Consider the following 72,089-nt stretch of genomic DNA (forward strand, 5'->3'; position numbering starts at 1 on the left):
TTGATATGTCGGGTAATCTCTCCAACTCCGATCAAATCTCAAATTGGGATGCAACTGTTCTTCATGAATCGTTGGGTGTTGTACTATCGGATGAATCGGAAAAATTACGTAGGCATTAATATATTCTTGCTGCGGATCATAATATGGTACGTGTTGATCAGGTTGTTGTTGTTGTTCCTGTTGTTGCTCCGGTTCAGGTTCATATTGTATTTCTGGTTCAAGTTCTGGAGCAGGTTGTCTAGATGATGATGATGATGCACCATCAGTATCAGTAAATCTCTGCAAAACACATTAAACACAAAATTTGTGCATCCAAATATGCATTAGTGTTAGCAAAATAACAACTTGAAACAATTACAATAACATGTTTAATCAAAATTAAACTTATACACATTTTCACAATTTTAACAATTCTACACTTTTTCAAATAAGCATATATGAAAATGTTTACAAAGTTCATAAGCATTCAACTCAAATAATATGTTAAAATAACCATTACTAGCAATTAAACAAGTTTCAAATGGCATTTACATCAATTTAATCAAGTTCGTGAATTTTAGACCTAAAAAGTCTACTTTAATTCTCAAAAATCATGTTTAGGATCAAAGTTTGGATCATTTAGCTACCTAAACATGTTACACTACTTAATTTAGCAATAATTCATGAAAAAAATCGGCCATAACCTGTTTATATCAAAAAGCCTCAAATTGCTCAAGAACACAAACCCTAGATTCCTAAAAATTTTGAAGTTTTTGGCTTCAAATCATGTTAAATAGCATCAATCTAGGTTATACATGCATAATATACTAACAATTTAACTCTAATTACACTAGAAATTAACAAAATCAAATTAGGACAATCATAGCTCAAGAACACTAAAAAATCAAATTTAAAGAGGTTTAGGGGTGAAAACTTTACCTTCTTTGAAAAGCTTCTGAACAATTTCATGATTAGAGCGGATTATAGCAAGAAATTTAGTTGATTTTGGTTAAAAATTGCGAATTTTTGAGTGTATTTGGGAGTATGTGCGTGTGTTGTGTGTGTGTTTGTGGAAGAGACAGAACTGCTCGCTGGTATTTGTTTCTGACCAGTTTTCCTCCTCCATGCGATCGCATGGAAATGAAGGCAAAACCCCATGCGATCGCATGGGGTCCCGTTTTTTTTTTTATATAAAAACCATTACTAATAAAACATATAATTAATTAAAAATTAAAATTTTGTTTCTTTTTAGGATGAGGGCGTTTCGGATCGTTGTCCTAGTCCGTCCCTCGACAAAATTTTAAAAATTTGTCACGTTTTAAGCGCAGTTTTAAAAGTAAAGATTTTTGGGTTTTTTTAAATGTTTTTGGCTTACTTTAATTCAATAAGATTAAAAATAATGATAATAAAAGTTCTCGTCCCTCCCTTGAGTAAAGCAATTTCGGTTCAACGACCTAGTTTTCAACTCACGGCGAATTTTTAAAAATCATATTTTTAACTTAATGAAATAAAGTAAATTTTTGTTTTTTAAAATTCACACCAAACTTAAATTTAAAATGCATAAAATTAAAAATTTACACCAAATTTATATTATATTTTTGTTTTTATACATACAAACTTATATTAAGAATATTAATTTTTCAAATATTTACAAACTTAAATATATTGATTTTAAAAAGTTTACAATATTAATTTAATATTTATATATTAATTTTAAAAACCTGGTAAAAATTAAAATTAAAAATCTTTTTGGTCTTTTATCCCACTTTAATCAATCAAATATTATCAAAAATATACGCCCCTCTTTTCGGTAAAGTAATTTCGACTATATTACCTAGTTTTACTCCTGACGAATTTTTGAAATATTTTGGGTTGATTGATTAAAGATATTTATACCTTAAGAATACACGGTAAATTTCGCAGTGATGTAATAAATTTTTGTATAATATCAATAATTTCGGTTACGCATACCTAATTTTATTGAATACCAATTTAATACTTTATAGCGAACGATTCAGCGTTTATTATTAAAATGTTAAAAGCAATAAAAATAAAAATAAAAACTGTACATACTTACCTGTGAGATAGAATTCTCAGATACCTGCTTTAGCCGACTCATAGGAGAGTCGTGTGATTTGGTTCTCCATAGCTACGTAAGCATAACCTCGATTCTTCAATATCTTTTCTTCTAAACATATGAACGATCCTTCTCTGCATAAAGTAACAAATTCGGTATTCGAATATGTTTGATTATTTGAACATTTACCTTCGTGTGACCATTTTCCGCATTTATAACATCTTTCAAGGTGTCGTGCTCTTCTTTTTGTTGCGGATTTCGATTTTTCTTTACCAAAATGTATCTTATGATGATCTTTTCTGAGTTCTTTTCTTACTCCGTCCATTTTTTCTCGTATGAATGATACCAGTTCACTCGGAAGTGTGTCATTATTACATTTAGTAATCATAGCGTGTAGCATTAGACCATGGTTCAGATCAAAGGAATTCTTCATCTCGTAAAACCTAAAAAAATAAAAATTCAGAATGGGGGGAGAAGACTACTTCTTTAGGGTCTGCTAGGAAAAGACCATTCGGATTCCATTCTCGGAAACTACACGAAAACAGAATATCTAACTCTAACAGAAATAACTATTACCCTAAAAATATTCGAACCTTCCCACACTTAGTTTGTTGTGGTGTCGAAATTGTGATTAACTTCATCTTCAACTTCCATTAGATTATCTATGTAATGTTTAACTCTGTGACCATTAACCTTAAATTCAACCCCATTTGAATTTATTAATTCTACTGTTCCGTATGGGAAAACTCTTTTGACTATGAATGGTCCAGACCATCTTGATTTCAATTATTCAGGAAATAGCTTGAATCGTGAATTGAAAAGAAGAACTATGTCTCCTTCTTTAAATTCTTTTGAACTTCTAATTCTTTTATCATGCCATTTCTTCGTTCTTTTTTTATAGATTAATGAATTTTCATATGCTTCATGTCTTAATTCTTCTAATTCGTTTAATTGACTTAACCGTAGACGTCCAGTTTCATGTAAATCAAGATTACATGTCTTCAAAGCCCAAAATGCTTTATGTTCAATTTCTACTGGAAGATGGCATGCTTTTCCGTAAACGAGTCTAAAAGGTGTGGTTCCAATTGGAGTTTTGTAGGCTGTTCTAAAATCCCAGAGTGCATCCTCCAATTTCATGGACCATTCCTTCGGATTTGATCCTACGATTTTCTCTAGAATACGTTTTAATGCTCGGTTGGTATTTTCAACTTGTCCACTTGTTTGTGGATGATAAGCAGTAGAGATTTTATGAGTTACTCCATATCTTTTGAGAACTTTCTCAAGATGATTGTTACAAAAATGAGTACCCCGATCACTTATTAAAGCTTTCGGTGTTCCAAACCTTGCAAAAAGACGTTTTAAGAAGTTGACTACAACTCGTGCATCGTTAGTTGGGAGAGCTTGTGCTTCCGCCCATTTAGATACATAATCAATGGCAACGAGAATGTAGAGATTATTATGAGATTTTGGAAATGGACCCATAAAGTCAATACCCCAAATGTCAAATACTTCACATACTTGAATGATATTTTGTGGCATTTCATCACGTTGACTTATTTTTCCGGCCCTTTGACAAGCATCACAGGATTTGCAAAGAAGGTGTGCATCTTTGAAAATTGTAGGCCAATAGAATCCAGCATCTTAAACTTTTCTTGCTGTGAGTTGAGGCCCATAATGCCCTCCTGTTGGTCCTATGTGACAATGGTTTAAGATTTGACTGGCTTCATCCCCGAATACGCATCGGCGTATTATTCTATCGGGACAACTTTTGAATAAATGTGGATCTTCCCAGAAATAGTGTTTTATATCACTAAAGAATTTCTTTCGTTTTTGGTATGATAACCCTTTTTCAAGGAATCCACATACTAAATAGTTTGCATAGTCTGCAAACCATGGAATTTCACTATAATCTATCTTCAATAGATATTCATCAGAAAAGTTATCTTGTATGGCCGATTCATTCAGAACTTCTAATTCAGGATTTTCAAGACGAGAAAGATGATCAGCGGCGAGATTTTCTGCTCCCTTTTTATCTCGGATTTCAATATCGAACTCTTGTAAGAGTAAGATCCAACGGATTAATCTTGATTTAGCATCTTGTTTTGAAAATAGGTATCTAAGAGCAGAATAATCGGTATATACCACCGTTTTAGCTAGAACGAGATATGAATGAAATTTGTCAAAAGCAAAGACAATGGTAAGGAGTTCTTTTTCAGTAGTTGTGTAGTTTGTTTGTGCTCCTTGTAACGTCTTACTAGCATAATAAATAGGTTGAAATCGTTTTTCAATCCTTTGTCCTAAAACGGCTCCCATTGCAAAATCACTTGCATCGCACATGAGTTCAAACGGTAGATTCCAATTTGGAGTTATCATGATCGGCGCATTAGTGAGTTTTTCTTTAAGAATATTAAAAGATTTGATGCATTCATCTGAAAAGATGAATGAAACATCCTTTTCTAGGAGTTTATTCATAGGAGTGGCAATTTTAAATAAATCTTTTATAAAACGTCGGTAAAAACCGGCATGCCCTAGAAAACTCCTAACTCCTCTAACATTGGTGGGATGTGGAAGTTTAGCAATTATATCTACTTTAGCTCTATCCACTTCAATTCCTTCCTTTGAAATTTTATGACCAAGAACGAAGCCTTCTTTAACCATGAAATGGCATTTCTCCCAATTAAGTACTAGATTTGATTGTTCGCATCTAATGAGCATTCGTTCAAGATTAACTAGACATGATTCAAATGTATCACCAAAGACTGAAAAGTCATCCATGAATACTTCCATGCATTCTTCTATCATGTCGTGAAAAATCGCCATCATGCACCTTTGAAAGGTTGCAGGGGCGTTGCAAAGTCCAAATGGCATGCGTTTATAAGCAAAAGTACCATAAGGGCACGTGAACGTGGTTTTCTCTTGGTCTTCGGGTGCTATTGGAATTTGAAAATATCCGGAAAAACCATCAAGAAAACAATAGTAACTATTTTCGGCTAATCTTTCCAACATTTGATCAATGAAAGGTAAGGGAAAGTGATCTTTTCTGGTGGCGTCATTTAATTTTCTATAATCAATACAAACACGCCATCCTATTACAGTCCTAGTAGGAATAAGCTCATTTTTCTCATTTGTGATGACAGTCATGCCACCCTTCTTAGGTACGCATTGAACTGGGCTTACCCATGGACTATCAGAGATTGAATAAATTAAACCTGCATCAAGCAGTTTAATAATTTCTTTCTTAAAAACATCTTGCATATTAGGATTTAGTCTTCGTTGGCGTTGCACATACGTTTATGACCTTCTTCCATAAGGATTTTATGTGCGCAATACGAAGGACTTATTCCTTTAATGTCATGAATCTTCCATGCAATAGCTGGTTTATGAGCTTTTAGCACAGAAATGAGTTGAGATTTTTCATTTTCCGTAAGAGAAGACGATATTATTACAGGTAATTCAGATTCACCATGTAAATAAGCATATTCCAAATGGTCCGGAAGTGGTTTTAACTCTAATGTCGGTGATTCTTCTATCGATGATTTGTATCGATATCTGTCTTCTTCTTTTAGCATTTGAATTTCTTCTGTTGTTGGTTCATATCCATTAGCCATAAGTGTAGCTAACATTTCAGTTTCATCAATTGGTTCAGTTCCTTCTCCTAAAGAACATTCTCCTGTTCCTTGTAATTCTGGAAATTCTTCTAACAATTCTGCATGTGAATCTATAGTTTGAATATAATAACATGTATCATCTGCAGATTGCGGTTGTTGCATGGCTCTATCAACAGAAAATGTAACACTCTCGTCCTCTATACTTAGGGTCAGTTTTTTACCGAACACGTCTATTATTGCTTTGGCCGTGTTTAAGAATGGTCTTCCTAATATGAGAGGAACTCGAGAATCTTCTTCCATGTCCAGAATAACAAAATCTACTGGAAATACTAAAGTACCAACTTTAACTAGCACGTTTTCCATTATCCCTCTAGGATATTTTACTGATCGATCGGCTAGTTGTATACTTATTCGTGTTGGTTTCAATTCTCCAAGGTCTAGTTCAGCGTATAGTGAATACGGCATTAAATTTATACTAGCACCTAAATCTGCCAATGCTTCTATTGAACTAAGACTACCCATAAAACATGGAATTGTGAAACTTCCTGGATCTGATAATTTTTCTGGTATCTTATTCAACAGTACTGCAGAACAATTAGCATTCATAGTAACAGCCGAGAGTTCTTCCATTTTCTTTCTATTTGTGATTAGATCTTTCAAGAATTTAGCATATCTAGGCATTCCTGAAATCACATCAATGAAAGGAAGATTTATATTTATCTATTTAAACATATCCAAGAATTTGGATTGCTCGGCTTCAAGTCTCTCTTTTCTCATTTTACTCGGGTAAGGAAGTGGCGGTTGGTATGGTTTAACATAAGGTTTAGCTTTAACTGTGTTATCTTTATTAACCTTTTCAACTACCGGTTCTTTTTCCTTATCTTGCTCAGGTTGTGGTTCTTGTGGAGTAGGAATAGAGTCATCAGAAATTACAGGTATTTCAGGTGGTTTAAGTGTAATACCACTTCTTGTGGTAATGGCTTTAGCTGTTTCATTCCGGGGGTTAGCATTTGTATCGCTAGGTAGACTTCCCGGTTTTCTTTCACCTATTAACCTTGTTAGGTTGCTCACTTCTTGTTCCAAATTTTTAATAGAAGCTTGTTGATTTCTAAATGCTTGAGCATTTTGTTCATTGGTTTGTTTCAGAGATGTGAAAAATTGCGTTTGAGATTCAACTAGCTTCGACATCATGTCTTCTAAATTTGGATTTTTATCATTGGTTTGTGGTGGTTTATTTTGAAAAATAGGTCTTTGCTGATTGTAAGTATTATTGCTAGATTGGTCTTGGCGGTTGATAATTATTCTGATAATTATTTCCAGGCCTTTGGTTCATGTATGAAACATTCTCTCTTTGTTCCATTGTTTGTTCAATACTGAGACAATCTTTTGTCAAATGTGGTCCTCCACACTGCTCACAACTAATTCTTATTGAGTGGATATCTTTAGTCATCTTTTCCATTCGTCTCTCGACAGCATCTATCTTTGCAGAAATGAAATCAAAGTCATGGCTAGAATCGGCTCTAGCTGCTTTAGATGATCTAACGATATCTTATTTTTGATGCCACTCATGTAAGTGGGACGCAGTGTTATCAATAATTTTGTAAGCTTCAGTTGCTGTTTTCTTCATAATGGAACCACCAGCTGCTATATCGATATCTTTTCGTGTAGTGATGTCGCATCCTTGGTAGAATATTTGTACTATTTGATAAGTGTCTAAACCATGTTGCAGACATCATCTTAACAACTTTCCAAATCTTGTCCACGCTTCATATAGAGTTTCGTTTGGCTTTTGTGTGAACGTAACAATTTCTCCTTGAAATCTTACGGCTTTAGTTGTTTAAGAAATTTTTCAACTAAGACATCCCATGTATCAATCGCCCCTTCAGGTAACGATTCTAACCAATCTTTGGCTTCTCCCTTTAAAGTCCAGGGAAATAACATGAGATATATTTGTTCATCCTCCACTTCTCGAATTTTAAATAGAGTACAAATCCTATTAAAGGTACGAAGATGTTCGTTTGGATCTTCCTTCGGCGCACCACTAAATTGGCATTGATTAGTTACCATGTGTAGGATTTGTCCTTTTATTTCATAATCTGGCTCATTAATGTCTGGTTGAGTAATTGCGTGACCTTGGCCAGTGCGTTTAGCTCTCATTCGGTCTTCCATACTTAGAGGTTCCAGATTTTCCAAGATTAAATTTGTTGAATCTGAATCACTAAAGGATTCTGATTTAATGGTTTGTTCCTCGACAATCTCCGTTTGAATTATTGGTGGTTCCGGAGGAAAGATTAGTGGTTCAGGATCTCTGAATTGTCCCTGAATATCCTCCGAATTCTCAATTGTGAGGTCTCGTTCAAAAAATGGATTATCGAAATTTGAATTGGAGTACTTGGTCTACTGGATGATGATTCTAAAGAAAAATCAACGGCGACAATATTGGCTAGATGTCTTGATCGAGTTACAGGTGGTGAACGTATAAAAGGTGGTGAACGTTTTGCTCGGTGCATTCACTGAATATCCTATTAGTTATAAAAGATAAAAATTATATAAGCTATTAGACTTTTATGCTTTTGCCCACGTTTCGAATAGCCAAAAGATGTAGCAGGGAGCCAGAACCCTTTAAATTGGAAGCTCACAACTCAGCCACTAACAAATCCAACTATTACTACGAAGCAGAAAATTTGGATGTCTATCAATTTAACCGCTTAAAATAATTTTTCGTTGAAATTTAAAGAAATTTTAGAGAAGAAATAGAAAATTCTATGTCCTAAAAACTAGAGCGTTGAGAAATAAGAAAGAAAAAGAGCGCGTCGAAAAACGTTGAAAAATAAAAGGTCGAAAAATAATAAAAAGAACGTAGCGCGTCGAAACTTAAAAGTCTAAAAACTAAGAATTAAAAGTTGCGTCTAAAAATATTAAAGCTTAAAAGAAATTCTATATCCAAAACGGTAATAACTTAAAAAGTACTAAAATTTATAAAACGGCGTCGCAAAATTCTAAAGCACTTAAATCTTAGTCTAAAGAAAAAGTACTTAAGGAATTTTACGGCAAATCCTAAAAATCTAGAAATAAAAATAACTACAGCAAATACTATATTTTAAAACTAATTACGAACGAAAAATATAAATATTACGCTAAAACAAATAAAAAGATACAAAATATAAAAATAAACTTAAAGTTGTAAAAAGTACAATTTTTATAAAAATATTATTTTTATATTATTTATTTATAAAAGTATTAATTTTATAATTTATTAAAACTAATTAAAACTAAAAATACAAATTAAATAAATAAAACTAAAACTAATATTAGAAATTAATTAATTAATAAACCCTAATTAAGGTAAATAATTAATAAAAATAAATTTAATTATTAAACCTAATCATGTCGGCTAAGGTACCAGACGTGTCAACTCAAGCCATGCGATCGCATGGATTTCGCATTATATTTTCATGCGGTCGCATGGGCTAGGGTTCCAGGCCAGAGTTGGGCTGCTACAGTACCTTGGCCCGATTACTTATATTTTTATTTATTTTTTTTTTCTTTTCTGTTTTTGAATTTATATAAAATATTTAAATAACTTAAATAAAACTTAAAAATTAAAATAGAAATAAAAATACTTTATAATTTTATATATTTTGAACAACTCTTAAAAATATATATTTTTTTCTTTTTATATTTTTGTATTTTTAATAATTAAAACGTATTTTTACAAAAGCGTATTTTTACAAAAGTAAATTAAAAATCTTTTTTTTTATATAGCGTTTCGCTTCCGGCGTTTAAGCAGTCCCCGGCAGCGGCGCCAAAAATACTTGATGTTAAAGCGAAGGGGTACAAAATACTATTAATTTTTACTAGAAAATACTATTAAATACGATACAATTTTACACAAGTTATTTATTTATTTATAGAGTGGATATACCTAAACCTTGCTGCAACACTTATAGTTAGTGTACCTAATCGTACAGTAGTGTAGTTTTTAGTAAGTCCGGTTCGTTCCACATGGATCTTAGCCAAGTTTAACGCTATATTTTTAAAACTATATTTGTAAATAAATATATATATAAATATAAGTAGTATTATTATTATTATAAAAGGGGGTTTTTACCGTTTAATGACCGGATTGTCGATTTCAAAACTTTAGTCGCAGTTAAAACCTAATGTAAAATATTAAATATATAAAAGACTTAATTTAAAGCGTAAAGTAAATGATAATAATTAAAGTGCGATAAATTAAAATGCGATAAATAAAATGACAATAAATAAAATTGCGATAATTAAAGAGTACGATAATTAAAAGTGCAATTAAATAAAATGACAGTAAATAAAAGTGCGATAATTAAAAGTGCAATTAAATATGAAATAAAGTAATTATGCTTATATGAACTTCCGTAATCATGATGTTTGACGTGTTGATTTTAGTTTATTATCATGGGTTAATTGTCCTTTGTCCTGGATTATTCAATATGTCCATATGGTTTTTGTCCATAACAGTCCATCAGTCATAAATATAAAGTGCGAGTGTCCTCGTTAAATTATCCTTATATCCGAAGTCAAATATTCTAACTAATTGGGGACTTAAACTATAATTACACCAATTGTCCTTGTATGTAATTCACCCCCGTTTTAATATTAACTATTAATCCATTCCCGTGTCCGGTTAAATGAACGATTATTAGTACTTATAAATATCCCGCCCATCGTGTCCGATCGAGTGTATATGGTTATTTATAGGTACGTCCAATTGTAAATCTTTATATTAAATTAACAAACTATCATTTAATTAAACAAATATAAAGCCCATTAATAGTCCATAGTCTAATTTTCACAAGTGTCGTTCTTTTGTCCAAACCCCAATTATGGTACAAAGCCCAATTACCCCGTCTTAATATTTTAGCCCAACATCATGATTACTTCGGCTTAAATAATCATAATAATAACTTAGCTACGAGACATTAATTTAAAAAGGTTGAACATAACTTACAATGATTAATAATAGCGTAGCGTTACACGGACAGAATTTCGACTTACACCCTTACAACATTCGCTAACATACCCTTATTATTAAAATTAAAATTAAAATTAAAATTAAAATTAAAATTAAAATTATAATATATATATATATATATATATATATATATATATATATATATATATATATATATATATATATATATATATATATATATATATATATATATATATATATATATATATATATATATAGGGGCAGGATCAATGGGGAAGTAACCAATCGGGGGGAAGCGGGGGGAAGCAAAAAAAAAAATTCGTTATTTTTGAAATTTTTTTTTCCGGCATCAAGATCACACGAAAATATGAACATTTAGAAGAGACACCTCGTGATGAATGTTATTATTTAGGCGGGAAAACGATCGACAAAAATAACATTCAATATAATATTGTTCGTGAAGAATATGAACGTTTTTTTTTCATGTTTTGTGAAGTAAAATTTAGCCCGATTTAGAGTTTAGGGTTTAGGGTTTAGGGTTTGGTGTTTTGGGTTTATTCCATAAACCCAAAACACCAAACCCTAAACCCTAAACCCTAAACTCTAAACCGTTCGTGTTAAAAACTCAATCTAAATCCTAAATCTAAACCCTAAATCTAAACCCTAATATCTAAACCCTATAAACCCTAATATCTAAACCCCAATAGCTAAAACCTCAAAATACGCTCGAAAAACACGATAATTGTTATATATTACCTCTTCGAGCGTTTTCCCGCCAAAATAAAAAACATTTATCAAAAAGTGTCTCTACTAAATGTTCATATTTTCATCTCATCTATAATGTTCGTGAACAAAGTTTTTTCAAAAAACGAAAAAAAAAAAAAGTTTTTGCTTCCCCCCGCTTCCCCCCGAATGGTTACTTCCCTCTTGATCCTACCACTATATATATATATATATATATATATATATATATATATATATATATATATATATATATATACACACATATATATATATATATATATATATATATATATATATATATATATATATATATATATATATACGTGAGATAGAGAGATAGAGAAAAGATGTGTTTTGTTCGACTAAAACTACGAAATTTATAGATGTGGCCTGACAATTGGGGTCATGCGACCGCATGATTTTTCTACTTCCTGGCCATGCGATCGCATGGCCTGGGATTCCAGCTCACATACGTTTGTCACCTAGTTTGCCGACGGTTTTTAATTTATAATATATATATATATATATATATATATATATATATATATATATATATATATATATATATATATATATATATATAATTTTAAGAAATATTTATATATTATATTTTATTTATGTGCATAGTTGACTTGTAATTTTTAGTCCGTTGCGTCGAGCGTTGAGAGTTGACTCTGGTCCCGGTTCCGAATTTTCGAACGTCCTTGCGTACTATTTAATATCTTGTACTTTGCGTTTTGCGTCTTGTACTCTTGTAATTTTGAGACGTTTCTCATCAATAATTTGAACCACTTTGATTGTACTTTGTACTTTTGAGCTTTTTGGTCGTTTGCGTCTTCAATTCGTCGAATCTGTCTTTTGTCTTCACCTTTTATTATTTAAACGAATATCACTTGTAAATAGAACAATTGCAACTAAAAGCTTGTCTTTTTTGAGGGATAATGCTATGTAATATATGTTCGTTTTTAGCATTATCAAGAATCGATTCAAGCTAGGGGGATTGTTATGAGATCAAGTGGTTAGCTCAAGTCACGTGAGTGGCACACCTGCAGCTAACTGAATTGGCACACCTGCAGCTAACTGAATTCGGTTATGCAACAAAGTCCCGCCTAAGTCACTAGTTAAATAGCTGAGTGTAACAATTAGAAGGCAGTTTTTCAGTTGTAAACTTCATTCTCAATTCTCTAAACACTTGTAACAATTGTATCAATTGTGCATTGTAATAAAGATCACGCATTCATAGTTCTTCTCTAGACTTGAGCTATCAGTCGTGTGTAATCGTTCGATCTCGATTAACAGTCTAAATCGAACAATAACAGAAGAAGGAGAGCTTCAAATCGAACTTAGAGTTGGTTTCTTTGAATCGTGAGTGGGGAAGATCGAACAGGTTCGTTCGAAGGATACGGATTTGTGTTGAGTTAGGGTGGTGTTCAAGATTGGGGAAGAAAGAAGAACGAGGGTGAAGATGAAGGATTATAAACCCTACAATGAATTAAATACTGAATAAGAATCAAAAAGACGAAAATACCCATCACGTGTAACTCATGTGATGGCACTTAACGTTCAATTTGGATGGCAAGTTGACGGAGGAACTCGGATTGCAAAATTAAAATTATTAAAGGATGCGAAAATCCAAATTAGAAAGCAAGGGATGCTGTTAGCGATTTGGTGTAAAATAGAGAGACCAACTGAGCTTAAAAGTCCATTGGAGTTGAAGAAACTTTGGTTTCGGGTCACTTTAGGAATCTTGATCAGTCCCCTGCTTCGAACCTTAATGAAGTCGTGGATTCTCCTATGGTTGTTTCTAATTCGGGTGGTGTTCGTGGAGGTAATTTTTTATTGATTCGGTCGGTGTTCTCCCTCATCCTGATTGTGCCCGTAGTTTTGACGTTCGGGCTGCTTGTAGTAACGATCGGGCTTGCTTGAATAATCATACGGTGGGAGAGGATATCGTGTCTTTCGTGTTGAGAGATGAGGATGATATTGGTTCATCGATTAACAATAAAAAAAGTTATTTCCAAGATTTAGCGGATCGTGGTTTGATTCATCCATCTTCGGGCACTTTAATTGGAAGCAAATCGTCCAATGTCCTCTCTTTCACGTCTCGGATAGGTAAAGGCGTTCAAGTTGATATAGTGGATGTAATAACGTCTCGTCTGAATGAAAGGAATCGAAAAGGAGGTTCAAAAGCCGGTCAACTCGTCTTTATTTGTGATCTTTTGTTATGCTACTGTCTTGTTCGCTTTTGATGGTTTATTTCCTAGTTTTACTTTATTTAGTTTTTATTGTTCAGGCATTTTGTTTCATCGTTTGAGTTCGCCTGTTGTGGTGTTTTATTTCCGGTTAGACTCGGTTTAAGTTAGTATTGTCTAAGTATCGGGTCAGGGTTTCTCGTGCTGCTTTCGTTGTCTCGGTTTTAGGGTACTTCATTATCCATTATTCAATAAAATTATTTTCTTATAACAGCAATCGTTATTTAGCAACAAAAAGAAAAAATATTTACTAGTATTACTTCACAGCTATTTACTCCGTATAGATAATAAAGTTCAGTAACTAAACAACTTCTACAGGTGAACCCTCATTTGATTGTAGGTTACCACAGGTTCAAACTAGAACATGTCTATATCACACGTAAATTTTATATACTAAATAAAGTACTGTAAAATTTTTATTGATCAGTAACTATTAACTAGAAACAAGATTGGTTGCATTCTTTGTGTGTTTTTTTAGTCACCTATAGTTGTTTTAGTTAGTGGATATCATTGTAGATTAGGCGTTATTGTTCATTTTGTTGTGAGCTTTCTTTAGGTTGATGCTTAGTTAAACTGGATGGTTTGACATTTGTATGTTTTGATGGGTACCATTTATTGATAAACTCCCCGTTTGGTTATGAAGTTTAACGTTTTTTTACTAAAAAAGGAAGGGAAAAAAAACAGAAACACAAATCATAAACCAATGTGAGCATTTATCAACTACCACAACTAAACATAAACCACTTCCGCATATTAATTACACAAATTGAGGTCATAAAAATAAACTATATGGAAAAACTACAAATGCAGAATCTTTACAGAATCACATGTGCATTAGGTTGTGTCTGATAGCCTTACTAATGAAATTGATTATGAATGCTAAATTCAACACGTTTATTTGTAATCTATGACAAATGGTGATGAATGAAATAAAACTAAGGCCAACATTTTCTTTTAATAACCTCGAGGGACTTTTTCTAGTGGATAAAGATTTTCTTTATTCATGGGTGGAGGAACAACTACCCTATTACTTTAGGGTAAAGGAATCAATTGTACTCAACACACAAGTGGAATTGGCTATTGTTGTATTCACTAATAATGGGTATGAAACAAATTATTGTTATTCAAACCTTTAAATCATTCAAATATTTTCAAATTACAAATCATTTTAGGTTCAACAAGTGTCTAAAATTGCCACTCATCAGCATAAAACAAAAAGGGGCAAGAAACCAAAATACAAGAAACCGTTAATATCATATGTTACTATACTCTGAGACCATTCCCAACGATGGGTGTTCACACTTGGTTCTCAAGCTTCCTAGAAGGCAGTGTGCACGGCCTCATTAGCCATAACTTTTGTGATTTCTCAATAAATTTGAGAACAAAATTGCATTAGCTTGGTTACTTTTGCTAGTTATTCTAAGAAAAGGGTTTGTCATAGATGGCAAATATCCTGTTCTTGTTCAATGATGAGAGGAAGTTCGAGGAAATGCTAAGGCAACGTGTTTAATGATTGTTGGAAATGGTCCAAGCAGAACTACTCGGGTAAACTAGACTTAAAGCTCAAATGAATGTAGACTAATGCAATTAAACAACAGATGCACCAAATTATAACCATAAGCTGATAAGCGTGAGATGTAACAGAAAATCACAAATACAAATTACATATTTCGAATCATAACTACATAAAAGTCAAGCTCAATAGCAGTGTAGCATCATCATTCATAGCTATAACAAGCGATAAACTAAAATTATAAGCATGAAATTAAACTCTAAAACTCACAAAAGTAAGGTATTTACTGAAACTAGAATAAAAGTGCATAATAATCAATATAGCATAACATACTAACAATCCAAAAGCAAATAAACAATACATCTGCTAATGTGTGTGTGTGTGTGATTCTATATACATACACAGCATTATTGATTATTGTGAGTAACAGTGTAAGATATATATTTATCATCAAAAACAATATTGGAAATCGAAATTTCAATAAAACATGAGATAAACACTGCAAATCTATAAAATTAAGTACTGCAATTATACGAATATCAGTCTTAAACCATGATTCATCCACTAAAACTTTTTAGAAACAGATTATAAAGTCCAAAACACGAACTGAGGCCGAAAATCACATTAACATATAACAAAATTAAAAATGCATTAATCTCAAAACGGTCTAAAAACATCATCAACGTCATGATATCACAATAATTCATCAAAACAGAAATAACAGAAACATAAACGACCTCAGAATCGAAGCTTCGAGAAGAACCACCGGTTCTTGCCAGTCTTAAACCGCTCCTCAAGTCTCGCCTTCGCCTCCTTACAAGCAGTCACCTTCTTATCACGTGACTGTAGCACATCAACAGTTACGATATCTTTCAAATCAACATCGAGCGTGTAACGTGTAGGCATGATGTGATTGTAGTTCACGAGCTTAATGAAAGCCTTCACACGTGACTTCTTTTCTGTTTTCTTAGCTGAATCCTTTCGAATCACTTTCTTCGGATACTTTGCGATTCCGGCAACGAGACAGTGACCGTACGGTCGATCGCGTGTACCGTCATCGAATTGACGAACGATCACCGCTTTCCGTCCGGCGAATCGGCCGTTGAGAACCACCACTGCTTTGTTAGGTTTCAAAAACTTCACCATTTTTCTTCGCCGCCGCTACTCTCTCACACGGTAGGTTGTTGCTAGGGTTTGTGAAATGCATAAGGTTGTATTTATAACATTTGGTTTTTTTATAAATAACACGGATCTTTAGTTGAATTACGTAAATGCCACTAGGTTTTTTGTTTTAATTGGAATTCGAACTTTAAAGTTTAAACCCCGCCCTTCCAAAATATTACATTTTGAGTACCTATTGTGATGTTAAATTGTGTGTTCTCACCTTAATTTAATAAAATTGATTTTACAAATTATTGATTCATTCACAAATTATGTTATCTTTTTTTTAACAACGATATCGATATCGAATGCTCTAATTTTTCACTCACACAGGAGGAAACCCAATTCACAATGATGTTGGTAGTACCATCGAAGGTTGAGAAAACCCCTCAGAGACCTTTCCAAATCGCATTGATGTTGGCAGTACATCAAATGTTGGAAACTTTATGCTTGAAGTGAGAATCGAATTTGGGTTGGTAGTACTCCAAGTTGACTCCCACCCCAATACCACTTAAGTCAAACTTTGGTGATAATTAAGTTCTCTTTTTGGTGAAGGAAATATGAACGCTTTATCAATAGTTGAAATTCAATCGGGAGATGTTTAGGCTTATATTTTTAATAATGTAATGGACAAATATTCTTATTTTCTGATCTATTTAATGTTGGAATCCTTTTTATACAAAAATATCTCCATTAAAAACAAATAAAAAAAGTGAGGAAAAAAAAACTCAAGTGGTGATTGGTTAAATAGTCGCTGTGAAATCTTAGTGGATTTATGTCTCATATCTCGTAATTTAATTACATAATTTAGCTTATAAGATATCAACTTTATTTATTATTATCATGATTCAAATTTAATGTACGTAAGTGTGAGATAACCGTTTAATGAGTAGTTTCAAATACTAGAAAGTTTCCAAGTTTCTAAGGACACTCCATATGGAGTACGATTGTTTCGCTCCTCCATACTTCCATCTTGTTTGATTTCGTTCATTACATAATGGAGGCTATACAATGTATTGTATGTATGTTTTGAGGTCCGTGTGTTTATATATTTATGTTACGAAAAGTAGGATTTGGTTTTTAATTAGTCATTCAATTTTAGTGTTGACGTAATACTGATTTGATAATTAAGAAGTTTAGACTTGGTGTCAGAAACTCATGATAAGATGTGGCCAACATTGAATTACTAAAGTTGTAAAGTTTTTTTTGTTCGGGTTAGTCGGGAAGAGAGATTAATTCGACCTCATACTCTAGTGTAGACAACTCATCATTAATACACACTCTTCTCTGGCCACCCCAAGATTCAAACCTTCTCCGGGCTACCTTGGATTACTAGTTAATATAATTCATTTCATCCTTTGAATTTGAATTTTATAAATAAGCTTTTATTTCTAAATAAAAGTTAAAAGGTTTTTCCTGATTGAATTACCTAGCAATGTGATTAATTGAACTACATACTCGTGTATATAGCCCATCATGATTGCTCCATAGTTGTTATCAATCATTTCCTCCCTAACCAGCACAAAATTGTAGACCTCTTGCAAAAAGTAAAATCCCTAACCACAAAATTCCTACGTAATCTTCTTTAAGTGTATACTATGATGTGAATTGTTACAAAATAAAGATAACCTAGAAAAGCTCTAATCCAGAAAAGCAGTTGTCGGCTAGTTTTTTGAGTGGATTTGATATGTGTTTTGGTTGTAGTTTTTGGTTACTCTTGGTTTTTGTATTTGTGAGACGTGTTCGTCGTAGTGTTTCGTTTGGCCAAGGCTCGAGCTTAATTAGCTTAGGTTCTTTGTTTAGTAGTAGGGTAGTATTTACTGCTTTCAGGCCTTGATTTGCGTTTGGTTTGTATTGTTGTTCGCCTTTTTCCAGTGAACTAAATCATTTGAACTATAATCACATCTTATGTTTTCATATTACCTTGCATGGTCTATTATGCGTTCAATAATTATCAATAACACGTGTTCTGTTTCTTTTGGAAAAAGTTGCAGGCAACGAAGGAAGCAGTTTATTACAAAGATGTTTCTTTTCTACTTGTACATTGTTTCTTTTTCACAAAGATGCAAGTCTCCTCTACTGTCTCAAGAAAAAAACTCTAACTGGGCCTCATTATTATCAGTCATTTCAAATGACTCATTTGTGTAGCAGACTGAACTGTTTCTTTTAGAAAAAAAGTATAGCCCAAAATAATCAGACAAAACTCGAACAAATTGTATACATTGCAAATTTACTCGACTGCCAAGACACAAATTTGCCGCAGCTTGAAAATTCCAGTTGCGTTTATCAAAAGAATCACACCTATAACTTGTTCTTTAGGGTTTTTCAGTTATCCACTAGATCAGTAGTCTCCGTATATCACTGAAGTTGATTTCAAAGATCCCAGGAAAGCGGCTGCAAAAATAATATTATATCATTTCATTAATTGTGGTTTAGCTGAGTTGTCACTACTCCAAATTTTCATTAAGCTGATAGATTACATACCTGCAACTTCTCCATCAAAAACGCGATGATCAGCAGATAAAGTTACGTTCATCTTTGTAACAACTGCGGGTTTCTCGATTCCTGGCAGAGTAGATACAAACTTTTAATGAATCGCCAAATCTAAGCAAGTAATAACGAGATATACTTTATATAAGGTCAACGGTTAATTACCATCAGCATCAAACACTGGTTCAACCACTTGGTTACCCCTACCAACAGCAAGAATGCCAGACTGCAAACATGACACAGTTGGTTATGTTGTCTGATTAACAGAAAATTTGAAAGGGTTGATTGGAATTTGAAAATTGGAAATTGGAAATATACCTGAGGTGGATTTATAATTGCGCAAAATTGGTCCACTGGGAACATACCCAAATTCGATATGCTGTTAAAGAATGGAACAGAAACACAAAGTTTGAGGGCGAAGTTGACTTCAAAAACTGAACGATGTACAAAGTAAAAAGAGCTCACCTAAAAGTGCCACCTTGGAACTCATTCGGTGTAAGCTTCCCTGCACGTGCCTTTTCAGCGAGTTCCTTGATCTTCATATGATGCGAATGTATATGTGAGACTCATTTCATAATTGAAGCAACAACATACCTTTTTAAATTTTTGAACAATTCGAGTTTAAACTACCAACTGTATTTTCCCATAATCATAATCATCATCACAATTAAACATAATGTCCACAAGATTCTTTTGTCTTACATTTGTTGAAAGTGTGAGTGAGTGAGTGAGTGAGTGAGAGTGTGTGTGTGTGTGTGTGTGTGTCAAGTGATTAAATAACTTCGTTAAACTTGCTGCCAAGTATCATAACAATAATCATGGAAAAATATGATACAAATGGACAAAACAAACCCCCTTAGAATGTTAGTCGGCTTTTGATTCTTGAATGATAATATATTATATATAAACATGTAAGCATAAATAGTACCTCCGACGAAATGGAGGATATGGATTTATGATCAGCATTTTTCACGATTGGCGTCATCAGTCCCTATAATTAGGAGAAAATATAGTAAGATCAAGAACCCATCAGTCGCAAAAAACAAAATAAGATTTACAATGCAAATGACATAGATACCTTCTCAGTAGCAACTGCAATTGATATATCAACAGAGTTGCATAATACAATTTCTCCTTTATTGTCATCCCAGAAAGCTGTTGAGTAATTTTCATAGTGAACAAAGTATGAGATACTCCATACAAATTAGTAGAAATGATGTCATCAGCAAGTGAAGAAATCCCTTAATATGTGCTATTTGCAGACAGGCAGAGGTACTATTGACCCATTTGTTACAAATGGGTCAATTCGGGTTATATTTTCTCTAACAGAAAATCTGGCCAAAGGGGTAAAATCAAGAATCTTGGCTAGAAAAGAACAGGTCAACCGACCAAAACATATTTTTAATGTTTACGACATCTTAGATCGTTTTAGAGAATAAACCTTGACCATTTGTGTAAAAAACAAGTGCTATAAGCATATTCAATGCAGCAACTAATTAGGATCTTTTATAAACAAAAACCAAAAAGCCAAAGAAAGCGTAGGCGGATCCACTCAACCTGAGCGTCATTTTCAACACATAAACAGGCCTGCTGATTTCGACACCTCTAGTGATGAATATAATTGACTTACATGAATTTTTAAAATCTTACCATTAGCTTTTGGAACATTTCTCAATGCATTTGCCACAACTTTTATTACAATGTCATTAACCGAGACTTTGACACCAAATTTATCTGGAAAAGTAGATAAATAATAATATCAAGTCAGGCAGTGGAGGTACATTCAAAGTAGGCAGAGATCAGAATCATACCTTTAAGCTCCTTTCTGAAAGATAGAAGAGGATCCAGTATAACATCTGTCATAAACCATTATATATGGTTAACCACAAATTCTTAACCAGTTACCACAAAAATTCAATATAGTAACTTTTTAAAACCTGCAGTTAAATATAAATGTGGTGTGGTCTGTTTTGATTCTAGCAACCTTCTTGCAATCACCTGCAAAGCAAGTTACAAATGTTGCAACACTATATAATCCTGCTCAAACAAACAGAAGTACAGAAAAATCCTAGGTTACAGCATTTGTTAATGCCAAATTGGTCAGATAACTATATCTATGACTTATATATCAACTTGATTATTGTCAATAGATGGTGAAAGTGGGATCTTCGACTTCTTTAAATATTTCTGGGTCGATTTGTGTAGGTCAAAATTCTCCCAAAGCCTATGTTCTAAGAAAAATATCTTTAAAATCGGTCTTAAAGATTTAGACTATTATCATAGCCATAACTGAAACATTTTTACACAGGTATTTATAGTATGATAACAAATTAACAATTTTAATATTCATTCATAAAGAATAAAAAAAGACAAAAAAGCGTTTAAACACCATAATTCAACCCGATACTGTTTTGTTCTGTTACAAATCCGCTGATCTTTCCAACTCTATAAGAAAAGTATCAACACCTCCATGTGATTAGAGTTATAGAACCATTACAGGTTTAACTCGTATATGACATTTTGACGGCACCCTATAAGACAGAATTATAGAAATAATAAACAATAAACCATACCTTACGGATTTGGCTGTTTGAAAAATCCACGTATGAATCCAGCTGCTGGGTTTCTGTTGATATCGATAAAGAAGTATGTGTATCGGGCTGACTTGATGGGGACAAGTTTATTTCAGATGATGGGCGTTTTACTGCACCTGTGCCAGATTTTAATGCACTTAAAACATCAGATTTCAAAAGAGTACCATGCGCACCAGATGCTCCTATTGATGAAGCATCCAACTTATGTTGTGCAATTAGTAACTTTGCAGCTGGACTGATTCTAGAAAATGCGGTTGACTTTTGTACTTCCACTTTATCGTTGGTGGCTAGCTGGGTTGGCTTGGCCTCCTTAGCTGCTAAATTACCGCTAACAGATGATTTTACTGTATCAACATCAGCTGGATCCTCAACCTTGAAAAACCGTAACATCAGTTAATATGTGTTACGGGTCATTAACTCACAAAAACGTAGAATAAGAAAATGAGTATTTTGTCCACTTAAAGTAACCAAAAAACTTACTGTAATAGCAATGGGTTGTCCAACTAAAACATCTTTTGAACCTTCAGGTGCCAGAATTTTTGCTAGGTATCTGCAGTCGGCATTTCATTAAGAACTCAAGCATTTATAATTAAAATACAGTGATAACTACAAAATTTCAACCATTTTACTTATCAATGCGTTTACTTGGGTAGAGTTTTCTTTCTAATTAGTCATACTGGTAAACTTCAGCTAATAAAGAAACGGGTCATAATGGTCAAAAGTCCCTCAGAGTGTACTATTAATTCATACAACGTTTCATTCAAATTCTTTGATAATTAATATAAATCTGTGACTATATTTCATACAACAATTACTAATAAGGTAAAAGCTGAATTGGACATAAACAGGCCCATTTCGACCATACAGCATATGTTTACCCGTTTTTGACCAAACCCATTTTGACCCACTACCCGCCTGGTCTGTTTTGCACCTCCATGTGTAAACTACACAAAGAGAAGATTCACAGAAGATAAAATACTAATACCAACAGCAGATCATTCAAACAAGAGGTATTAATATCCTGTAGCAAGTAAGAGTCTACAATTGGCACTCTGAATAACTCAGAACTCGCGTAACCTTTGAGCGCAGTGGAAATAAAAATAAAAAATACGTATAAACATAAAACGGAAGGCTAAGACTGTACCCTTCTTCAAGACATTCGAATTCAAGGGTAGCTTTGTCAGTCTCTATCTCGCATATGATATCACCAACTTCAATCTATCAGAAATAAGTAAAAAACTTTGAAGATTTAAGATCAAACCTTAATGCCAATAACACATCTCATGTGCAGCTTAACTAGTAATATGTTACATAGGACTAACCTTTTCACCTTCCTTCTTCCTCCACCTGGCGATATTCCCTTGGTCCTGAAATATATAGAAAACATGTCTAAAGATTCAACAAGAGAGATAAGATCAGTTTTGACATCAACTGAACTCTTACTTGATTAAGTAATTACCATAGTCGGTGATAATGCTGGCATCTCAATATATAAATGTGGAGGAAGTTTAGATGCGTCAACTTTATCGGAACTTGACTCTTGTGCAGTGTCAACAGGTTTCACATCAGCTGGGGTTGACTGTGTCTCTTTGTTGTCTGACCCACCAAGAACACTATCAGGGATATTTTGTATATCATTTACGTCCTCGACCTAGGAAATATGTAAACATCATATATATAAATAGGATAGGTTCATGTATCAACCAAAACATAAGTTTATGGCCCACAAGATGAAAGTATCCAGGCCAGCTACTATGCATAGATTTAATATACAATCAAGATTATTTCTAGACGAGCGGACTGAAACAGATATGTGTGCATGTGTCTGATATGTGTGTACATGTATGATGAATTCAGATAAGTTTGTTGATGAAAATGCAAAAAAATGATCAAAATAACAATATTAATAACTCTACCGTGATTGCAATAGCATTTCCAACTGGCACATCCTTTGTACCGTCCGGCGCCAATATCTTTGCCAAATACCTGCATTTAAGGACCAGTTAGACATCATCATTTTGCATGATATTAATGAAAATCAGATTAAGTACGATACAAGTAGAAGATAAAGGAAACTTATTTCCAATTGTTTAGAATTAGCAAAAACTACTTATGAATCAAGATTTCATTATAATGGCCAAGAACACTGTCGAAGCATATGTATACTACACAATGATTCTGTAATTTGGAGTTGATTAAAACAGGAAAGACACACATACCCTTCTTCAAGACATTCAAATTCAAGCGTAGCTTTATCCGTCTCGATATCACAAATGATATCACCCACCTCTATCTGTTAAGACAAACAAAGAATCAAATAAAGAGAGTTTAATCCATAAATTGATATTGCGAATGAATATACATAAACATGGTATTTGCAAAGCATAAAATAAAATATGTAAAAAAACTCATATGACTGTAACAAGCTCTCAAACAACCAACCTTATCTCCTTCTTTCTTCCTCCACTTTGCAATGTTACCTTGAGTCTACATTATAACCATTAAAAGTTATGGACAACGATAACCAGTAAAAATCTCTACACATAAAAAAAGGAGCAATATTACTCATGTCCTTGTCATATCTTACCATTGTAGGTGAAAGAGCTGGCATTCCAATAACTATATGTTCAGGAGGTTCTGCGTATAGAAAAGGCCATCAATATTTCAATATTAGCTACATAAAATTATCAGAAATCACTGTTAACTGGTAGAGTGGCAGCCAGTCTCCTTTAAGGTAACAAAAGACAGATAGATTTCCACAGATTGCAGACACGAAAGTATGAAGATTCTAGGACTCTCATAACCCGAACACACTCGTTAATGACCAGCGCATTCAATCTAAACGCCGCCCATACCCCGTTTTGGTAGGTTTGGGTAATGTTGTTGTTGTTGCATTCAATCTAAACACCACATGCAACTACGCAAGCTGGTTCACTAATCAAGTTGGGTTATGTATACAGGGATTTCATGTATAGAAAATTAAGAAGCAATTAAAAAATCTGAAAACTAATAGGATGCGTACCTCCAGACGAGTAACATCTGATACCACTCAGCAACTGAGATCAATTAACTTCCATCAGTAAATTTAGTTAGTCAAACGAAAGCAAAACTGAAAGTTTAACTACTAACCTTTGGCTTAGATAGATCGTCGACCACAAAGAATGGAGAAAAATGTCTGGGCCTGTTAAAACTCACTGTTAGAAGATTATGAGATAAAAACAACAAACATAGTGCCACTAATGGGTACAACAGAGATACTCAGGAAAATATCAGAACGAGCTTATCTTTATAAATCATCTAGAAACGAGAAAACCTGGGATTTTTGTATATGGAAGTTCAGAACAAGTTACAAGGTACGGTGATGCTTTATTTCTTCCTTAAACAAATTAATAGGTTTTTTTCCTAATATCCTCAACAATTATTGAGTGTTGATAAGCCAAAAATCTTATGATTCTACAAGATCGATCTCATTCAGTACCTAAATCCCCTTCAAGAGTGATGCATTTGGACTCTTTGTCATCCTGCCTTGAAATTTTAATCTACCTTAGCAGATTAACTAAACTATGAATCTCCAGAGGCAAACATTAGGTCGTATTTTGTTTAAGAATTTCCTAATGCTTTCTAAGATTTTGAATTACCCATTACATTCCGTCTTTAGTCATCATGGCCATTTATCCCACAAAATATGGTGGTCACTAAAAACACTTTGCTAAGCTCTAACATGTTAACATATCCAGCCTACAGCTTCTAATCATATTCAACTAGCACATGTGACCCACATACTTCTAATCCTCCTCATCAGGTATTTGAGCCATAACGAATCACTTCTCATGTTCTCTTAATCAACTCACATAATGAAACTAGTACAAGAATATGAACTTATAAGGGACAGGATGAAAGTTGGATACAAATATAATACGTCCTAATAATAATGAAAGATGCAATGAAAGCAGGTAAAGTTAGACCTTAACAAAGTTCCAGCATCGACCACGAACGAATTAAGCAATCTGGAGTTTCTGCACAAAAACCACATCCAATAAGTAACAAACAAAAAGGCTGAAACGCATAGCCTACTTGATACGATTAATACCGCCAAAAAGAACTGTAATTAAGTAAAGCTGTCATATTAAGTGCCACTAGCAACTATTACTGTTAGCAAACAGCTAAATAGTAAAACTCATCAAAAAACCATATATCTAGCTTTCTCAGTGTTGCAGACGAATAAGAATCCAGCCAGCAGAACACAACTATCTAGACCATACTTACATCTACTTACATCAGTTTTCAAACTAAAGCATAAAACAAACTATCCAAAACATCCAGAGTGGAGCAACAAAGAAACAACACAGCAGTAAATGAAACTATTTACCATCACGAACGCAAGCTACATATTATCTAACAAATCGATTCATATAATATGTTCAAAGACTATTAAAACACATTCAACACATTCAACCCTAATGTGGTGATTTAGAACAAGATTTCATAAGCTATACAATACAAACAGTTTCATATAACATCAGAAAAACTCAATTAAACAACAATTCATTGGTTTAATATGATTGACAACGTATAATCCGAAACTAAATAATAACAGCAACAGATACAACAAATGGAATGTAAAACTATAGAAGCTACAATTGCTACATAACGCACACAAGCACATAGATATGTTCTTACATAAATTTGATTTGTGTAAACTGTTTGAAGCATATTAAAGCACAATGAACACATTCAAACCCTAACATACTCTAACTGACGAAAATTTCGTAATATTAACAATCAGTGACACATAACATTAAAAAAATTCAGATAAACGATAGTTCATCAATCATCATAACATAATAGTAACATGTAATCAGCAAGTTGACTTGCAGATACAACAAATACAACATTGATATTGATATTAGTATATAGATAAGGATCGAATAATGAAGATGTACCGAGAAATGGATCTGGAAGTGGAAGAGAGGAAACGAGCCCTAAATAGTGACGGCGTTCGTGAAATCACCGGATGATTTCGAAGTCGTGAAAGAGCCATCGATCAATCACCGAATACAGTTCCGATTGATCAAAACGAATTTTGATTCTTCTTCTTCTACTTCTTCAACGCTTTGTTTTTTGTTAGAATGATAGTTGTTGATGGTTGATTCTTTGATCATTAGAAAATAAAATGCATTTTGCTGGCTAATTTCAATTTTAATTTAATTTAATTTAATTTAATTTAATTTAATTTAATTTAATTTTAATTTTAATTTTAATTTTAATCAGTAATCCATTTCAAACACACACTTTACACTTCATACTTCTCGCTACATATTTCACCTTAGACACTTTTGAGGCCTTCTCACCTCCGAGCGGAAAATTTAGTAACCGGAGGCGAACGCCGAAGATTGTTGTGGAAGCTGCTTAGAGGTTGAAGTTGTCACTTTTGTACTTTCGGAACTCGTTTAATCTATTGGTACTTTTATCCCTTTATTATATATGTTATAATGTTTCCTATTATTGTTATGATAGATACATGATATTATTGTCATCATTAGCGAGTAGTTATCTTCGAGTGCTTGTTATGATGTAGTTAGTTACAATGCTGAAATAATGACTGTATGGTGTGATGTTATTGAGATGTGTTTCCGATTATGATTTAAACTTAATCGTTTTTTCAAATAATAGAACGTGGTTATTGGCTCTGTTATTGGGACGTCGCGAACCCCGATTCAGAGTAAACTATCTGTGTCACCCCTTGGTAAGAAACCGTTGCCGGATACTGTGACGACCCGGAAATTTCCGACTAAATTTAAACTTAATCTTTATATGTTTTCGACACGATAAGCAAAGTCTGTAATGTTGAGTCTCAAAATGTTTGAACTGTTTCATATATTCAATTGACCTTCGACAATTCCCGACGATTCACGAACAACTATTTGTAAATAGATACATGTAAATTGTTATATTATTATTAGATATTATTGCGACTATCAATTCTAGCATTATTATTTTATTTCTGTTATCATTAAAAATCATTATTATTATTATAGTTATTATTATTGTTATTATTATTGTTATTATTAGAAAATAATAAAATTTATTATTATTATCATTAATAGTATTATTATTATTATCATTTTTATCATTATTAGTATCATTATTATTTATTATTATTATTAATATAACTATTATTATTACTAATATATTTATTAATTATATAAACTATAAAATCAATAAAATTTGTACAATCTTGTTACAAGTATCCATCAACTGTATTAAATGGATATTTCTGTCTCCAATCTAGTTTACATATCAAAAGTAATTCAACAATCAAACAAATTCGGTTGGAAATGGATTTCAACTATTCTTGTAACTTTATGCTTCTGTTTTTAATTAATTGACTAACTCCTTATCAATATAAAACGATCAATTGAATCAATGGATCAATCATTGTATTATTTTATTAATTATTAATATTTGAATTCTGTAAATCGGAGATATATATATATAATATGGTCATACCAAACATCTACTATCAAAATTTGTTATACATCGCTGTCTAAATTTGATTTTTTACTATATGAGTTTGTTTTATGTCTCCCTATCTCACATGTGATTCTTTAGTTATTAGGATATTTATTTTAATTTTATGTTTTGACTTATGCACTATCTACCATTCTATATATGTATATACATATAGACATATGCACATACACAAAATATAGACTACAACTTCAAAACCCACTTCACAATTGACTTCAGCTACCACCCTCTAAAAACACTTATGATCACCTTTGCAAAACCATCTCAGGCTGCTGCTAATAGTTTTTCTGTTTCTGTTTTGAATCCAGCAAACACAAACCATATATCATTTTTTTTTCCTGTTCTTGTCTATCCTTCGTGAAACCCACTTGCACATGAGATCACCAGCTACCAATCAACACCTACAGCCCATTTTAACTACATGTTGCTGCAACTATCTTGGGTCTGTAACCTATTCGAGCCAAACATCCGGGACAACCATGAAACCACCATCAAACCCACACGCCACCACCTTGCTCCTTTCTTCTTTTTAAATCATTAAATCACCAAACCAAATTGATCCCTTTTTAAGGTGAGCTACAACCGTAACAACCATGATTCGCAGACTACAAGAGGATCATGTAACAAGGACTTAAACGGTATGGATTGTCTAAAAAGGTTTGTAATCATAAAGGATTATACAATTGATATAAAAAGTAAAACCGGAAACGTATTACACTTTATTATTAATGAACTAGTTCTCAGATTGTAAGGTGAACGTTTTCTTCTCGATTACACTATCCTGGCAGAAAAACATCAACACAAACCCATTAAACCTTTTTGTTACACCTTCTGTTCGAATGCAATGAATACTGCTACAGCTTTCACTGTCTGTTTTACTTTAACCAGCTACAAATCACCACCATTAACAACCATAACCATCACCATGAAATCCAAATCCATTCGTCCACTTCATTATTTCTTATTTCTCACTCTTTTCCTTTCTCATCTAAGTTAATATCAGTTTAGAAATTGTAATCAAAACCCTTTTTACAAAAGAGCAAGATCAAGAAAACCCAACACTGTAATCACGCTTATCACTACAAAACAATCATGATATAGTTGCTACATCAATCATTTAATTATACATATAGATCCTCCGCTGCTGCTGCTATTCGAAAAAAAAATAAAAAAAAATAGAAAAGAAGGAAACAAATAATCATATTATTCTACAATTTCTGTTCGGGAATTCTATTTCATCACAAACCCAAAATTTATATCACTCAACTGTTGAGCATCAACATTTTAGGAGATCGAATTCATGAACAATAACAACAAATTATCAGAAAGTATAAACAATAACATATTCATAGCTAATTGATTCGAGTTCACCTTCGTTTGAACATTCAAGTTCGTTTCAGACTCCAGAGTAAAATTGTGACCTTCAGAATGAAGTACACATAGATTAACATTCCTTCTCGTTCACTCAAGCTATGTGATGCTTCAATTCGATCTGAAATTAATCACAGATTCCAGATCTCAAAATCAACGCTTGTTCTTTATCGGTCAACATTTTAATTCGATTGATATAGGATGTTTTAGGATTTGCGGTTGATCCCCGAGTGTTTGTAGGAAGATTTGGGACGATGTTCGTATGGAAATCATACCCTGAAAAAAAGTCGAATTTGTAAAACTTGAAATTGGGTGTTCGTATGATTGAGGATGAATCGACGGCATGAAAACAGAAACCGAATGATATACAGCAGGCTATGTTAATGGGCTCTTGGTCAATTGTGCAAGACCCAACAAATTAATATTCTTAGTGGGCCGCTAGAATCCATTATGTTTAATATTAAAGCCCAAGTGCGACTTGCTCAACTCTCTCGCTCAATTTACACAAAGGGTATAACCTTTAATCCATGATGTTTAATATTATATTTAATATTATGATTTTTGATCAGGGACTAAATAATAATAAGCAAAATAATTATAGTTATTATTATTATTTTTATTACTATTACTATTACTATTATTATTATTATCATTTTTATTAGTAAAAGTATTAAAATTATCTTTTAATTAGCATTATTATTAAAACTATCATTTCTATTGTTATTATTATAAGTATTATCATTTTCATTATCAATATTATTATTATTTTTAGCATTTTTATTACTATTATTTTATCATTAGTAGTATTATTTTTATTATCATTATTATAAATATTATTATTATTATTATCATTAGTATTATTATAATAACTATAGTATTATTATTACTACAAACATAATAACATTATTTACATAAATATTTATATATAACAAATTTTGATTTAACAATATAATACTAATTATATAGATATATATGTATTAGTATAACTATATGTATAAATATTAATATACAAAATGTATATATATATATATATATATATATATATATATATATATATATATATATATATATATATATATATATAACTTTTGAAATAACAAATATATTACTAAATTAAATAAGTAATATATAAACTAGTGTGATTATTATTACATGTTATTTATATGTGTTAATATATAATTGATATAGGTTCGTGAATCCGAGGTCAACCCTGCATTGTTCAGTATCGTCGTATGCATATTTTTACTACAAAATATCGTATCGTGAGTTTCATTACTCCCTTTTTAAATGCTTTTGCAATATATATTTTTGGGACTGAGAATACATGCGCTTTTATAAATGTTTGACGAAATAGACACAAGTAATTGAAACTACATTCTATGGTTGAATGATCGAAGCCGAATATGCCCCTTTTTGCTTGGTAGCCTAAGAATTAGTAAACCAGTCTACTAATTGACGCGAATCCTAAAGATAGATCTATTGGGCCTAACGAACCCCATCCGTTGTTGCGGATGCTTTAGTACTTCGAGTTTTATTATCATGTTCGAAGGATGTCCCGGAATGATGGGGATATTCTTATATGCATCTTGTTAATGTCGGTTACCAGGTGTTCAATCCATATGAATGAATTTTATAGCAGTGAGCAGACCTGCACCTTGAAACAAAAATGAAATCTTGTGGTCTATTATATTACTGGAAATGATTGTTTATGATAAACTAATGAACTCACCAACCTTTTAGTTGACACTTTAAAGCATGTTTATTCTCAGGTATGAAAGAAATCTTCCGCTGTGCATTTGCTCATTTTAGAGATATTACTTGGAGTCATTCATGACATATTTCAAAAGACGTTGCATTCGAGTCGTTGAGTTCATCAAGATTATTATTAAGTAAATTATAGTTGAATACATTATGAAATGGTATGCATGCCATCAACTTTCGATGTAATGAAAGTTTGTCTTTAAAAAAAATGAATGCAATGTTTGTAAAATGTATCATATAGAGGTCAAGTACCTCGCGATGTAACCAAATGTAATGTGTTCGTCCAGATGGATTAGGACGGGTCTTTACAGGTGGTATCAGAGCAGTGGTCTTAGCGAACCAGGTCTTGCATCAGTGTGTCTAACTGATAGTTGTTTAGATGCATTAGTAAGTCTGGACTTCGACCATGTCTGCATGTCAAAAGTTTTGCTTATCATTTCATGTCGAAAATCATCTGCTTATCATCCTTAGGAAATTACCTGCTTATCATTCTTAGGGAATTACTTGCTTATCATTCTTAATCTGGACATATCTTACTGCATGGATTGCATGAATAGTGTACAAATTCATATCTTAGCGTATCTGTTACTGTAAGCTTTGCCTGACATATTCCGTAAATTCCTCCAGTAAATTTACGACATCTCTCGTTCTATATATATAGATATTCTATGTAATTAAAATATCATCCAATATTCGAAAATCATTTCATACCGAAAAACCCTTCACTCAATCGTACGAAATGGAACTCGTCACTAGTTCAAGTTCTTCGGAACCCGACAGCTATTTTGACATGGATGTTCACCTAAGCTCCGGAAGCAGCATCACCAGAATGAATCAACCAATCAGCCATCCCCAATTCATCTGATGGGTTTGTAGTCTACTTAATTATTGGAGACAAGAAGAAGGTGATCCTTCCACCAATGAATTCACCTCTTGGCGATGAACCTGAAGCACTTATCGGCGAGTAAATCTGAAACACCATTTTTCACCCTCATTTCCTGGATAGCTCGCAACGATTACATAATATTTACCATTCTGAACCTTATTCATCCGTTTGTTCAAACCGCCAATCATTCCGGAGTAATAGAAGAATTCAACGAACTTCGCGTCAGAGTAATAGCTTTGGAGAATATGGTGTAAAACTTACAAGCACCAGCAGCATCACCGACACCAACAAGTACCACCAGCATCGGCACCAGTATCACCAATAACATAAGTCTCAACATCACACGCCTCAACATCTCATTCTGTACTTCGAGTATAATCATCATTCTACATGACGTTGTACATCATTATTCTTCGTTCGACATGGCGATTATGTAATCTCTAATGTTTTAGAGATTATATATTCTTGTTCTAACGGTAAATCAAATGAGTTTAATATCATATTGACTCATTAAATCCATGATTACATCTGAAGATAATATATATGTATATATGTTTTCATAAATATTGTAATTAAAAATTCTTTTGTACAAACTGTTAATGGTAAAAACATTTTAACGGGTAGGTAATACCCGAGGAATATTTAAATTTTAAGTTACACTGTACATTCTTCGAATATGATTCAACAGTCATTTACTATCTTACTTACATCCACAGATATACGAATCCGTTCACCACAGAATAACCATTTTCATTCAATTTCATATTGGATTTTGACTTATCAGGATTCAACAAGTGGCATAATGAAGAAAACATTTGACAAAATAAAATTTGTTAGAAACAAAAAAATTAACTATGATAAATTTTGTTAAGAATCCACGCTAACTATTCCTAGCTAATTGTTCCCAGCTAACTGTTCCTAATTCCCTGTTACATTTTAATTATCACAATTTTAATTATCGCAATTTAATTATCGCAATTTTAATTCTCGCAATTTTATTTATCGTCATTTAATTTCTGTTATTTATTTTATGCACTTTAAATATCGGGACACATATACAATATTTTGACATATCATATCGACGTCATCTATATATATTATTTGGAATAACCATAGATACTCTATATGTTGTAATGCTTGAGTTCGCTATACAGGGTTGAGGTTGATTCTAAAATAATATATATACTTTGAGTTGTGATCGAGTCTGAGACATGTATACAATGGGTCACGATACGTATAAATTAATTCGAATATTATATATTAAACTATATTTAAATTATTGAACTACTAACTGTGGACTAATAACATTGGACAATTAAAATAAATTAAAATATTGATTATAATATATGAAACTAAACATTCCTTCAAGTTGCCAATTGATTTCATCTTAAACCTCATTTGTATCTAGACGATTACAATCTGCGTTCAAACTTTTCACGATTCTTGAAAAAAACACCTCAATCGAGAAGATGAACCAACCACACTGCATCTACGGAAGAAAAGATTGATTCATATAGTTAGGCACCTGAAAAACTCTCAGAAACTGAGTAAAAGTTTAACACGTATCTGTGTCAGATCCATTGGCATTATTATTACTGAAAATAACTTTGCAATCCCTTTCCAAATTAGTTAATTTTGTCATAACTCCAGCAAATCAAATTCGACTTTCATTCGAATTAGCCTTATTATAACCTCGATGTATAAGTTTCCCCTTCATCATCGTTACCGGAGAACCGTTTATATTCCACCACATTAGCAGTAAACTTACCAGCAACTTCATTATTCATTGACTTAAGTCTCTCCGGAAAACCATTATATATGTTCATTAAACCCTATCATATACTCATCCACATCTTATAACGAGAATGGCCATACCAATTACCAGAAATCAGCAATCAGTATTTTGAATCTCGCAGCGTTTCTACATCAACAGTTATATGTATACATATAACATTCATCTTTTAGAATTATGATCTTCCATTCTGAAATTCTGAAAAGCACCCAGTATGCGAATCAATACTCTGAATTTTGAAAAGTTGAATGAAGCAACAAAAGCTGTAAACGACCTTAACAGCCAAAAGTTTGACGATAAAGAATTGTATATTGGCAAAGCTCAGAAATGTTGAAACTGGAAAAACGGATTGAGCAAACCATGAAGGAGGCTGTGGATAAATCACAAAGAATAAACCTGCCATCAAAGAATCCAAATGATTCAGTATTTGCTGAAGCCATTAACGAATACCTTGCTCCTGACTCTAAACCTTTACGGACAAATCTTATTCATCATCCACCGAGATTAGAAATTTTAAGATATCATCGTAAATATCCTCGATATTTCTGAAGATATTTTCATAACTATTCTTATCAAAAATCATTTATCTCTTCGCGATATTAGTGTTACATCAAAAAGGAAACTGTTTTAATTTCTAAAATCTGAAGAATTTGAATCTAAAATATGAATGTTTTGAAGTAGTGTTGGGAATTGAAGCATGAGTTAGTATAATATAATGACACTTGATCAACGTGATTATATTACAGTAAGTCATGATGAGTTTCTAATGGAACGTGATGATTCACGGATTATAACATCATCAGGTGCCATGTTACACGACTCTTACATTATATTTAATAAATAAACATATCAAGAACATAATTTCTTGATAGTTCTATCTTTTCTCTTGAATTCTGGTAATTTAACCAATCAAGATCGTGCTATTACAATCTCTCTCTTAGAACATTAGTCATGTTTATTCGAAACTCCATACCTACGCATTCTGGACCATTACTTGCGAAAAGAAAACAAAGGCATGAAGCTCCGAAATAGAAAGGGGGTATAAATCGCAGCAAATAAGAGAGAGCATTAACTGTGAATGACAATGATTATAGAAGACGGAAGCAGGGACTCCGAAATATAAAGGAGGATATAAAGCCCGATAACAACACATAAATTACAAACCGTGTATGTCAATGTTTATCGCAACATAAAGACACGGGAGAATTAAAAAAAACACTATAACCCCAAGGGCGAAGTAGAAGAAAACATATTCTTCCGGTGGGAGTTGGAAAAGAAGAACGATCATTGTGATAGTCAGAATAAGAAGAAGGATTAGAACCGGATTAAGCATTATTATAATGGAAATATCATACGTAGTAATCGGGACAGATCATCGCATTTAATTAAAGAGATCCTAATTTCCTTAAATCTCGGAGAAACAGATCTTATAGATTTCCAAGATTTTTTTTTGAATCCCTTGAATTCCGGAATTCAACCCTGATTACGTCAAAAGCTAAGGCGAATCTTATTTTCCTCATTTCAATCTTTTATGATATCTTCATTCGTACTCTTCGAATAATCGAATTATTTTATCCTTATTACTCAATGGTGATAAAGCTCTAAATTCCAACTCGTATGAGTCATGAAAATATATTTATTGTTAGCAATGACCATCCCAATCAAATTTCAAGACGAAATTTCTTTAACGGGTAGGTACTGTGCGACCCGGAAATTTCTGACTAAATTTAAACTTAATCTTTATATGTTTTCGACACGATAAGCAAAGTCTGTAATGTTGAGTCTCAAAATGTTTGAACTGTTTCATATATTCAATTGACCTTCGACAATTCCCGACGATTCACGAACAACTATTTGTAAATAGATACATGTAAATTGTTATATTATTATTAGATATTATTGCTACTATCATTTCTAGCATTATTATTTTATTTCTGTTATCATTAAAAATCATTATTATTATTATAGTTATTATTATAGTTATTATTATAGTTATTATTATTGTTATTATTAGAAAATAATACAATACAATTTATTATTATTATCATTAATAGTATTATTATTATTATTATTATCATTTTTATCATTATTAGTATCACTATTATTTATTATTATTATTAATATAACTATTATTATTACTAATATATTTATTAATTATATAAACTATAAAATCAATAAAATTTGTACAATCTTGTTACAAGTATCCATCAACTGTATTAAATGGATATTTCTGTCTCCAATCTAGTTTACATATCAAAAGTAATTCAACAATCAAACAAATTCGGTTAGAAATGGATTTCAACTATTCTTGTAACTTTATGCTTCTGTTTTTAATTAATTGACTAACTCCTTATCAATATAAAACGATCAATTGAATCATTGGATCAATCATTGTATTATTTTATTAATTATTAATATTTGAATTCTGTAAATCGGAGATATATATATATATATATATATATATATATATATATATATATATATATATATATAATATGGTCATACCAAACATCCACTATCAAAATTTGTTATACATCACTGTCTAAATTTGATTTTTTCCTATCTGAGTTTGTTTTATGTCTCCCTATCTCACATGTGATTCTTTAGTTATTAGGATACTTATTTTATGTTTTGACTTATGCACTATCTACCATTCTATATATGTATATACATATAGACATATGCACATACACAAAATATAGACTACAACTTCAAAACCCACTACACAATTGACTTCAGCTACCACCCTCTAAAAACAGTTATGATCACCTTTGCAAAACTATCTCAGGCTGCTGCTAATAGTTTTTCTATTTCTATTTTGAATCGAGCAAACACAAACCATATATCATTTTTTTCTGTTCTTGTCTATCCTTCGTGAAACCCACTTGCACATGAGATCACCAGTTACCAGTCAACACCTACAACCCATTTTAACTACCTGCTGCTGCAACTATCTTGGATCTGTAACCTATTTGAGCCAAACATCCGAGACAACCATGAAACCACCATCAAACCCACACGCCACCACCTTGCTCCTTTCTTCTTTTTAAATCATTAAATCACCAAACCAAATTGATCCCTTTTTAAGGTGAGCTACAACCGTAACAACCATGATTCGCAGACTACAAGAGGATCATCTAACAAGGACTTAAACGGTATGGATTGTCTAAAAAGGTTTGTAATCATAAAGGATTATACAATTGATATAAAAAGTAAAACCGGAAACGTATTACACTTTATTATTAATGAACTAGTTCTCAGATTGTAAGGTGAACGTTTTCTTCTCGATTACACTATCCTGGCAGAAAAACATCAACACAAACCCATTAAACCTTTTTGTTACACCTTCTGTTCGAATGCAATGAATACTGCTACAGCTTTCACTGTCTGTTTTACTTTAACCCGCTACAAATCACCACCATTAACAACCATAACCATCACCATGAAATCCAAATCCATTCGTCCACTTCATTATTTCTTATTTCTCACTCTTTTCCTTTCTCATCTAAGTTAAGATCAGTTTAGAAATTGTAATCAAAACCATTTTTACAAAAGAGCAAGATCAAGAAAATCTAACACTGTAATCACACTTATCACTACAAAACCATCATGATATAGTTGCTACATCAATCATTCATTTAATTATACATATAGATCCTCCGCTGCTGCTGCTATTCGAAAAAAAAATAGAAAAGAAGAAGGAAACAAATAATCATATTATTCTACAATTTCTGTTCGGGAATTCTATTTCATCACAAACCCAAAATTTATATCACTCAACTGTTGAGCATCAACATTTTAGGAGATCGAATTCATGAACAATAACAACAAATTATCAGAAAGTATAAACAATAATATATTCATAGCTAATTGATTCGAGTTCACCTTCGTTTGAACATTCAAGTTTGTTTCAGACTCCGGAGTAAAACTGTGACCTTCATAATGAAGTACACATAGATTAAGATTCCTTCTCGTTCACTCAAGCTATGTGATGCTTCAATTCGATCTGAAATTAATCACAGATTCCAGATCTCAAAATCAACGCTTGTTCTTTATCGGTCAACATTTTAATTCAATTGATATAGGATGTTTTAGGATTTGCGGTTGATCCCCGAGTGTTTGTAGGAAGATTTGGGATGATGTTCGTATGGAAATCATACCCTGAAAAAAAGTCGAATTTGTAAAACTTGAAATTGGGTGTTCGTATGATTGAGGATGAATCGACGGCATGAAAACATAAACTGAATGATATACAGCAGCCTGTGTTAATGGGCTCTTGGTCAATTGTACAAGGCCCAACAAATTGTTATTCTTAGTGGGCCGCTCTGAAAGGATCCGAAACTAATCATCCAGATATAGATTTGAGGTTTTCTAGACTCAACATTAGGGTTTTTGCTTATCATGTTGGAACCATATAGAGACTAGAGTTTAAATTTGGTCGGAAATTTAAGGGTCGTTACAGTACCCACCCGTTAAAGAAATTTCGTCCTCGAAATTTGGTAAGGTTGTCATAAATAACAATAGGAATGTTTTCATAACAATTATGAGGTGATAATGAAATTTTTATCATTATTTTAGATAAAACAATTTGGTTATGTGAGACGCACGAGTGAAGCTAACACAAAAGAGTGAAATGAGTAAATATGGAATTGTTGTAACCGATGACGTGATTATGATCGATTTCCGGGATTTAAGGGTTTTAAAGAAAATCTTATGTAATAAGATTTAGTTTTGCGGCGATCAGGATCTTCTTTGATTTAACGCGGCAATCTGTTTTGATTTCTTTGTCGAATATTTCACTATAAATTTACCTTCTTCCCTTTCTTACTTCCCACATCTTCTATTCTTTCTCTTTAGTTCCTACTTTAAGACATTCGCTAAAATGCTCCATCCCATTCTAATCCTTGTTATATTTCTAACTTTCATATCTTTCATTCTTCTTTTTCATCTAACACCAGAAGAATCTATTCTCTTTTATCCTTTCCTTGGAATTATAATGTTTTTAATTCTCCCGTGCCTTTACGTTGCAATGCGTATTGATATGCACGGTTTGTAGTTTCAGGGTTGTTGTTAAGTTTTATATCTTCCCTTACATTTCGATGTTCCTACTCCTGTCCCCTAAAATCATTGTCATCCACAGTTAATGCTCTCTCTTATTTGCTGTGGTTTATGTTCCTATTTCTATTCTGAGGTTTTGTCCCTTCGTTTCTTCTTCCCGTCCTCGAACCAAGCGAGTAACGGTTCAGAGTTCGTATGTATAAAATTTGGAATGAACATAGCTAATGTTATCAGAAAGAAATGGTAATGGCACGATTTTGATTGGTCAAATTACCAGGATATTTCGGAAAATTAGAACTATCAGGGTGATAAGTTCTAATATGTTTGGAGATTGGATAGAATGTAAGAGCCGTGTAACATGGCACATGATGATGGTACTGTGAATCATCACGTTGCATTAGAAACTTAATATGAGTAACTGTAATATAATGAAGTTGATCAAGTTTCATTATATTATACTAATTCATATATCAGTTCCCAACACTACTTCAAAACATTCATATTTTAAACTCGGAGGTTTCAGAATTTAGAAACTAACACAGTTTCTTTTTATAACGCAGATATTATGGAGAGATACATGATCGCAGATAGGAATATTTGTGAAAATACCTCCAGAGATATGGAGGTTATGTATAACGGAAGATATGAAGATATCTTATAATATCTAAGATAAGATGATGATGAAGAATATCATCTTGAAAGGTTTAGAATAAGGAGTGGGGTTCTTACTAATAGTTTCAGCAGGTACTAAATCATTTGGATTCTTTGAAAGCAGATTCAGTTCTTGAGATTTATCTACATCCTCCTTCATACTTTGCTCAATCCGTTTTTTTAGTTCCAACCCTCTTCTTTTTCTGAGCTTTACCAACACACTGTACTTTCATCATCAAACTTTTGACTGTTATAGTCGTTTACAGTTTTTGCTGGTTTATTAGCATTTCAAGAACTACTTCATAGTTCAAGACGTTTTTCAGAAATTTCACATTCGATGTATGAAATTCTTAGGGATAGATGTTTTAGGCACGACGGGAAAAATTTTGCGAGATTTACAAAATACTGATTGCGGATTCTTCCGAATAGATAACAAACTGATGGGACATCTGATGATGATTTTGTAGAATATAAAAGGTTTTTTGATAACGACAGCGAAAGGACAAGGTATAAATATCGAGGTTATAGTAGGAGTAGTTTCACTGAGAAGTCGAAGTGGAGCTGTGACAAAATTAGCTTCTTGAAAAGGAATTGTAGGGTTGTTTTTGCTAATAAATGGCAAAGGATTCAACACGGTATGTGTTAAACTATGAATTTGGATTCGAGAGTTTTTCAGGTGCGTAAATCTTTCTTCCGTAGATGAAGTGCGGTGGGTTCAACTTCTCGATCGAGGTGTTTTCAAGAATCATGAAAAATTGTGAATACGAATTGCAGTTGTCAAGATAAGAATGAGGTTTAAAATAGAATCAAGTGGCAAACTTGAAGATTAGTTTAGTTTCATATGTTATATTCAACATTTTATTTCATTTTAATTGTCCAAAGTTAGCAGTTCAATAGTCCGAATGTCCAATGGTTCAATAGATTCATATATAAGTTAGATATATATAATATTCGAATTAAATAATACGTATCGTGACCCGTGTACCAGTCTCGGTGTCGATCACAACTCAAAGTATATATATATTTTGGAATCAACTCCGACCCGGTATAGCCAACTCCCTCCTTCACATATAGAGTGTCTACGGTTGTTCCGAAATATATATATATAGATGGGTCAATATGATAAGTCGAAACCTTGTATACGTGTCCCGTTATTTAAATATGTAACTTAAATAAATATATATATCATGACCCATGCACCGTGTTGTTTCAGAATTAATCCGACATATTGCGTACATGTGTCCCGACTTAAAATGCATAAAAGTAAATAACAGAAATTAAATGACGATAAATAAAATTGCGAGAATGTAAATTGCGATAAATTAAATGTTAATCAGTTAGCTGGGAACAGTTAGCCGGAACAATTAGCGTGGAATCCTTAATAGATTTTCAATTAGTTAATCCGTTTGTTTCTAACAAATTTTATTATATCCAATGTTTTCTTCGTTATGCCACTTGTTGGATTCTGATAGGTAAAAAAAAAAATCCAAATATGAAATTGGAATGAAAATGGTTATTCAGAGGTGAGCGGATACGAATATCGGTGATTGTAAGTAGGATAATAGATAATTGTTGAATCCGATTCAAAGAATGTACAGTGTAACTTATTAATGTGAATTCTAAATATTCCTCGGGTACTACCCACCCATTAAAATATTTTCATCATTAACAATTTGTACGAGAGAATTTTTAATTACATTCTTTATGAAAATATACTTGCATATATATTTTCATCGGATGTAATCATGGATTTAATGAGTCAATAAGATATTAAACTCATTTGATTTATCGTTAGCACCGGATTACATGATCTCTAAAACATTAGAGATTACATGATTGCCATGTCGAACGAAGATATATGAGGTAAAACGTAAAGCGAAGGTAATCGATATAGAACGATATATCAAACGAAAATTTAGTAGATAGAACGATACGTAGAACGGTGACTATACTCAAGGTATAGTTTATGACGTTTGAGGTTTACGACGCAGTTGTGGCTGCTGCTGGTGTTTGTAACCGTCGCACCATATTTTCCATAGCCGTCACACAAGCGCGAAGTTTGTTAACTTATGCTTGTACACCGGAATGATTGGTGATTGAAGCGAGCGGATGTATAAAATTCGGAATATGAGATGGTATGTAATCGTGTTGAGATACTCGGAAAAAGGAAGAGAAAATGGTTTCTCGAACAGGTTCGTCGGTAAGTATTTCAGGTTTATCGCCAAAAGAATAATTTAGTGGATGGAAAGGTTCCTCGATGTGAAATGATTTTCAGATGTCGTATGATATTCTAACTATATAGAATATCTATATATATTACCAAAGATTTCATAGATTTCATAGACTTCAAAGGAATTTACGGCATATGTCAGGCAAATCTAGGATGCGCTAGGATATGAATTTTTGTCTATACACTATCGATGCACTAAATGCAGTAAGACGTGTCTAGACTAAAGAATGATAAGCAGGAAATTTTCTAAGGATGATAAGCAGATGATTTCCGACTAAAAATGATAAGCAAAACTTTTTAACAGGCCGACACGGTCAAAGTCCAGACTCACTAATGTATCCTAACAACTACCAGTTAGACACACTAATGGGTAACCTGGTTCGCTAAGACCAACGCTCTGATACCAACTGAAAGGATCCGAAACTAATCATCCAGATATAGATTTGAGGTTTTCTAGACTCAACATTAGGGTTTTTGCTTATCATGTTGGAACCATATAGAGACTAGAGTTTAAATTTGGTCGGAAATTTCCGGGTCGTTACAGCCGCTAGAATCCATTACGTGTAATATTAAAGCCCAAGTGCGACTTGCTCGACTCTCTCGCTCAATTTACATAGAGGGTATAACCTTTAATCCATGATGTTTAATATTATATTTAATGAGATTATGGTTTTTAATCAGGGACTAAATAATAATAAGCAAAATAATTATAGTTATTATTATTATTATTATTATTATTATTATTATTATTATTATTATTATTATTATTATTATTATTATTATTATTACTACTATTACTATTACTATTATTATTATCATTTTTATTAGTAAAAGTATTAAAATTATCTTTTAATTAGCATTATTATTAAAACTGTCATTTCTAATATTATTATTATAAGTATTATCATTTTCATTATCAATATTATTATTATTTTTAACATTTTTATTACTATTATTTTATCATTAGTAGTATTATTTTTATTATCATTATTATAAATATTATTATTATTATTATCATTAGTATTATTATAATAACTATAGTATTATTATTACTACAAACATAATAACATTATTTACATAAATATTTATATATAACAAATTTTGATTTAACAATATAATACTAATTATATAGATATATATGTATTAGTATAACTATATGTATAAATATTAATATACAAAATGAATATATATATATATATATATATATATATATATATATATATATATATATATATATATATATATATATATATATATATATATATATATATATATATATATATATATATAAAACCTTTGAAATAACAAATATATTACTAAATTAAATAAGTAATATATAAACTAGTGTGATTATTATTACATGTTATTTATATGTGTTAATATATAATTGATATAGGTTCGTGAATCCGAGGTCAACCCTGCATTGTTCAGTATCGTCGTATGCATATTTTTACTACAAAATATCGTATCGTGAGCTTCATTACTCCCTTTTTAAATGCTTTTGCAATATATATTTTTGGGACTGAGAATACATGCGCTTTTATAAATGTTTGACGAAATAGACACAAGTAATTGAAACTACATTCTATGGTTGAATGATCGAAGCTGAATATGGCCCTTTTTTGCTTGGTAGCCTAAGAATTAGTAAACCAATCTACTAATTGACGCGAATCCTAAAGATAGATCTATTGGGCCTAACGAACCCCATCCGTTATTGCGGATGCTTTAGTACTTCGAGTTTTATTATTATGTCCGAAGGATGTCCCGGAATGATGGGGATAATCTTATATGCATCTTGTTAATGTCGGTTACCAGGTGTTCAATCCATATGAATGAATTTTATAGCAGTGAGCGGACCTGCACCTTGAAACGAAAATGAAATCTTGTGGTCTATTATATTACTGGAAATGATTGTTTATGATAAACTAATGAACTCACCAACCTTTTGGTTGACACTTTAAAGCATGTTTATTCTCAGGTATGAAAGAAATCTTTCGCTGTGCATTTGCTCATTTTAGAGATATTTCTTGGAGTCATTCATGACATATTTCAAAAGACGTTGCATTCGAGTCATTGAGTTCATCAAGATTATTATTAAGTCAATTATAGTTGGATACATTATGAAATGGTATGCATGCCGTCAACTTTCGATGTAATGAAAGTTTATCATTTAAAAAAAATGAATGCAATGTTTGTAAAATGTATCATAAAGAGGTCAAGTACCTCGCGATGTAACCAAATGTAATGTGTTCGTCCAGATGGATTAGGACGGGTCTTTACAGATACATAGTGCGTTTGTCAGATGCACACCAGTTGTAGTAAGGAAACCTACACTATGAATTCCGACAGTTGATCTTCCGTAATGGAAACTCTGTGATAATGCTAAAAAGGAACATATATTTCATAGCAATATCCTTTCAAGAAGACAAGATTTCAGTTGAAATTGTTCTATTTCCAAGTGATATTCGTTTAAATAAATAAGTGCGAAGACTGAAGACGCAAACGACGATTTGAAGACGCAAATGACCAAAAAGCTCAAATGTACAAGATACAATATAAGTGGTTCAAATTATTGATGAAAAATGTCTAAAAATTACAAGAGTACAAGTCGCGAAACGCAAAATACAAGATATCTAAGCATACGAAAAGACGTTCGAAAATCCGGAACCTAGACATGAACCGAGCTCAACGTACAAGTCAATGGAGCAAAAAATTACAAGTCAACTATGCACAAGAATATAATATAATATAATATATATATAATTAATATTAATTATATATATATTATTATGTCGACCAGAAAATAATAATAATAATATATATAATATTATATCAAATGAGAAAGTGGAAATTATGCACGTAAAATTTGTCAACAAAGTGTCCAACTTGCATCAACAAATCAATCATGCTCAATCATCTGTTTCAATTCAACTAAAACGGGGAACAGTATTTTCATTGCCTATAAAAAGCACGGATAAGTTTCAATTCGGAGTACACCTTCACTCTCTTATTTTCTTTCCTTTATGTAATCATAATAAATATTTATATTTATAATTTTAATTTTAATTTTAATTTAAATAATAATTAGTTATTGTAAGAAATGTTTTACGGGTTTTAAAGTCGGAGTTCTGTCTGTGTACCGCTACGCTAATAACACCCACTGTAAGTTATGTTTAATTTTGTTGTTAAATTAATGTCTCGTAGCTAAGTTATTATTATGCTTATTTAAATTGAAGTAATCATGATGTTGTGCTAAATATTAAAGACGGGGTAATTGGGTTTTGTACCATAATTGAGGTTTGGACAAAAGAACGACACTTGTGGAAATTAGACTATGGGCTATTAATGGGCTTTATATTTGTTTAATTAAATGATAGTTTGTTAATTTAATATAAAGATTTACAATTGGATGTACATATAAATAACCATATACACTCGATCGGATACGATGGGCGGGATATTTATAAGTACTAATAATCGTTCATTTAACCGGATACGGGGATGGATTAATAGTCAATGGACTTACTAAAACAGGGGTGAATTATATACATGGAAATTGGTGTAGTTATAGTTTAAGTCCCCAATTAGTTGGAATATTTGACTTCGGATATAAGGATAATTTGACGAGGACACTCGCACTTTATGACTGATGGACTGTTATGGACAAAAACCAGACGGACATATTGAATAATCCAGGACAAAGGACAATTAACCCATGGTAATAAACTAAAATCAACACGTCAAACATCATGATTATGGAAGTTTAAATAAGCATAATTCCTTTATTTTTATATTTAATTGCACTTCTAATTATCGCACTTTTATTCATTATTTTCATATTTAATTGCACTTTTAATTATTGTACTTTTTAATTATCGCAACTTTATTTATTATCATTTTATCTATCGCAATTTCATTATCGTTATTTACTTTACGCTTTAAATTAAGTCTTTTATATTTTTAATATTTTACATTAGGTTTTAACTGCGACTAAAGTTTTAAAATCGACAAATCGGTCATTAAACGGTAAAAACCCCCTTTATAATAATAATATTACTTATATATATTTTTGTATTTTTACAATTATATAGCGTTAAGCTTGTTTAAAGTCTCCCTGTGGAACGAACCGGACTTACTAAAAACTACACTACTGTACGATTATGTACACTGCCTATAAGTATTGTAGCAAGGTTTAGGTATATCCATTCTATAAATTAATAAATAACTTGTGTAAAATTGTATCGTATTTAATAGTTTTTCCTAATAAATATATAACTATTTCCTAGTACGCCTCGCACACATCAAGTATTTTTGGCGCCGCTGCCGGGGACTCGGCGAAGCGCTATAATTTTAATATATATTTGTATAAATATATTTGTATATAAGTTTGAGAAAAACAATATAAAATTTAATTAAAAAAAATGTGGTGTCACAGCTGGAGGTGGCCGAACCCTTTTTGGGTTTAGTTTTCCATTCGACCCAAAGATAAGCAATTAGCAATTTTAATTATTGTTTGTGTTGGTGATTGTTGGTGGTCCCTTTGATTTGTTGAATCACGACAAACATAAAGCAAAAGAAGATTAATTATTGCTTAGCCACTTGAAATCACAATTGAAAAAAAAAAACAAAAAACAACTAGATTAATTAATTTGGTGGTTATTGTTAGTCCACGTGAGATTAAGAAGCAAAGAAATAATTGGTAGGCATTTGTGTTGGTCCCTTTTGATCATTAGTACGACTGCAGGTCCAATATTATTTTGATTTTTGTTAATCGTTATTGTGTAACTTTATTTAACTCATACTCAGTATTAATTAGTGATTGTTTACAACACATATTTTATTTATTGCTACTTTAATTTATTATAAAAATAATAATAATAATAATAAATAAAAAATAAAAATTTGAGCCTGAATCAAATTTTGAAACTGCGTTTAATTTTAAAAATCGATTCTATAAAGGTTTAAATATTAAATTTCGTAACAATAAATCAAGTGAAACAATAGTCGAGTGGTTGAGTGCCTTTGACATTACTTGGGTGGTCACTGGTTCGAGTCCCATGTAACTCCTTTCTTTTATATTTTTTTTTTAGATAACTAATATAGAAAACTAGAATAAATATAAAATCAACTTAGATATTTTTTTTTAGGTGTAGTATTTTTATTTTCATCTTTATTAGTTTTTATAGATTTAGTATAAGTTTAATTTCTAGTCTAATAGTTACTTTAGATAATTAAATTTGTAGGTGAATTTTAGATAACTAAGTTAGTTGTAATTAGTGATTAAAATTTAAAATCTTGAAAAAAAAACAATTACACCAGTGGCAAATTCCTACAAATCTTTGATTAAACAATTACAAGTGTTATTTTTATATTATTATTAATAAGCCAATTAGGCTCTTTTGTCGTGAACTCCAACTCAAAGAAGAGCTCTTTTGCCTAGCCGCCAGCGGACCCCATTGGGGTTATTATTTCTGTCAACATCCAAGAAAGAAAAAAAAACCAAAAAAAGATATAATACTAACAATAAAAAAAATAACCACAAAGAAAAAGAGGAGTGGTTGGGTCTGCTTTACAAAAAGAAAAGGAAAAAAAAAATATTTGGGATTCCTGTTGGCGACAAAGACAGAAAGCAAAGGAGTGCTTTTTATATTTTATTCCTTCTAAACCATAAGATATAGCAGTTTTAAATCACTAGATATTGGAACGGGTCACTAGCGTTCTTTTTGGGGTTAATCATTCTTGGGCTCAAAGTGGGCTGCACAAACTTAACAGGGCTACTAAAAAAAAAAAAGCTCAAAAAAATTAATTGCTGGTCCGTTTGCCTCTTTTTGCTTTGTGTCAATCGAGTAACAGAAGAAATAAGCAAGAGTAATTTAAATTAATTGTAAGAGTGGGGTCAACGGGGTAGTGGCAAGTAGCAATATTCGGAGTAGTATAGAAATAGAATTATAGATAGAGTTAGCTAATTATCCTTGGGAACTGTGAATAATTGAATATTTTTTTTCTTCTCAAAAATATGAAGATGAGATTGGATCCTAATTCCTAAATCGTGCAAATTGATGTAGTAGATGCAACTACTCCACAAGTTGCATCATCAGTTATTTTAATAATTATTATTTATTTTATTGAATAAAAAAATTATAGACTTAGTAATTTTCTAACATAAAAATTAAATTTACTAAAAGTAGTTTTCCTTACTATTATTTGCCTTAGTTTAGATTTAGATTTTTAGTTTTGCCGTAAAATCCCTTAAGTGCTTTTTCTTTAGATTTAGAATTTAGGCGCTTTAAAATTTTGCGACGCCATTTTAAGTTTATAGATTTTAGTACTTTTTAAAGTAATTGCCATAATAGAAGTCCTTTTAAGATTTAATACCTTTAGGCGCAACTTTTTAGAGTTAATTTTAGTTCCTTTTTAAGTTTCCACGCGCTACTTTTTTATTTTTATTTTTCGACACTTATTATTTTTCGACTTTTTATTTTTCAACGTTTTTCGACGCACTCTTTTTCTTTCTTATTTCTCGACACTCTAGTTTTTAGGACATAGAATTTTCTATTTCTTCTCTAAAATTTCTTTAAATTTCAACGAAAAATTATTTTAAGCGGTTAAATTGATAAACATCCAAAATTTTCTGGTTCGTAGTAATAGTTGGATTTGTTAGTGGCGAGTTGTGGGCTTCCGATTTAAAGGGTCCTGGCTACCTGCTGCATCTATTGGCTATTCGAAACGTGAGCAAAATCAGAAAAGTCTATTAATTTGATAACTTTAATAATTTTTATTTTTATAACTAATAGGATATTCAGTGAATGCACCGAGCAAAACGTTCACCACCTTTTGTACGTTCACCACCTGTAACTCGATCCAGACATCTAGCAAATATTGTCGCTGTTGATTTTTCTTTAGAATCGTCATCCAGTCGACCAAGTACTTCAATTCAAATTTCCGATAATCCATTTTTTGAACTCGACCTCACAATTGAGAATTCGGAGAATATTCAGAGACAATTCAGAGATCTGGAACCACCAATCATTCAAACAGAGATTGTTGAGGAACCAACCATTAAATCAGAATCCTCTAGTGATTCAGATTCAACAAATTCAATCATGAAAAATCTGGAACCTCTAAGTATGGAAGACCGAATGAGAACTAAACGCACTGGCCAAGGTCACACAATTACTCAACCAGACATTAATGCGTCAGATTATGAAATCAAAGGGCAAATCCTACACATGGTAACTAATCAATGCCAATTTAGTGGTGCGCCGAAGGAAGATCCAAACGAACATCTTCGTACTTTTAATAGGATCTGCACTATATTCAAAATCCAAGAAGTTGAGGATGAACAGATATATCTCATGTTATTTCCCTGGACTTTAAAGGGAGAAGCCAAAGATTGGTTAGAATCGTTACCTGAAGGGGCGATTGATACATGAGACGTTTTACTTGAAAAATTTCTTAAACAATTCTTTCCGGCATCTAAAGCCGTAAGACTTCAAGGAGAAATTGTTCCGTTCACACAAAAACCAAATGAAACTCTATATGAGGCATGGACAATATTTGGAAAATTGTTAAGAGGATGTCCGCAACATGGTTTAGACACTTGTCAAATAGTACAAATATTCTACCAAGGATGCGACATCACTACACGAAAAGACATCGACATAGCAGCTGATGGTTCCATTATGAAGAAAACAACAACTGATGCTTATAAAATTATTGATAACACTGCTTCCCACTCACATGAGTGGCACCAAGAAAAAGATATCGTTAGATCATCTAAAGCAGCTAGAGCTGATTCTAGCCATGACTTAGATTCCATTTCCGCAAAGATAGATGCTGTCGAGAGACGAATGGAAAAGATGACTAAAGATATTCACTCAATAAGAATTAGTTGTGAGCAGTGTGGAGGACCACATTTAACAAAAGATTGTCTCAGTATTGAACTAACAATGGAACAAAGAGAGAATGTTTCATACATGAACCAAAGGCCTGGAAATAATTATCAGAATAATTATCAACCGCCAAGACCAATCTACAATCAAAACCAGAATTATAATCGAAATGTTCCATACAACAACCAACAAGGTCCTAGCAATCAACAAATATCCAATAATACTTACAATTAGCAAAGACCTAATTTTCAAAATAAACCACCACAAACCGATGATAAAAAGCCAAATTTAGAAGATATGATGTCGAAGCTAGTTGAATCTCAAATGCAGTTTTTCACATCTCAGAAACAAACCAATGAACAAAATGCTCAAGCATTTAGAAATCAACAAGCTTCTATTCAAAATTTGGAACAAGAAGTAAGTAACCTAGCAAGGTTAATAGGTGAAAGAAAACCAGAAAGTCTACCTAGCGATACAAATGCTAACCCTCGGAATGAAACAGCTAAAGCCATTACCACGAGAACTGGTATTGCACTTAAATCACCTGAAATACCTGTAATTTCTAATGAAGCTATTCCTACTCCACAAGAACCACAACCTGAGCAAGATAAGGAAAAAGAACCGGTAGTTGAAAAAGTTAATGAAGATAACATGGTTAAGGCTAAACCTTATGTTAAACCATACCAACCACCACTTCCTTACCCGAGTAAAATGAGAAAAGAGAGACTTGAAGCGGAGCAATCCAAATTCTTAGATATGTTTAAACAGATAAATGTAAATCTTCCTTTCATTGATGTGATTTCAGGAATGCCTAGATATGCTAAATTTCTGAAAGATCTAATCACAAATAGAAAGAAAATGGAAGAACTCTTGGCTGTTACTATGAATGCAAATTGTTCTGCAGTGCTGTTGAATAAGATACCAGAAAAATTATCTGATCCAGGAAGTTTCACAATTCCATGTTTTCTGGGTAGTCTTAGTTCAATAGAAACATTGGCAGATTTAGGTGCTAGTATAAATTTAATGCCGTATTCACTATACACTAAACTAGACCTTGGAGAATTGAAACCAACACGAATAAGTATACAACTAGCCGATCGATCAATAAAATATCCTGGAGGGATAATGGAGAACATGCTAGTTAAAGTTGGTACTTTAGTATTTCCAGTAGATTTTGTTATTCTGGACATGGAAGAAGATTCTCAAGTTCCCCTCATATTAGGAAGACCATTTTTAAACACGGCTAAAGCAATGATAGACGTGTTTGGTAAGAAACTGACCTTAAGTATAGAGGACGAGAGTGTTACCTTTTCTGTTGATAGAGCAATGCAACAACCGCAATCTACAGATGATACATGTTATTATATTCAAACTATAGATTCACATGTAGAATTGTTAGAAGAATTTCCAGAATTACAAGGAACAGGAGAATGTTCTTTAGGAGAAGGAACTGAACCAATTGATGAAACTAAAATGTTAGCTACACTTATGGCTAATGGATATGAACCAATAACAGAAGAAATTCAAATGCTAAAAGAAGAAGACAGATATCGATATAAATCATCGATAGAAGGACCACCGACATTAGAGTTAAAGCCACTTCCAAACCATTTGGAATACGCTTATTTACATGGTGAATATGAATTACCTGTTATAATATCGTCTTCTCTTACTGAAAATGAAAAATCTCAACTCATTTCTGTGTTGAAAGCTCATAAACCAGCTATTGCATGGAAGATTCATGATATTAAAGGAATAAGTCCTTCGTATTGCACACATAAAATCCTTATGGAAGAAGGTCATAAAACATATGTGCAACGCCAACGAAGACTAAATCCTAATATGCAAGATGTTGTTAACAAATAAATTATTAAACTGCTTGATGCAGGTTTAATTTATTCAATTTCTGAGAGTCCATGGGTAAGCCCAGTTCAATGCGTACCTAAGAAAGGTGGCATGACTGTTATTACAAATGAAAAAAATGAGCTTATTCCTACTAGGACTGTAACAGGATGGCGTTTCTGTATTGATTATAGAAAATTAAATGACGCCACCAGAAAAGATCACTTTCCCTTACCTTTCATTGATCAAATGTTGGAAAGATTAGACGGAAATAGTTACTATTATTTTCTTGATGATTTTTCCGGATATTTTCAAATTCCAATAGCACCCGAGGACCAAGAGAAAACAACGTTCACGTGCCCTTATGGTACTTTTGCTTACAAACGCATGCCATTTGGACTTTGCAACGCCCCTGCAACCTTTCAAAGGTGCATGATGGCGATGCATGATGGCGATTTTTCACGACATGATAGAAGAATGCATGGAAGTTTTCATGGATGACTTTTCAGTCTTCGGTGATACTTTTGAATCATGTCTAATTAATCTTGAACGAATGCTTATTAGATGCGAACAATCAAATCTAGTTCTTAATTGGGAGAAATGCCATTTCATGGTTAAAGAAGGCATCGTTCTCGGTCATAAAATTTCAAAGGAAGGAATTGAAGTGGATAGAGCTAAAGTAGATGTAATTGCTAAACTTCCACATCCCACCAATGTTAGAGGAGTTAGGAGTTTTCTAGGGCATGCCGGTTTTTACCGATGTTTCATAAAAGATTTTTCTAAAATTGCCACTCCTATGAATAAACTCCTAGAAAAGGATGCTCCATTCATCTTTTCAGATGAATGCATCAAATCTTTTAATATTCTTAAAGAAAAACTCACTAATGCGCCAATCATGATAACTCCAAATTGGAATCTACCATTTGAACTAATGTGCGATGCAAGTGATTTTGCAATGGGAGCCGTTTTAGGACAAAGGATTGAAAAATGATTTCAACCTATTTATTACGCTAGTAAGACGTTACAAGGAGCACAAACGAACTACACAACTACTGAAAAAGAACTCCTTGCTATTGTCTTTGCTTTTGACAAATTTCGATCATATATGGTTCTAGCTAAAACGGTGGTCTATACCGACCATTCTGCTCTTAGATACCTATTTTCGAAACAAAATGCCAAACCACGACTAATCCGTTGGATCTTACTCTTACAAGAGTTCGATATTGAAATTCGAGATAAAAAAGGGAGCAGAAAATCTCGCCGACGATCATCTTTCTCGTCTTGAAAATCCCGAATTAGAAGTTCTAAATGAATCGGCCATACAAGACAACTTTCCTGATGAATATCTATTGAAGATAGATTATAGTGAAATTTCATGGTTTGCAGACTATGCAAGCTATTTAGTATGTGGATTCCTTGAAAAAGGATTGTCGTACCAAAAACGAAAGAAATTCTTTAGTGATATAAAACACTATTTCTGGGAAGATCCACATCTGTTTAAAAGTTGTCCCGATGGAATAATACGCCGATGTGTATTCGGAGAAGAAGCTAGTAAAATCTTAAACCATTGTCACACATGACCAACAGGAGGGCATTATGGGTCTCAACTCACAACAAGAAAAGTTTACGATGCTGGATTCTATTGGCCTACAATTTTCAAAGACGCACACCTTCTTTGCAAATCCTGTGATGCTTGTCAAAGGGCCGGAAAAATAATTCAACGTGATGAAATGCCACAAAATGTCATTCAAGTATGTGAAGTATTTGACATTTGGGGTATTGACTTTATGGGTTCATTTCCAAAATCTCATAATAATCTATACATTCTCGTAGCCATTGATTATGTATCTAAATGGGCGAAAGCACAAGCTCTCCCAACTAACGATGCACGAGTTGTAGTCAACTTTTTAAAACGTCTTTTTGCAAGGTTTGGAACACCGAAAGCTTTAATAAGTGATAGGGTACTCATTTCTGTAATAATCAACTTGAGAAAGTTCTCAAAAGATATGGAGTAACTCATAAAATCTCAACCGCTTATCATCCACAAACAAGTGGACAAGTTGAAAATACCAACCGAGCATTAAAACGTATTCTAGAGAAAATCGTAGGATCAAATCAGAAGGAATGGTCCATGAAATTGGAGGATGCACTCTGGGCTTTTAGAACAGCCTACAAAACTCCAATTGGAACCACACCTTTTAAACTCGTTTACGGAAAAGCATGTCATCTTCCAGTAGAAATTGAGCACAAAGCATTTTGGGCTTTAAAGACATGTAATCTTGATTTACATGAAGTTGGACGTCTACGATTAAGTCAGTTAAATGAATTAGAAGAATTAAGACATGAAGCATACGAAAATTCGTTAATCTATAAGGAAAGAACGAAGAAATGGCATGATAAAAGAATCAGAAGTTCAAAAGAATTTAAAGAAGGAGACAGAGTTTTTCTTTTCAAGATGGTCTGGGCCATTCATAGTCAAAAAAAATTTTCCATACGGAACAATAGAATTAATAAATTCAAATGGGATTGAATTTAAGGTTAATGATCACAGAGTTAAACATTACATAGATAGTCCGATGGAAGTTGACAACGAAGTTAATCACAATTTCGACACCACATCTAATTAAGTATGGGGAGAATCGAATCTTTTTAGGGTAATATGTATTTCTGTTAGAGTTAGATTTTTTGTTTTCGTGTAGTTCTCGAAAATGGAACCCTAATGGTCTTTCCCTAGCAGACCCTAAAGAACTAGTCTTCTCCCCCCATTATGAATTTTTATTTTTATTATGTTTTACGAGATGAAGACTTCCTGTGAACTAAACCATGGTCTAATGCTACACGCTTTGATCACTAAACGTAATAATGACACCCTTCCAAGTGAATTGGTATCATTCATCATAGGCAAATTAGACGGAGTAAGAAAAGAATCCAGAAACAAAAATAATAAGTTACAATTTGGTAAAGGAAAATCAAAATCCGCACCGAAAAGAAGAGCACGACACCTTGAAAGATGTCACAAATGCGGAAAATGGTCACACGAAGGAAAATGCTCAACGAATCAGACATATTCCAATACCGAGTTCGTTACTTTATGCAGAGATGGACCATTTATATGTTTCGAAGAAAAATCATTGAATGCTCGAGGTTACGCCTATGTAGCTATGGAAAACCAATTAGTCCAACTATCTTATGAGTGGGCTAAAGCAGGTCACTGAGAATTCTATCTCACAGGTAAGTATGTACAGTTTTATTTTTATTTTTATTATTTTTAACCTTTTGATAATAAACGCTAAATTGTTCGCTATAAAGTATTAAATTGGTATTCAATAAAATTAGGTTTTGCGACCGAAATTATTAATATCATACAAAAATTTATTACATCACTGCGAAATTTACCGTTTATTCTTAAGGTATAAATATCTTTAATCAATCAACCCAAAATATTTCAGAAATTCGTCAGGAGTAAAACTAGGTTATGAAATCGAAATTACTTTACCGAAAAGAGGGGCGTATATTTTTGATAATATTTGATTGATTAAAGTGGGATAAAAGACCAAAAAGATTTTTAATTTTATTTTTTACTTTGTTTTTAAAATTAATATATAAATATTAAATTAATATTGTAAACTTTTTAAAATTAATATATTTAAGTTTGTAAATATTTGAAAATTTTAATATTTTTAATATAAGTTTGTATGTATAAAAACATAAATATAATAAAAATTTGGTGTGAATTTTTAATTTTAATAATATGAATTTTTAATTTTATGCATTTTAAATTTAAATTTGGTGTAAATTTTTAATTTTAATAATATGAATTTTTAATTTTATGCATTTTAAATTTAAGTTTGGTGTGAATTTAAAAACAAAAATTTACTTTATTTCACTAAGTTAAAAATTGATTTCTAAAAATTCGTCGTAAGTTGAAGACTAGATCGTTGAACCGAAATTGCTTTACCCAAGGGAGGGACGAGAACTTTTATTATCATTATTTTTAATCGTATTGAATTAAAGTATGCCAAAAACATTAAAAACCCCAAAAATCTTTGCTTTTAAAACCGCGCTTAAAAGTGACAAATTTTAAAATTTTGTCAAGGGACGGACTAGGACATCGATCCGAAACGCCCTCACTCCTAAAAAGAAACAAATTTTTAAAAATTTAATTAATTATATGTTTTAAAAGTATAAGGTTTTATATAAAAAAAAGTATGTATATATTTGTTTGTAGTTTATCTTATAAACAGGGTAAAACAGCGCATTTTCAAATACTGACATTAAGTTCAGCAAAATCTATTAATTTTGACGACAAAACGAAAAACAATTGTGATGTATCAACAAGACGGAATGAACAAATGAAGTGCACCATTTATCATTCAAAGCATACAACAATATGATTGGAAACTTTGGTAAAATTTTACTCATTTTTTTACACTAATCACCCTCAATAATTTAAATTGTTACTGATTTCTTGCAAATGAGGGCATTGCAAGATCTTAAGTGTGGAAAGGGGTTAAATTCTTTCGGATTTTAAAAATTTTCGATTTAAACAATTGGTTACCATTATTTAAGGCACTGAGAAGATAGTGATGGTGACGGGTTGCTCACGAAGAGATGGTGATGGAAAGTTCCATGGTGTTGGATGGCGTAGGTGGTGGTTCGTGATACTAGTAACGCAGTAGTTGTATTAGAATCTAGTGCTCTCTGATAACAAAGAACAACCCTAGTCTTATATACTGACTACCCACTTCTAGTAAAAATTATCAAAATTTTTAATTAAATGAACTAAAAATCATGTTTATACATATTTATGAACGATAAAACTAGGTGTTAACACCGAAATTATTGTTACCTCGGAAAGGACATAAATTGAGAAACAACCTAAAATGTTAGAATTCATTTAACATGGAATAGAGAAAAATAAAAAGGCAAAGAAAAAGAAAATTAAAGCCAAGTGTGGAAAAAATTTACCAAGTTCTTTAAATTAAAAATCACATATTTTTGTACAAATAATTGAAAATACTTTTGTTTTGAACGATTTTATTAAGTTTTACCCGATTTCTTATAATATATTTTGAAAGAAATGTACCACTTGATTTAAAGGAAAGTAAAGTCTTCCGAGAGGAAAAAGAAACGCGCTTTCTGATTTAGGTCAGGAAGTTGTCGTCCAGACCAGTTGTAGAGTCTACGAAAAACCTTGAAAAGTTTTCTCGAAAATTAGCTAGAAATCCACGGACCTCAGCATCAAACAGGGTCGCCAAGTGGTCAGACTTATCCAAACCATGAGAGGATCTGTCTCGTACAATGGGGGGCACCATGCAAATTAGCTTATAAGACTAATGAATCAGATCCCCAGAAAGGATAATCTCCTTAAAAGATCAAAAATCAGCTTTTAAGACTGATATTACTCAATCCTAGAGATTGACCTTAAAGATTGAGAATTCAAACTCATGGAATTCTATGATATCTAAACTCGAGCTTGAACGAGAAAATATTTTGACCAAAATTACAAACTGATTTGTTTCTGAAAACCCATTTTCAATGCGTTCATTATCATTGAACGTAAAATCCTAGGAATTCACCTGAAATTCATTAGGTCACCTGAACCAAATCGGGTGTCAACCGTAAGAACGGTGGTTGCATAGCATGGTCAAAGACAGGACCTTGTTCCAGACCAAAAAACTATAGTGTGAGCTTTACTATTGCTCCTACCAAGGATAGTAATTGCATCCGACACGTTATAGACCATAATTAAAAGCATGTCATGGGACAATGCCTTAACAGTTGCTTGTTCAACGCTTTCCTTTACAACCGGACGGTAGTTTACCGAAAGGTAATATATGGAGAAAGCAAACTGGATGTGTTGCTTTCCTAATACAAGGTTAGCAAGTGGGTGACACAAAACCATAAGTTTTGAGCTAAAATTTTCAAATCTGAAACCCACAAAACCCACATAAACATTTTGCAAACACCGGTGAAGGGTTATTCCGGAAAACTTATCTAGGTTAAAAGCTAGATTAAATTTTCAAAAGATCAAATGTTTTCATAAAGATCCAATTTCCTTAAGGATATAAATTTTCATAGTCATGTGGGACTGTAAACCATATCGTTACTATCATTGTTTATACCGCTGTATTAAAATCACTGATGTATAAAGTGTGAAGAATAAAGAAGTGATTCTAGTGATGTTATATTTCAAGTTATATATTGCTTGAGGACAAGCAACGTTCAATTGTGGGGATATTTGATAATGCTAAAAAGGAACATATATTTCATAGCAATATCCTTTCAAGAAGACAAGATTTCAGTTGAAATTGTTCTATTTCCAAGTGATATTCGTTTAAATAAATAAGTGCGAAGACTGAAGACGCAAACGACGATTCGAAGACGCAAATGACCAAAAAGCTCAAATGTACAAGATACAATATAAGTGGTTCAAATTATTGATGAGAAACGTCTAAAAATTACAAGAGTACAAGTCGCGAAACGCAAAATACAAGATATCTAAGCATACGAAAAGACGTTCGAAAATCCGGAACCGAGACATGAACCGAGCTCAACGTACAAGTCAATGGAGCAAAAAATTACAAGTCAACTATGCACAAGAATATAATATAATATATATATATATAATTAATATTAATTATATATATTATATATATATTATTATGTTGACCAGAAAATAATAATAATAATATATATAATATTATATCAAATGAGAAAGTGGAAATTATGCACGTAAAATTTGTCAACAAAGTGTCCAACTTGCATCAACAAATCAATCATGCTCAATCATCTGTTTCAATTCAACTAAAACGGGGAACCGTATTTTCATTGCCTATAAAAAGCACGGACAAGTTTCAATTCGGAGTACACCTTCACTCTCTTATTTTCTTTCCTTTATGTAATCATAATAAATATTTATATTTATAATTTTAATTATAATTTTAATTTTAATTTAAATAATAATTAGTTATTGTAAGAAATGTTTTACGGGTTTTAAAGTCGGAGTTCTGTCTGTGTACCACTACGCTAATAACACCCACTGTAAGTTATGTTTAATTTTGTTGTTAAATTAATGTCTCGTAGCTAAGTTATTATTATGCTTATTTAAATTGAAGTAATCATGATGTTGTGCTAAATATTAAAGACGGGGTAATTGGGCTTTGAACCATAATTGGGGTTTGGACAAAAGAACGACACTTGTGGAAATTAGACTATGGGCTATTAATGGGATTTATATTTGTTTAATTAAATGATAGTTTGTAATTTAATATAAAGATTTACAATTGGACGTACCTATAAATAACCATATACACTCGATCGAACACGATAGGCGGGATATTTATAAGTACTAATAATCGTTCATTTAACCGGATACGGGGATGGATTAATAGTCAATGGACTTATTAAAACAGTGGTGAATTATATACAAGGAAAATTGGTGTAATTATAGTTTAAGTCCCCAATTAGTTGGAATATTTGACTTCTGATATAAGGATAATTTGACGAGGACACTCGCACTTTATGACTGATGGACTGTTATGGACAAAAACCAGATGGACATATTGAATAATCCAGGACAAAGGAAAATTAACCCATGGTAATAAACTAAAATCAACACGTCAAACATCATGATTATGGAAGTTTAAATTAGCATAATTCCTTTATTTTCATATTTAATTGCACTTCTAATTATCGCACTTTTATTCATTGTTTTCATATTTAATTGTACTTTTAATTATTGTACTTTTTAATTATCGCAACTTTATTTATTATCATTTTATCTATCGCAATTTCATTATCGTTATTTACTTTACGCTTTAAATTAAGTCTTTTATATTTTTAATATTTTACATTAGGTTTTAACTGCGACTAAAGTTTTAAAATCGACAAACCGGTCATTAAACGGTAAAAACCCCCCTTTATAATAATAATATTACTTATATATATTTTTGTATTTTTACAATTATATAGCGTTAAGCTTGTTTAAAGTCTCCCTGTGGAACGAACCGGATGAAATGTCCCGTTCTTATTGATTAAAAACGTTCCATATTAATTGATTTCGTTGCGAGGTTTTGACCTCTATATGAGACGTTTTTCAAAGACTGCATTCATTTTAAAACAAACCATAACCTTTATTTCATCAATAAAGGTTTAAAAAGCTTTACGTAGATTATCAAATAATGATAATCTAAAATATCCTGTTTACACACGACCATTACATAATGGTTTACAATACAAATATGTTACAACAAAATAAGTTTCTTGAATGCAGTTTTTACACAATATCATACAAGCATGGACTCCAAATCTCGTCCTTATTTAAGTATGCGACAGCGGAAGCTCTTAATAATCACCTGAGAATAAACATGCTTAAAACGTCAACAAAAATGTTGGTGAGTTATAGGTTTAACCTATATATATCAAATCATTATAATAGACCACAAGATTTCATATTTCAATACACATCCCATACATAGAGATAAAAATCATTCATATGGTGAACACCTGGTAACCGACATTAACAAGATGCATATATAAGAATATCCCCATCATTCCGGGACACCCTTCGGATATGATATAAATTTCGAAGTACTAAAGCATCCGGTACTTTGGATGGGGCTTGTTGGGCCCGATAGATCTATCTTTAGGATTCGCGTCAATTAGGGTGTCTGTTCCCTAATTCTTAGATTACCAGACTTAATAAAAAGGGGCATATTCGATTTCGATAATTCAACCATAGAATGTAGTTTCACGTACTTGTGTCTATTTTGTAAATCATTTATAAAACCTGCATGTATTCTCATCCCAAAAATATTAGATTTTAAAAGTGGGACTATAACTCACTTTCACAGATTTTTACTTCGTCGGGAAGTAAGACTTGGCCACTGGTTGATTCACGAACCTATAACAATATATACATATATATCAAAGTATGTTTAAAATATATTTACAACACTTTTAATATATTTTGATGTTTTAAGTTTATTAAGTCAGCTGTCCTCGTTAGTAACCTACAACTAGTTGTCCACAGTTAGATGTACAGAAATAAATCGATAAATATTATCTTGAATCAATCCACGACCCAGTGTATACGTATCTCAGTATTGATCACAACTCAAACTATATATATTTTGGAATCAACCTCAACCCTGTATAGCTAACTCCAACATTCACATATAGAGTGTCTACGGTTGTTCCGAAATATATATAGATGTGTCGACATGATAGGTCGAAACATTGTATACGTGTCTATGGTATCTCAAGATTACATAATATACAATACAAGTTGATTAAGTTATGGTTGGAATAGATTTGTTACCAATTTTCACGTAGCTAAAATGAGAAAAATTATCCAATCTTGTTTTACCCATAATTTCTTCATTTTAAATCCGTTTTGAGTGAATCAAATTGCTATGGTTTCATATTGAACTCTATTTTATGAATCTAAACAGAAAAGTATAGGTTTATAGTCGAAAAAATAAGTTACAAGTCGTTTTTGTAAAGGTAGTCATTTCAGTCGAAAGAACGACGTCTAGATGACCATTTTAGAAAACATACTTCCACTTTGAGTTTAACCATAATTTTTGGATATAGTTTCATGTTCATAATAAAAATCATTTTCTCAGAATAACAACTTTTAAATCAAAGTTTATCATAGTTTTTAATTAACTAACCCAAAACAGCCCGCGGTGTTACTACGACGGCGTAAATCCGGTTTTACGGTATTTTTCGTGTTTCCAGGTTTTAAATCATTAAGTTAGCATATCATATAGATATAGAACATGTGTTTAGTTTATTTTAAAAGTCAAGTTAGAAGGATTAACTTTTGTTTGCGAACAAGTTTAGAATTAACTAAACTATGTTCTAGTGATTACAAGTTTAAACCTTCGAATAAGATAGCTTTATATGTATGAATCGAATGATGTTATGAACATCATTACTACCTTAAGTTCCTTGAATAAACCTACTGGAAAAGAGAAAAATGGATCTAGCTTCAATGGATCCTTGGATGGCTCGAAGTTCTTGAAGCAGAATCATGACACGAAAACAAGTTCAAGTAAGATCATCACTTGAAATAAGATTGTTATAGTTATAGAAATTGAACCAAAGTTTGAATATGATTATTACCTTGTATTAGAATAATAACCTACTGTAAGAAACAAAGATTTCTTGAGGTTGGATGATCACCTTACAAGATTGGAAGTGAGCTAGCAAACTTGAAAGTATTCTTGATTTTATGAAACTAGAACTTTTGGAATTTATGAAGAACACTTAGAACTTGAAGATAGAACTTGAGAGAGATCAATTAGATGAATAAAATTGAAGAATTAAAGTGTTTGTAGGTGTTTTTGGTCATTGGTGTATGGATTAGATATAAAGGATATGTAATTTTGTTTTCATGTAAATAAGTCATGAATGATTACTCATATTTTTGTAATTTTATGAGATATTTCATGCTAGTTGCCAAATGATGGTTCCCACATGTGTTAGGTGACTCACATGGGCTGCTAAGAGCTGATCATTGAAGTGTATATACCAATAGTACATACATCTAAAAGCTGTGTATTGTACGAGTACGAATACGGGTGCATACGAGTAGAATTGTTGATGAAACTGAACGAGGATGTAATTGTAAGCATTTTTGTTAAGTAGAAGTATTTTGATAAACGTCTTGAAGTCTTTCAAAAGTGTATGAATACATATTAAAACACTACATGTATATACATTTTAACTGAGTCGTTAAGTCATCGTTAGTCGTTACATGTAAATGTTGTTTTGAAACCTTTAGGTTAACGATCTTGTTAAATGTTGTTAACCCAATGTTTATAATATCAAAAGAGATTTTAAATTATTATATTATCATGATATTATGATGTACGAATATCTCTTAATATGATATATATACATTAAATGTCGTTACAACGATAATCGTTACATATATGTCTCGTTTCAAAATCATTAAGTTAGTAGTCTTGTTTTTACATATGTAGTTCATTGTTAATATAATTAATGATATGTTTACTTATCATAATATCATGTTAACTATATATATAACCATATATATGTCATCATATAGTTTTTACAAGTTTTAACGTTCGTGAATCACCGGTCAACTTGGGTGGTCAATTGTCTATATGAAACCTATTTCAATTAATCAAGTCTTAACAAGTTTGATTGCTTAACATGTTGGAAACATTTAATCATGTAAATATCAATCTCAATTAATATATATAAACATGGAAAAGTTCGGGTCACTACAGTACCTACCTGTTAAATAAATTTCGTCCCGAAATTTTAAGCTGTTGAAGGTGTTGACGAATCTTCTGGAAATAGATGCGGGTATTTCTTCTTCATCTGATCTTCACGCTCCCAGGTGAACTCGGGTCCTCTACGAGCATTCCATCGAACCTTAACAATTGGTATCTTGTTTTGCTTAAGTCTTTTAACCTCACGATCCATTATTTCGACGGGTTCTTCGATGAATTGAAGTTTTTCGTTGATTTGGATTTCATCTAACGGAATAGTGAGATCTTCTTTAGCAAAACATTTCTTCAAATTCGAGACATGGAAAGTGTTATGTACAGCCGCGAGTTGTTGAGGTAACTCAAGTCGGTAAGCTACTGGTCCGACACGATCAATAATCTTGAATGGTCAAATATACCTTGGATTTAATTTCCCCCGTTTACCAAATCGAACAACGCCTTTCCAAGGTGCAACTTTAAGCATGACCATCTCTCCAATTTCAAATTCTATATCTTTTCTTTTAATGTCAGCGTAGCTCTTTTGTCGACTTTGGGCGGTTTTCAACCGTTGTTGAATTTGGATGATCTTCTCGGTAGTTTCTTGTATAATCTCCGGACCCGTAATCTGTTTATCACCCACTTCACTCCAACAAATCGGAGACCTGCACTTTCTACCATAAAGTGCTTCAAACGGCGCCATCTCAATGCTTGAATGGTAGCTGTTGTTGTAGGAAAATTCTACTAACGGTAGATGTCGATCCCAACTGTTTCCGAAATCAATAACACATGCTCGTAGCATGTCTTCAAGCGTTTGTATCGTCCTTTCGCTCTGCCCATCAGTTTGTGGATGATAGGCAGTACTCATGTCTAGACGAGTTCCTAATGCTTGCTGTAATGTCTGCCAGAATCTTGAAATAAATCTGTCATCCCTATCAGAGATAATAGAGATTGGTATTCCATGTCTGGAGATGACTTCCTTCAAATACAGTGGTGCTAACTTCTCCATCTTGTCATCTTCTCTTATTGGCAGGAAGTGTGCTGATTTGGTGAGACGATCAACTATTACCCAAATAGTATCAAAACCACTTGCAGTCCTTGGTAATTTAGTGATGAAATCCATGGTAATGTTTTCCCATTTCCATTCCGGGATTTCGGGTTGTTGAAGTAGACCTGATGGTTTCTGATGCTCAGCTTTGACCTTAGAACACGTCAAACATTCTCCTACGTATTTAGCAACATCGGCTTTCATACCCGGCCACCAAAAATATTTCTTGAGATCCTTGTACATCTTCCCCGTTCCAGGATGTATTGAGTATCTGGTTTTATGAGCTTCTCTAAGTACCATTTCTCTCATATCTCCAAATTTTGGTACCCAAATCCTTTCAGCCCTATACCGGGTTCCGTCTTCCCGAATATTAAGATGTTTCTCCGATCCTTTGGGTATTTCATCCTTTAAATTTCCCTCTTTTAAAACTCCTTGTTGCGCCTCCTTTATTTGAGTAGTAAGGTTATTATGAATCATTATATTCATAGATTTTACTCGAATGGGTTCTCTGTCCTTCCTGCTCAATGCATCGGCTACCACATTTGCCTTCCCCGGGTGGTAACGAATCTCAAAGTCGTAATCATTCAATAATTCAATCCACCTACGCTGCCTCATATTCAGTTGTTTCTGATTAAATATGTGTTGAAGACTTTTGTGGTCGGTATATATAATACTTTTGACCCCATATAAGTAGTGCCTCCAAGTCTTTAATGCAAAAACAACCGCGCCTAATTCCAAATCATGCGTCGTATAATTTTGTTCGTGAATCTTCAATTGTCTAGACGCATAAGCAATCACCTTCGTTCATTGCATTAATACACAACCGAGACCTTGCTTTGATGCGTCACAATAAATCACAAAATCATCATTCCCTTCAGGCAATGACAATATAGGTGCCGTAGTTAGCTTTTTCTTCAATAACTGAAACGCTTTCTCTTGTTCATCATTCCATTCAAATTTCTTCCCTTTATGCGTTAATGCAGTCAAGGGTTTTGCTATTCTGGAAAAGTCTTGGATGAACCTTCTGTAGTAACCAGCTAGTCCTAAAAACTGGCGTATGTGTTTCGGAGTTTTCGGGGTTTCCCACTTTTCAACAGTTTCTATCTTTGCCGGATCCACCTTAATACCTTCTTTGTTTACTATGTGACCGAGGAATTGAACTTCTTCCAACCAAAATGCACACTTTGAAAACTTAGCGTACAATTCTTCTTTTCTCAATACTTCTAACACCTTTCTCAAATGTTCACCGTGTTCTTGGTCATTCTTTGAGTAAATAAGTATGTCATCAATGAAAACAATGACAAACTTGTCAAGGTATGGTCCACACACTCGGTTCATAAGGTCCATGAACACAGCTGGTGCATTAGTTAAACCAAACGGCATGACCATAAACTCGTAATGACCGTAACGTGTTCTGAAAGCAGTCTTTGGAATATCATCTTCTTTCACCCGCATTTGATGATACCCGGAACGTAAGTCAATCTTTGAATAAACAGACGAGCCTTGTAGTTGATCAAATAAGTCATCGATTCTCGGTAGTGGGTAGCGGTTCTTGATGGTAAGTTTGTTCAACTCTCGGTAGTCGATACACAACCTGAATGTACCATCTTTCTTCTTGACAAACAAAACAGGAGCTCCCCACGGTGATGTGCTTGGTCGAATGAAACCACGCTCTAAAAGTTCTTGTAATTGGCTTTGCAGTTCTTTCATCTCGCTGGGTGCGAGTCTGTAAGGAGCACGAGCTATTGGTGCAGCTCCTGGTACAAGATCTATTTGAAATTCAACGGATCGATGTGGGGGTAATCCCGGTAATTCTTTCGGAAATACATCGGGAAATTCTTTTGCAATGGGAACATCATTGATGCTCTTTTCTTCAGTTTGTACTTTCTCGACGTGTGCTAGAACAGCATAGCAACCTTTTCTTATTAGTTTCTGTGCCTTCAAATTACTAATAAGATGTAGCTTCGTGTTGCCCTTTTCTCCATACACCATTAAGGGTTTTCCTTTTTCTCGTATAATGCGAATTGAATTTTTATAACAAATGATCTCTGCTTTCACTTCTTTCAACTAGTCCATACCGATTATCACATCAAAACTCCCTAACTCTACTGGTATCAAATCAATCTTAAATGTTTCGCTAACCAGTTTAATTTCTCGATTTCGACATATATTATCTGCTGAAATTAATTTACCATTTGCTAATTCGAGTAAAAATTTACTATCCAAAGGCGTCAATGGACAACTTAATTTAGCACAAAAATCTCTACTCATATAGCTTCTATCCGCACCCGAATCAAATAAAACGTAAGCAGATTTATTGTCAATAAGAAACGTACCCGTAACAAGCTCCGGGTCTTCCTGTGCCTCTGCCGCATTAATATTGAAAACTCTTCCGCGGCCTTGTCCATTCGTGTTCCCCTGGTTCGGGCAATTTCTAATAATGTGGCCCGGTTTTCCACATTTATAACAAACTACATTGGCATAACTTGCTCCGACACTACTTGCTCCGCCATTACTCGTTCCGACACCATTTGTTCCTTTCGTTCTATTAACCCCTGGTCCGTAGACCTCACACTTCGCCGCGCTATGACCATTTCTTTTACACTTATTGCAAAATTTGGTGCAGAACCCCGAGTGATACTTTTCACACCTTTGGCATAGCTGCTTCTGATTGTTGTTGCTGTTGCGGTTATTATTGTTGTTGGGATGATTGTTGTAGTTGCTGTTGTTGTTGTTGTTGTTGTTGTTGGGCCGTTTGTTGTAGTTGCGATTGATGTTGCGATTGTTGGGATAATTGTTGCGATTATTGTTGTAATTGCTGTTATTGTTGTATTGGTGATTCTTATCACCGTTTTCCTCCCACTTTCTTTTGACTTGCTTCACATTGGCCTCTTCAGCAGTCTGTTCTTTAATTCTTTCTTCAATTTAGTTTACTAGTTTGTGAACCATTCTACATGCTTGTTGTATGGAGGCGGGCTCGTGTGAACTTATATCTTCTTGGATTCTTTCCGGTAATCCTTTCACAAACGCGTCGATCTTCTCTTCCTCATCTTCGAATGCTCCCGGACATAATAGGCACAATTCTGTGAATCGTCTTTCGTACGTGGTAATATCAAATCCTTGGGTTCGTAACCCTCTAAGTTCTGTCTTGAGCTTATTGACCTCGGTTCTGGGACGGTACTTCTCGTTCATCAAGTGCTTGAATGCTGACCACGGTAGTGCGTACGCATCGTCTTGTCCCACTTGCTCTAGATAGGTATTCCACCATGTTAACGCAGAACCTGTGAAGGTATGCGTAGCGTACTTCACTTTGTCCTCTTCAGTACACTTACTTATGGCAAACACCGATTCGACCTTCTCGGTCCACCGTTTCAATCCGATCGGTCCTTCGGTTCCATCAAATTCCAAAGGTTTGCAGGCAGTGAATTCTTTGTAGGTGCATCCTACACGATTTCCTGTACTGCTAGATCCAAGGTTATTGTTGGTATGTAGCGCAGCCTGTACTGCGGCTATGTTTGAAGCTAGAAAAGTACGGAATTCCTCTTCATTCATATTCACGGTGTGTCGAGTAGTCGGTGCCATTTCCTTCAAAATAGTCAAATGGAACAAGTTAATCATACAGAATATTAAGAGTAGTTAATAGTATTTCGTAGCATAATATGAACTCATTTATAAAAGCTTTTTCTTCATATTAGCGTTTTATAAGTTTAAATTCGGGTAGTACCTACCCGTTAAGTTCATACTTAGTAGCTAATATACAATTCAACTACTACAATTCTATATGAAAAACTGATTATAATAATATTTCGCGTTCAAACTTTTATACAATATTTTACAAACTTACAATACCGCTTATTTTACATAAAGCATGAAATATAGCACACAATAACTTTGATACAAGATAGTTGTGAAGATAATTCTAGCTAGTACACAAGTCGTTCAGCAAAGGCAATAAAGACACGTAATTCATACGTCCAGAAACAAGTCATGCATTCTGGTTTTACTAGGACTACTTCCCATCCTTGGTCTTGTGGAACATAACCATTATGGCCGTTGATAAGATAGCGTGTTGTAACGTCGTCAAAGGGGCGAGGGTTACGTAATGTCCAACAGTCCCGTAACAATCTAAAAACCTCATTTCTTACCCCAATTACCGACTCTGTCACTTGTGGGAACGTTTTGTTTAATAGTTGTAGCCCGATGTTCTTATTCTCACCTTGGTGAGAAGCGAACATTACTAATCCGTAAGCATAACATGCTTCTTTATGTTGCATGTTAGCCACTTTTTCTAAATCACGAAGTCCTATATTCGGATATACTGAGTCAAAATAATTTCTTAACCCGTTGCGTAAAATAGCATTTGGGTTCCCCGCAATATATGCGTCAAAGTAAACACATTGTAACTTATGGATTTCCCAATGTGATATTCCCCATCTTCCGAACGAAAGCCTTTTATAAACCAAGGCATTCTTGGAACGTTCTTCGAATGTCTTACAAACTGATCTCGCCTTAAATAGTTGTGCCGAGGAATTCTGACCGACTCTAGACAAGATTTCATCAATCATGTCTCCGGGTAGGTCTCTTAAAATATTGGGTTGTCTATCCATTTTGTGTTTTTAAACTGTAAAATAGACAAGAGTTAGATTCATAAAAAAAATACTTATTAATACAAGCAATTTTTTTTACATATATCATAAAGCATAAGCACACTATATTACATATATTACACCACACAAATACAACTATCTTATTCCGACTCGCTCATTTCTTCTTCTTTGGTTTTGGTTCGTTTTGCCAAGTTTCTAGGGATATATGATGTTCCCCTAATACGAGCCGTCGTAATCCACATTGGTTTAGAAAAACCTAGTGGTTTAGAGGTTCCCGGGTCATTGTTACAACTTAAGGACTTCAGGGGTTGACGATACATATAAAGTTCATCGGGGTTGGAATTAGATTTCTCTATTTTTATGCCCTTTCCCTTATTATTTTCTTTTACCTTTTTAAATTCAGTTGGGGTAATTTCTATAACATCATCGGAATTCTCGTCGGAATCCGATTCATCGGAGAATTGGTAATCCTCCCAATATTTTGCTTCCTTGGCGGAAACACCATTGACCATAATTAACCTTGGTCGGTTGGTTGAGGATTTTCTTTTACTTAACCGTTTTATTATTTCCCCCACCGGTTCTATTTCTTCTTCCGGTTCCGATTCTTCTTCCGGTTCCGATTCTTCTTCCGGTTCCGACTCTTCTTCCGGTTCCTCTTCGGGAACTTGTGAATCAGTCCACGAATCATTCCAATTTACATTTGACTCTTCATTATTATTAGGTGAGTCAATGGGACTTGTTCTAGAGGTAGACATCTATCACATAATATCAAACACGTTAAGAGATTAATATATCACATAATATTCATATGTTAAAAATATATAGTTTCCAACAAAAATGTTAAGCAATCATTTTTAAAGAAAACACGGTCGAAGTCCAGACTCACTAATGCATCCTAACAAACTCGATAAGACACACTAATGCAAATTTTCTGGTTCTCTAAGACCAACGCTCGGATACCAAATGAAATGTCCCGTTCTTATTGATTAAAAACGTTCCATATTAATTGATTTCGTTGCGAGGTTTTGACCTCTATATGAGACGTTTTTCAAAGACTGCATTCATTTTAAAACAAACCATAACCTTTATTTCATCAATAAAGGTTTAAAAAGCTTTACGTAGATTATCAAATAATGATAATCTAAAATATCCTGTTTACACACGACCATTACATAATGGTTTACAATACAAATATGTTACAACAAAATAAGTTTCTTGAATGCAGTTTTTACACAATATCATACAAGCATGGACTCCAAATCTCGTCCTTATTTAAGTATGCGACAGCGGAAGCTCTTAATAATCACCTGAGAATAAACATGCTTAAAGCGTCAACAAAAATGTTGGTGAGTTATAGGTTTAACCTATATATATCAAATCATTATAATAGACCACAAGATTTCATATTTCAATACACATCCCATACATAGAGATAAAAATCATTCATATGGTGAACACCTGGTAACCGACATTAACAAGATGCATATATAAGAATATCCCCATCATTCCGGGACACCCTTCGGATATGATATAAATTTCGAAGTACTAAAGCATCCAGTACTTTGGATGGGGCTTGTTGGGCCCGATAGATCTATCTTTAGGATTCGCGTCAATTAGGGTGTCTGTTCCCTAATTCTTAGATTACCAGACTTAATAAAAAGGGGCATATTCGATTTCGATAATTCAACCATAGAATGTAGTTTCACGTACTTGTGTCTATTTTGTAAATCATTTATAAAACCTGCATGTATTCTCATCCCAAAAATATTAGATTTTAAAAGTGGGACTATAACTCACTTTCACAGATTTTTACTTCGTCGGGAAGTAAGACTTGGCCACTGGTTGATTCACGAACCTATAACAATATATACATATATATCAAAGTATGTTTAAAATATATTTACAACACTTTTAATATATTTTGATGTTTTAAGTTTATTAAGTCAGCTGTCCTCGTTAGTAACCTACAACTAGTTGTCCACAGTTAGATGTACAGAAATAAATCGATAAATATTATCTTGAATCAATCCACGACCCAGTGTATACGTATCTCAGTATTGATCACAACTCAAACTATATATATTTTGGAATCAACCTCAACCCTGTATAGCTAACTCCAACATTCACATATAGAGTGTCTATGGTTGTTCCGAAATATATATAGATGTGTCGACATGATAGGTCGAAACATTGTATACGTGTCTATGGTATCTCAAGATTACATAATATACAATACAAGTTGATTAAGTTATGGTTGGAATAGATTTGTTACCAATTTTCACGTAGCTAAAATGAGAAAAATTATCCAATCTTGTTTTACCCATAATTTCTTCATTTTAAATCCGTTTTGAGTGAATCAAATTGCTATGGTTTCATATTGAACTCTATTTTATGAATCTAAACAGAAAAGTATAGGTTTTTAGTCGAAAAAATAAGTTAAAAGTCATTTTTGTAAAGGTAGTCATTTCAGTCGAAAGAACGACGTCTAGATGACCATTTTAGAAAACATACTTCCACTTTGAGTTTAACCATAATTTTTGGATATAGTTTCATGTTCATAATAAAAATCATTTTCTCAGAATAACAACTTTTAAATCAAAGTTTATCATAGTTTTTAATTAACTAACCCAAAACAGCCCGCGGTGTTACTACGACGGCGTAAATCCGGTTTTACGGTGTTTTTCGTGTTTCCAGGTTTTAAATCATTAAGTTAGCATATCATATAGATATAGAAAATGTGTTTAGTTTATTTTAAAAGTCAAGTTAGAAGGATTAACTTTTGTTTGCGAACAAGTTTAGAATTAACTAAACTATGTTCTAGTGATTACAAGTTTAAACCTTCGAATAAGATAGCTTTATATGTATGAATCGAATGATGTTATGAACATCATTACTACCTTAAGTTCCTTGGATAAACCTACTGGAAAAAAAAAATGGATCTAGCTTCAATGGATCCTTGGATGGCTCGAAGTTCTTGAAGCAGAATCATGACACGAAAACAAGTTCAAGTAAGATCATCACTTGAAATAAGATTGTTATATTTATAGAAATTGAACCAAAGTTTGAATATGATTATTACCTTGTATTAGAATGATAACCTACTGTAAGAAACAAAGATTTCTTAAGGTTGGATGATCACCTTACAAGATTGGAAGTGAGCTAGCAAACTTGAAAGTATTCTTGATTTTATGAAACTAGAACTTTTGGAATTTATGAAGAACACTTAGAACTTGAAGATAGAACTTGAGAGAGATCAATTAGATGAATAAAATTGAAGAATTAAAGTGTTTGTAGGTGTTTTTGGTCGTTGGTGTATGGATTAGATATAAAGGATATGTAATTTTGTTTTCATGTAAATAAGTCATGAATGATTACTCATATTTTTGTAATTTTATGAGATATTTCATGCTAGTTGCCAAATGATGATTCCCACATGTGTTAGGTGACTCACATGGGCTGCTAAGAGCTGATCATTGAAGTGTATATACCAATAGTACATACATCTAAAAGCTGTGTATTGTACGAGTACGAATACGGGTGCATACGAGTAGAATTGTTGATGAAACTAAACGAGGATGTAATTGTAAGCATTTTTGTTAAGTAGAAGTATTTTGATAAACGTCTTGAAGTCTTTCAAAAGTGTATGAATACATATTAAAACACTACATGTATATACATTTTAACTGAGTCGTTAAGTCATCGTTAGTCGTTACATGTAAATGTTGTTTTGAAACCTTTAGGTTAACGATCTTGTTAAATGTTGTTAACCCAATGTTTATAATATCAA

The 72,089-nt window shown here is 32.6% G+C and overlaps 2 protein-coding genes across 2 annotated transcripts; both read right to left on the reverse strand.

The window, feature by feature from the left end:
- Window positions 1–15,688: 15,688 nt before the first annotated feature.
- LOC139892865 (large ribosomal subunit protein eL27x-like) lies at window positions 15,689–16,333 on the reverse strand. Its single transcript, XM_071875991.1, has one exon. It carries the CDS (start codon window positions 16,289–16,291, stop codon window positions 15,884–15,886), a length of 408 nt encoding a protein of 135 aa, XP_071732092.1. The 5' UTR covers window positions 16,292–16,333; the 3' UTR covers window positions 15,689–15,883.
- A 1,966-nt stretch (window positions 16,334–18,299) lies between these two features.
- Window positions 18,300–26,541, reverse strand: LOC139892866 (dihydrolipoyllysine-residue acetyltransferase component 1 of pyruvate dehydrogenase complex, mitochondrial). The gene is made up of 23 exons (XM_071875992.1): window positions 26,334–26,541; window positions 25,356–25,406; window positions 24,520–24,571; window positions 24,413–24,446; window positions 23,978–24,027; window positions 23,833–23,877; window positions 23,610–23,683; window positions 23,307–23,376; window positions 22,850–23,041; window positions 22,713–22,757; window positions 22,535–22,608; window positions 21,871–21,940; window positions 21,370–21,762; window positions 20,734–20,794; window positions 20,608–20,652; window positions 20,447–20,530; window positions 19,875–19,951; window positions 19,725–19,787; window positions 19,262–19,332; window positions 19,115–19,175; window positions 18,962–19,022; window positions 18,791–18,871; window positions 18,300–18,700 (listed from the first exon to the last, which is right to left on the reverse strand). Exons 1-23 carry the CDS (start codon window positions 26,429–26,431, stop codon window positions 18,648–18,650), a joined length of 1,905 nt encoding a protein of 634 aa, XP_071732093.1. The 5' UTR covers window positions 26,432–26,541; the 3' UTR covers window positions 18,300–18,647.
- Window positions 26,542–72,089: the final 45,548 nt, after the last annotated feature.

The sequence above is a fragment of the Rutidosis leptorrhynchoides genome, chromosome 2 (assembly GCF_046630445.1).
Source record: "Rutidosis leptorrhynchoides isolate AG116_Rl617_1_P2 chromosome 2, CSIRO_AGI_Rlap_v1, whole genome shotgun sequence".
Lineage (NCBI taxonomy): Eukaryota > Viridiplantae > Streptophyta > Magnoliopsida > Asterales > Asteraceae > Rutidosis > Rutidosis leptorrhynchoides.

Bases quoted from the DNA above. Each gene is read 5' to 3' on its own strand.
- LOC139892866 (XM_071875992.1), bottom strand. From the start codon at position 26,431: ATGGCTCTTTCACGACTTCGAAATCATCCGGTGATTTCACGAACGCCG. The intron at 22,609-22,712 runs GTTAGTCCTATG...TATTTCTGATAG, and splicing joins GGAAGAAGGAAGGTGAAAAG to ATTGAAGTTGGTGATATCAT. The intron at 20,795-21,369 runs GTATGGTTTATT...CTTGCTTTGCAG, and splicing joins CAAACAGCCAAATCCGTAAG to GTGATTGCAAGAAGGTTGCT.
- LOC139892865 (XM_071875991.1), bottom strand. From the start codon at position 16,291: ATGGTGAAGTTTTTGAAACCTAACAAAGCAGTGGTGGTTCTCAACGGC.